At 33.9% G+C, this 72,089-nt stretch overlaps 2 protein-coding genes and 1 long non-coding RNA gene across 6 annotated transcripts in view; 2 read left to right on the forward strand and 1 right to left on the reverse strand.

The window, feature by feature from the left end:
* Positions 1 to 15,114: 15,114 nt before the first annotated feature.
* Positions 15,115 to 18,420, reverse strand: LOC138338585 (uncharacterized). The gene is made up of 10 exons (XM_069289562.1): positions 18,261 to 18,420; positions 17,906 to 18,212; positions 17,246 to 17,650; positions 16,816 to 16,945; positions 16,724 to 16,732; positions 16,298 to 16,507; positions 15,925 to 16,059; positions 15,687 to 15,748; positions 15,403 to 15,586; positions 15,115 to 15,321 (listed from the first exon to the last, which is right to left on the reverse strand). Exons 1-10 carry the CDS (start codon positions 18,418 to 18,420, stop codon positions 15,115 to 15,117), a joined length of 1,809 nt encoding a protein of 602 aa, XP_069145663.1.
* Positions 18,421 to 59,833: 41,413 nt separating this feature from the next.
* LOC104649245 (uncharacterized) lies at positions 59,834 to 62,843 on the forward strand. Of its 2 annotated transcripts, XR_011211683.1 has the most exons (4): positions 59,834 to 60,041; positions 60,699 to 60,756; positions 61,223 to 61,420; positions 62,530 to 62,843. It is a non-coding gene; the product is annotated as an uncharacterized lncRNA (long non-coding RNA). The 2 variants fall into 2 exon arrangements; XR_743234.3 differs by lacking the exon at positions 61,223 to 61,420 and having other exon boundaries at positions 59,884 to 60,041.
* Positions 62,844 to 69,760: 6,917 nt separating this feature from the next.
* LOC101265768 (chromatin modification-related protein EAF1 B-like) overlaps positions 69,761 to 72,089 on the forward strand; it is a 21,166-nt gene continuing 18,837 nt past the window's right edge. For 2 of the 3 annotated variants that reach the window (XM_004247242.5, XM_069289113.1), the window contains exons 1-2: positions 69,761 to 70,138; positions 71,988 to 72,089. The exon at positions 71,988 to 72,089 is cut by the window's right edge and continues 99 nt beyond it. In XM_004247242.5, coding sequence (XP_004247290.1) covers positions 72,046 to 72,089 — 44 coding nt within the window. In that variant the 5' untranslated portion in view covers positions 69,761 to 70,138; positions 71,988 to 72,045. Of the gene's footprint in view, positions 70,139 to 71,752; positions 71,812 to 71,987 lie in introns of all 3 variants that reach the window. The other variant, XM_069289111.1, reaches the window with a different exon arrangement.

Consider the following 72,089-nt stretch of genomic DNA (forward strand, 5'->3'; position numbering starts at 1 on the left):
TTAAAGCTAATAAGATGTTATCTAAATAATTAGGAGCCGATGATCAACCTTTCTTAAGAAGAGGTTTCCGTTAAAATTTTAGATCTCCAAGTGAAACGGTTTAGGAGCAAGGAGTTTTCCACCGTAAGGTGTTATGGAGATGAGGGGGCAACATGGGAGGCTGAGGCGGATATGAGATCCCGTTACCCTAACTTATTCAGTTCTTGAAGGTAGATATAGTCTTCCTTAGTCCGATTTTGTTAATGAGACTCTAAATCTTAGTGCATTAGGCAGTTTTTGTGTTTGAAGTCCATAACCTTGTATCTTATACTTGTACTATATGAGTTAAAATTAGTTCATGCTTGCATTAATGTTGCTGTTTTTATATAGCGTAGACATGATTTTTGTGTTGCATGAGTTGTGATGTGCATTAAGTTAAGTGTGATTGAGAAGGAAGTTCCTCAATCTCAAATATGAAGCTTCAGATAAGCTTGAGTAATATACATCATCCAGAGTAAGTGTGAATCAGAAGTTGACAAAGAGAAGTTTCAAGTATGTTAATGTGTTTTCGAAATTACCCTCTTTGATTTAAAATGATATGTAGTGTCATTCCGGGACGAATGTTCCTAAGGGGGGATAATATAACATTCCAGAAAATATACCCGTCTAGCGAAGAGACTATTAAGTTTAAAAAATAGGTATTGGGGGTAAATAGGCATCTCAATGCCCAATATTTAGAAATATTGGGCATATTAAAAAATATTGGCTTAAAGGGTGTTAGCCAATTTTATATGTATTAACAAGTTTGTCAAAGAAATGTACCTGCAATGAAGACCCTAAGCTAAAAACATATATTTTCTAGTATTTGCATATTAGGTGTGAGGCATCCAACTGTCAAGCCTAGGCACCATAGCACATGACCAATTAAAATGGGCATGTAGATTAAGTAGTGCCCAAGGACATAGTGAAGATCCTTGGGACAATGAGTAAACATTCCAAATGAACCCCCAAGAATAGTTAGTTAGGAAAGTACACACAACAAGAAATGAGCAGCAACACATGTGCAACCCATGAGCAAGCACATGTGCAACCCATGTGCAGGAACACGTGCAAGAATTCGATTAGGGTGGTTAGGGCGGTTAGGGGCAAGGGCACATGTATGGGTCAATCCATGTGAGGCTTAGCTTCCTAACAAACTATAGGCTCTAAATAAATTACCTAACTATATAAATAACCTAGGAATGAACTAAATAAACTAACCAAGGGACCTGACAACCTAAGACACAACCAGATTACACTAACCTAGTAATTAGTTCAAGAAACATCCTAGTACCTAACTTAGGATGGTCCAAAGGGTTAGTTATGGTCCTAAAGACTTAAGGGTACTTTAGTAATTACCCTAGGTCACCTAATTAATTAAATTAACAACTTAATTAATTAATTTAAATGGGAAACCGAAATCCTTACACTAGACAAGTAACTAACTAAAAAAAGTCCTAGTACCTAAGTGGATGGTCCAAATGGATGGTAATGGTCCTAAAAACATAGGGGTACTTTATTAATTACCCTAGGTCACCTAATTAATTAAATTATCAACTTAATTAATTAATTTAAATGAGCAAACCGAAATCCTTATGCTAGACAAGTAACTAACCAAGAAACATCCTAGTACCTAACCTAGGATGGTTCAAAGGGTTGGTTATGGTCCTAACAACTTAGGAGTACTTTAGTAATTACCCTATGTTGCCTAATTAATTAAATTAGAAACTTAATTAATTAATTTAATTGGTCAAAACCGAAACCACTAAGAAATTTCTAGATTTCGGTTAAGTCAAGTGTTATTCTAATTCTTCTCAATCTAGGAAGGGCATTTTAGTAAATTGGATAATTGATTTATTAATTAATTTAATTAGTCTAATTTAAATTACTAAATATCAGTTCGTAAGACCTATAAACTCACGACTAAAACAGAAAACAAGCGTCAGAAAAATAGTGAAACGCAAGAAAAATAGAAAATTTCTTAGGCGATTTCAAGGGTTTCATGCAAGGTGATCTTCGTAGATTCAATTCTACATAAGGTATGGGTTTTCTCTCCTGGAATTCTTCCTCCAATAGGCTTTTCAAACGCATCAAACTCATGAATTTCAAAACTAGGGTTGTTCCCGATGACATTGTTTAACGTCCATCTCCCTAGTTATCCTTGTTTTCGATTCTAATAAGTATGTAGATGTAAATAACAAACATGTTGTTGGTATGTGGTGCTAACTGATTTTTATGTGTAAGTTTCTTGATTTGTTAATGACTAATGAGGCCTATATATTGGATTCGAATGATTTGAGAGTTAGTTTTGTCACGCCCCGAGCTACTCCCGAGACGCGGATATTGATTTGTTAATGACTAATGAGGCCTATATATTGGATTCGAATGATTTGAGAGTTATTTTTGTCACGCCCCGAGCTACTCTCGAGACGCGGATATGGAACCTAGGACCACATGTGATCCCAAGCTAACCATGTTGGCATGATCATGAGCATACTAAAGATAATAAATTGATGCAGAAGATAAATCATAGTTTAATCTTAAAAGATAGGGAATACCCATTTTCAATAGCTGAGACATTTGAAAACAATGAGTTTAATACAAAAGAAATATAAACTCAATAATAAGCTAAAACTAACTATGTATGAAAAAAGCCTCTAAACTAGACTAGAAATACTGGGACAAGCCCTAGCTATATCTAGCAAAAACCGAAACTAAATGAATAAAGACTGAAATGAAACTCATCACTGTTGTCCTCAGAGAATGAGGATTCACCACTGAATCTGCAGAATCGGAGATCGGGAAATCGATCTATGCGTGATCTGGATGCTGAGAACCTAAACCTACATCACGAGCAGATGTAATGCACGTATGCGTCAGTACTTGAAAGTTACAGAGGATGTAGGATAGAGTAAGGCTGAAATAAAGCATAACTGAAGAAGCATAATAGCAAGTATAATAATCTGACATGATAAACTGAATTCTGAGCTAACTAGATGTAATGACCGATTTATAACATGCTGAAATTGAATACTGAATATACTGATAAATGGTCAATGCAGAGAGTCTGACTGAACTGTGGGAGCTACTTATAACCGATAATAAAACCACATGAGCTAAATATGGAGTCTGATGTATACGCCCCATCAAGAGGACCCAATATACCCTGCCAAAGGTATAAAGGTATGTTGGCGTGATCACTAAAATGATCGCCCATAAAGGGACTTACAACCTACTTGCTAGTAATTCTGGGACTATTGGGTACGCTAAACCCTAGTCCAACTCGGTATTATGCTACTCCCATGAATTCTTTAAATTTACTAATTTTTTCTGAGTTTGTGTAAATACTAAATAGCTCGAAACTAAACATGCAAACTAAGAATGCAACAATAAATATGGTAATTATGCACTTATAACTTAGACATGTATATCTGAAGTGCCTGATATATCTGACCTAGCATGTGTAATATAAGAACTAAAGAAATACAAAGCTAGGTTTCTGAAATTTATGCAATAACTGAATAATGACATGATAATGTGATTTGGAACATAAAACTAATTAATTCTTGAAGTTCTAGAAACCCTAGGTTTAATCATGAATAGAGAATCAAGGATCTGACTGAAAACTAGGGACTCACTGCGTGAAAGGAACCCACTAGTGAAATCCCACATGCCTTATGATTAAATCCACAGAAAAATACTCAAGTTTCGATGTTGGAACTACTGGAAATTGTGTCTTTCTTGAACTAGGGTTCTTGAGCTTTTTCTCCTCTCTTGCTCTTAATTTTCTAGGTTTTGATTTAATGATTTGACTTAAATATGTTTTAGTTATGTTTCTAGGATAAAACTGCCTAAAATCTGATGATTTAGGGTCAAAATGACGTAACTTAGGGTTTAAATGGAGTGCGAAAGGTCAAAAAGACCCTTGGAAAAGTTGTTGTCGCACCAAACGACGACCAGGACTGACGGTCCATTGTCTGCCCGATGCCCCGTCGTTGGGTCCGTCGTCAGGGCCTGTTCGACAAGCCTTTACTAAAATGGGCATAACCTTTTACTGGAGATCAGATTTTAGCAAGGTTGGTGACAATGGAAAGCTAATTCAATTATCTATCTATGGGTAGGTCATGCACCTAATTCATTTTATGCTAAGAGTTAAGACCATTTGAAGTTGATCCAACTGCATTTCCCCTTAACTGTCTGCAAATTTTCCACCTACAGTCAGACCTATGGACCGTAGGTCCACCTACGTACCGTGATGGTCATCCGTAGTTCTTGTCAAAGAGTGGGTAAAGGGAGTATTGATTGACGGTCACGGACTACGGACCTTCATCTGACCTACAGACTGTAAGCCTGTCCGTCGACCAAGACTTAACCAATTTTTCTGGGCTGAAATTTTTGGTAGTTTCCAATCCCATCGACGGTTGTGCAGAACGGACCGTCGTCTGTCCTACGGACCGTCGATGCCACCGTTAATTGCACCTGCAGATTTTTTTAAAAAAAACTAATTTTTGGTCTATTTTGGCTACGGGGTGTTTCAAGTTACACGAATTAAGGAATGAGATAATGTTTTCTTGTGTTTCAAGAATATGAAGCTACTATGAATCAGGTATGAAGTTTAGTTACTGATAAAAGGTTAAAGTTTTGACTTGTTCATGTTCATGAATAACTATATTACAGTCCTTGATTTGGTTAGTGATAACATAATGAAAATATTTTAAGTTAAATTTGGTTCATGCCAATAAATTGGCTAACAATGTTTTGCCCAAAAGTTCAATGGAATTGGCTTATAATGTTAAAATGTTGTTTTTAAATAATGAAAAGAATTGGCTAATGACTAACCCATACAAAATTAAGCATGTCTAATGTAAATTATGATGTTTCTTGTAATGCAAAAATTTGGTTGCTCAACATGATAGATTATTATAATGTATTTATGAAGTAATTGGCATGACTAGTGATAATGTTATGACAAGTAACTAGTGAAATTGTGATTTATGCCAACAAATTGGCAAGCAAAACTATTTCTATCATATTACTTCCAAATCATATAGAGTCATACCAATCTCTACATCAATGAACTCATAACATAGGGTATGCCAATCAATGGGACAAGTCCCAACATACCCTATCCACACAAACTTGTGAACGTAATAGCATTGAATAAGTAGTTATAACTACCGTAAAGAATCAAAGCGAGTAAATGAATCTACAATGCCAATTCAACTTCATAGCTTGTCAAAACCAAGCATTGAATTGTTCTTATAAGTTAGCCAAAGGTTAAAAGTTCAAGTGTTTAGTGAAAGTTTGGCTTGTGCTAATAAATTGGCCTACAACATTATTTCCAAAATATGTAATAGAATTGGTCAATGACTAAGCCATACCAAATTAAGCATGACCAATGTAACTCATTGAATTTATAACCAAGGGTATGTCAATCATTAGGACAAGTCCCAACATACCTTTTCCAAATGAACTATGAACATAGTAACTACATCGAACAAAGTTCTTAACGTTTATAAATAATTGTATAAAGCTACCAAAAGACATCAAACGAGTGAAGGTGAGAAATAACATAATTAAAAGTCTTCGACTTATGAAAATGACCAGAATCATGTGTTAAACTTACACCTAATACAACTATATTAAAGATACTCACAAAAGATGGTGTTAATAATCGTGAGACAAGTCTCATTAACACCAAGATGATAATGTAAAGTTAAATTAAAATTTCATCAAGTAACGAAAGGGATGACCGATTATCCAAAGAGTTAAGTAAACCTCATAACTAGAAGCAATCTTCCATAATGTTTGAGTCAACTTTAAAAGATGTAAAGAAAAATAAGTTGAACAAAGCACCGATAGACTAGCAATAAGCTTGTGCCATTACATGTAAGCCTCATGAGATGAGGCTACCACCAAGGTGGATATGTAGTCTCCATATGTCTCCTAATCTTCGAACTATGTTGCCAGCATAGGAACTATCCGGTGGATTCCACCTAAGCGAGCTAGGTATGATGCGGTTTCACTATGGCCGGTGATTCCACATTTTTTGGTGTGGGGAAGACATTTCATGTTTAAATAACATGATCTATGTCAGTTAAATGCTCAAAATGAAGTATTCGGTTCACTTTAGCTACGAACCACCTCTTTTCGGTGTGGGGAGGACACTGATCTTGGTTTTACTTTATCCGGTGAACTACCCCTTTTCGGTTTGGGATAGACACTGGATTTCATGTTAGCTCACATGATCTAGATTAACTGTGATCGGTGAATTACCCCTTTTTGGTATGGGGAAGACATTGGATTTCATGTTAGCTCGCATGATCTTAATTCTAAAAATATCCTTAAGAAAGCAAGAAAGAAAGAAGATGAAATTTATGTTCAAAGTGATCTAAGAAAGTAAGAGCTTAAGAATATCAATCGTTAGTGTTTGATAAGAATGAAGTTTTTAGCAAATAATGGGCACTTCTTTTATTATGAAAATGATCAAAGCCAAATAAAAGTGGCTTATAATGACTTCTTATATTATGCAAATAAATAGGAGTAAAACATAATTGCAAATCAATGTCCCACATTCTCCATAACATGAAAATGATGTCATAAGTGGCCTAGACAATAAAGATTGGCTTATAAAGATTTCATGCTCAATCTAACAAGAATGGAAAGAATAACTTGTTGTAAGTATATCCAAATTATTTCCTTAGTATTCTGGATTACTTACTTGATTTATTGTAGGCATGGGACTACAATGGATCATTGCACTTATAAGTAAAACATAGGATTAAAGGAGATAATTGAACTACACAACAACAAGAAGAAAAAGACTGGAAAAGAAACTATCAAAAAGGGATCTCTCGGGTTAGGGAGTATCAAATTTCAAAATTTTCTCTCGAGTTGTTCTAGAATTATATTAATGATTATAAGGTCTTTTATCATATAGAAAATGAGTTGTGTGCTTTGAATGCATTAAAATACGTCATATTCATACCACAACTCACAAATAACGAATTAGGAAAGTCTAGTGATGTCACTTTCCAGAAATGGCATGTCGTTGTAGGAAGAGCTTTCCTTGATCATGCATAGTCCTTATGTGTATGTGTGCATACACCATATTTAGTACAAGTCTGTACTAACCCTATACTATTATTATCCTTATAGGTGCATGTCAGAGAGAAGGTTGAAGACTCATCGAAGCTATTTGGATTGTCGATCTCCAGACTTTGGTAGGTCCTCTTGATGTTCGAGGATGCTACACTTATCTATCTAGCCTAGTACTTTACACAAAGCTAGTGGATGTTGTCCCTAGCATTTCTTTTCAGACGTTCATTTCAAAGCTTTGTACTAAGACCGTTTTGGCAAACTATTACATTATATATTGATCTTTTGATATGAATTGATTCATCAATTGTAGATGGTTGTTTTAGTTTGATCTTATTAGAAAATTACTCTATATAGTAATTATATGAAGTCTATGTATACTTCATTATGTTTTAAAAGTAATAAATTTTCCACAAATTTAACTATATGATTGTGATGAAAGCTAAGAAGAGGCTTCTCTGCGACATTTGAGATGTTAACGACGCCGGTTGCATTCGGATTCAAGATTCCGGGTGTGACAACAAAACCCTCGGGTTGTTCCATGAAAATTTCTTCCTACAATTCACCATTTAATAGAGTTGTTTTCACATGCATTTGATGAATTTAGAGGTCATATACCGCAGCTAACACAATTAACATCCAAATGAATGTAATTCTTGTTAATGACGAGTATGTGTCGAAAAGATCAAGACCTTGTTTTTTTGTCTAAAACCTTTGACAAAAAGTCATGCTTTATATTTGTAAACAATTCCTTGACTCTCATTTTCCTTTTGAGGATTCAGTTTGAACCCAAATATTTATTTTTTGGAAGAAGATCATTAACTTCCAATATGATTGTTGAAGATTGTATCAATCTAACTATTGACACCATCTTTCCTGAAGGATGAGTCTACAAAATACACAAGAAATTCTACAAAATCATATTCGAAGGAAGTATATGTCCTTTGACATTTAATACGACTCATAATCTCTTTATTAAGTGCATTCTCCTTTTTTTCAAAGGTTGTTTAGACCTTTCACTAGACTACTCAAGTCTATTTTATAGTCCACAATCTTAGGTCCTATTTTCATCCTTTTAGGAACAGTAACTTGGAATTTGGATAGACACCCCCACACTTTGAAATATTTCGAGTTGGATTTCCTTCCTTTCAATTTCTGAATAGAATAGATTGTGTCTTGAACAAACAAAATTGCTTTCTTTCTAAAAAGACAACTTTTTGTTGTTCTCTTTTGCAGTAAGGGTTGTTCCTCCACACAAGTTTTGTGGTAAACCTGAACCTATAAATAATGCATCTATAATTTCTTTCAATGTTTGATTTTTTATTAGATTGAGGTGAATAGGGCAGCAGTTTGATGGATAATTCCACTTTTCAAACATATTTTTGCACAACGAGATTTATACTCGCCATTCTTATCATTCTTATCCTTTTACCAATTGATTTTCAAATTTGCTATTACATTGTCTAGATATTTATATTGCTTCATTCTTACCATTCAGCAAAATAGACATAGTCGTTTCTAATGCAATTGTCAACAAAAGTAATGAGATAATTTTTCCAACCACGAGATGGTGGTTGACTTCATATCACAAATGTCAGTGTAAATCAATTCCAAGGGATTAGAATTCCTTTCAGCATATTTATAAGAATTTTTAGAACACTTAGATTCCACACAAACATTACATTTTTATTTATTGCATTCTAATTTAGAAAAAACTTCTAAGTTGATCAGTTTTCTTTACAAGGTTTTGTAATTGACATGTCCCAAATGCTCATGTCACAACCTTTGACTCAAGCAAGTAAGAACAAATAAAAATATAAACATTGTTTAGAGTCATCACTTTATCAAGTGTCCTCTTCATAAGGACCTTTCAATAACTTTCAATTTGATTGTTATAGAACTACCCATGAACAAAGTTTCATTGGTTCCAATAAAGTCAATATAGTCTAAATGTTTCTTCTACAAAAACATAACAAACGAATATTTACATATATTCATGTCTATACAAATACTTTTATTATAATAGACATATCTTTACATAAAAAATCACAACATTTTAAGTGACACTTATTCATAAAAGAACACAATTATTTTGAACAAGATGTATAATTTTGTAGTTTCATACTAGTAACATCATATACTAGTATAGAAAAACTCAACAACCACAATACCAAATATACTCCAAGAATTTTGTGGGTCTAACATAATACAAAAGTATCATTGAATTTCGTATATTTTGTTCCAAAATTAAATTAGACACCAACTCAAATTTTATTTTTATCATAAGTAAAGAACCCCCACATTTTTAATGTGATCTCAAAAATATTTTTCAAGTATTTTAAAATAGTTTCCACATATTTTCCCAGACTATCAAAATATCATTGGCATTATGAAACCTCTTTTGAAAATATTATTCAGCGAAAGAATTATAGATTTTCTGTTCTCTTTGACAATCTTTACATAGTGGCAAAGTTCATTCCATAGAGGCACAAAATCATCAAATACTCTAAGTTACTAGTATTTTTCGTCTATCAGAATTACACATACCACTAAGTATTTAGAGTACTAAAAATAAGGAGAAAAAAATTGTATAATTTATTTCTATATAACATTGAAGTTAATAGAAAATCAAAAGTACAAAACTGAATTATTATGTAAAGTTTTCATATTCTTCAAACCAGTTGTATAGTCCAATTTATCCAGAGTAGAAACAATAAAAGTTTTTAGTCTACAACAATCAGACACAATAAATTCACAAGGATTACAAAACTACAAAAGTTTTTTTTTCTCCAGACAGAATAAAACATATTATTAGATTATCACATAGAAATGTTTTTCTTTTAAAATAGTCTTCCAACTATAACATTTTGACATATTATTTTATCAAATAAAGATATGGATATCTCATTCTGAAAAATAGTGAATTTTAAAGGAAACACTATTACCAGGGAAAATTCATTCCAGAAAACATACGATCTGCATAACTTTTTCCAAATACACGCATGATAAATATCAAAATTATTATTGTTAACCTTTAGAAACTATTTTCCTCCTTAGATAAATAATAAGAAGGTTACCTAGTGTAATCATTAACCGAAATACCATCAATTCTTCTGGCACATTTTCACTTCGTCCTTGCTAAACAAAGCACCAAATTCTGGAGAAGTAATGCATTTATCTTCAGATTGTTGTTGATGTTGTATTCCTAAGATACTTAGAACAAAACTTTGAAGAACTTGATTATACAAAACAAAGTTTAAGAACATTTTCACAACAAGAAAATTAAAACTGATAGAGAAATTAGAATCATAAAAAGAGTAGAAAAATATATGAAATATTTTTCTTAAAGAAAAATTATTGTCAATCCTTGTTTAAAAAAATCTTATTGATTCTAACAAACTTTACAAAAACACGAAGTTACCAAAGTTAAATGAACCAGTGAAAAACAGAAGAACATAGATTAATTCACAAACCCAAAATCTATAACACATACCAAAATTGGGAAAAAAGAAAGAAGATCAAGTCCATTGAATGCACAGTGTCCCTTTATGAAAATTATTCCCCTCGAGTATCTGAGGTTTGATTAGGAATATGTCCTCCCATGTCATGACCGGAGTCTAGACCCCACACGAGACTTGCGGTGTTGACCTCTCAAGGGTCACAGACAAGCCTACTTACATCATTCTTACTTCATCAAGGTTGATTTTAGCGAAAAATTTGAAACTTTTTGTTTCTTAAGATACATACTATTCATTCTATTAGATTCATAAGTGTTCACCATCAACAATCTAACATTAATATCATCAAATGAAAGAAATAGTTTAATATAGCATTAAATGTATACTTGCCAGAATGGCACTAATACAATGTCTGAACAAAAGCGGAAAGAAACGCTAGTAGAACATACTCCACTAGCTCAATCCTATAAATAAGCTAGAATATAATGGGAAATCAACCTCAAAAGCATGAGGTCCTACCAAGTCCGGATGAATTCTCCACGTCTGGATAGTTTCAGTGTCAACCTGTAGCTCTAGCGTCCACCTGTGCCTACACCTAAAATTATAGATTTGTATGGGATTAGTACACACTTGTACTAAGTATGGGTATATGCAAGCACACACCAAGGACATGCATGATTAAAAACAACTCTTACCTAACAACATGATTATGGAAAGTCAAGTCAGTGTACTTGCCAAATTAGGATTAGGAAGTTAGTGAGCTTTCTGAATTTGGATTAGGAAAGTCATGCCATGAGAGTAACATGCATCATCATACTTATCATATTGCACACAGCACATAAAATCTAGCACATAGCACATAATATATTACATTAGCACATATATTTTTTCATACTATTCGTTCATATGTCATGAGACCTTGGAATCGTGGACTTGACATCATGACTTCCCTAAAGGGCTCAACATATGGGACCTCAACTAGAGATCCTTCTTTAGATAACACAGAGCATGCTTCATTCATTCATACGTACTTCATTTCATTTCATTCATAGGCTAGTGTAAACACCAGTTACACCTAGGATGTAGTTTAAGACTTTCATCAGGTTCACTGTGCAATTAACAAGAATAACCTAGTGTCATTTCTTAAGTCTAGCTCACCTCTTAATTATCCTACCCTAACACCTTTGATATCATTCATTTCATTATGTGCATCATTTAAGGTTGGCCTCATTCATTCATGGTGAGCTTTAACTTTAAACGACATAGATCATGTGAGAATCATGAAATCCAGTGTATTCCCCAAAGCAAAAAGAGGTGGAATCACCGGCCAAAGTGACCCAAAACATGCTAGCGTACATGGGAATTGAACCCCGCCAGATCCCTATATTGGCAGTATAGGTTAAAAGACTAGGAATATAAGGAAACCCAAACCCGACATGCCGGAAAGTCACATCTTATGAAAGTTACATGAACCTCCGCCCTTCCCGTAAGAAGGCATCACCGCTCATAGCTATTCTATCGATGCTCAGTATAAATTTCCATTACATTTAACTCATACGTCATGGAAGTTGTCTTTTAGTATGAGTTGAATGTAATGGAACTTCATACAGACTGGTCTCTTCATTAACTTTACACTCCCATAGGTGAGTACGTTTTGGTAACATTTACTTAGGATCAGTTAAGATTGTTCTCATCTTTTACAATATCCTCATATCATGTTGTCAGCACATTCATTAACATTAGCACATTTTCTCTTCATAATTACTCACCCCTTTTTACGTGAATGTTCATTTCATCATATGCCAATGCACTTGGCCATTTGTGTCTTTCACACTCTTAATTAACCCTTCTATTGTTTCATCATTTCATTACATACATCTTAGTGTCACTTATTTTTAAATGTATGCTAGACTTATGGGTCTATACATACAAGACATGAGGCTTCTTTCAGAGTTCATTAAGTGACTCATATCTTCCTAAGATTATGTAGTACAAGACTTATGCATCTTGTATGTATGCCAAGATCTCGATTTTGATCTAAGAAGCTAGCATTATTCTTGAACATTTAATTCACATATGACTTATGTATCAATGTGGAATTTGGGAAAGGGAACCCAAGTTTGAATCTCTTGAAAAACACTTACATTTTTCATAGATTTTATTTTTAGTCCACATGACATTGGGACCTTAAATCGAGCCCTAACATCAACTTTCCCTCTTTATTTATCTCCTTGAAATCTCCTCCTACTTGGCCGAGGGGTTGTGGGATCGAACCCCCACAGCCCCTTTTACTTTTTTAATTTAATTCTCCTTGTACAATTCGCATAGACCATGAGGTTGTGGTATCAAACCCCCACAGCCTCTCTTTATTTTTCTTTTATTTCGCAGCTACTGCCTATATATTGTGGGTTCAATTCCCACGCCTCACAATTCTTTTTATCTTCACTTCCCTTAACTCCCTTCACTGCCTTGAGGTCGTGGGTTCACTTCCAACGCCTCACATTTCTATTCTTTTATTTTTCTCACTTCTCCTTTACTGTCCTTCCCAGCCTTGAGGTCGTGGGTTCGCTTCCCACACCTCACATTTCTTTTTCTTTTATTTTTCCCTTACTTCAGCTTGCTGACTGGAGGTCGTGGGTTCGATTCCCACGCCTCCCATCTTATTTGTATTAATTTTTGTACTTCAATTTAAGCCAGCCCACCCAAGATCAACTCCCCTTGACCCCATTTCCCTTTTCACGTTTTTAAAGCATTATACGGGTTAGGTCACATGTTCGAATCCTGGTGGCCTCATCCCTTTACACTCGAATAATTTCAAGATTTATTCATCATTATTTAGCCTAAACCATATTTGTAGGTTTGCTGGAAATTTAATCATTTTTCATCTCATTTTCACCAACACTTTCAATTGAACTCTTAGGGAAATTCATAGAACATTTAATACATTTTGGGGTGTATTTATTATAAAATCGTTTAGACAAAATATTCGTACTCAAATCATCCGTACATTCATTTTTAATGAACATCACGATTTATATAAGTTTATGCCCGTAAAATAACAACCATAATATTACCAAATTTGGAGCCTTAATCCGAGGACCTTAGTCACAGTAACATGCTTGCACACACACACTTGCACATAATTTCAAACACGGTTGTCTTTCATACGATTTCAAGTACGCAAACATAATCATATTCATCGTGAAAACATAACATACACCTAAATCTACCAGAAATCATACCCAACCTATGATTCATTGGGAGCTAGTGACAGGGGCATCCAAGGGGAACAATCCTTACTTTCGGACTGTATAATTTGAACCTTAAGGGGTCTCTTGGGAAAGGTACCAAGACAGAAGAGAAACCATACCTTTTTGACGTTAAACCCTTGACTTGTTTCCCAAAACATCACCCAAGATCACGTGTAAGCCTCCTCAATGTCAACTCCACTTGAATGACAACCTCCCTTAGTCTATTATGCGATTAACGTTTGTTTTCTTGTGATTTTGTGTGAGTTATTCAAGTGTGAAGAACTTGCTTTATTTTTCTTCTCTTCCCTCTTATTTTGTCATAGAGAATAGGTGATAAAGAAGAAGAGATTGAGAATGAGAGTAGAGAGATAAACATGAGAGAGTGGGAGTTGTAGGAGGCTTAAGATTCTAGTCTTAGGACTTAGTCAATAAGGTTTTTGTTTATTTAATAAAAATCTGATTAAATAAGCTAATGAATAATAATTATTAATTAATTACATTAATTCAATAGCTTAAATAAAAATCACTTTAATTCATTGCTTCCACCTAGGTTCGAACCCCGATGGAGCAAGACTTCACTTCAAGAGCCCAATTTCGGTCCTCTCTTCCCAAATTGCCCCTCCACTTTATTAATTAAATAATTGATTACATATTTAGGGTAATTATGATACTAACCTTAGTTACAAAAAGACCATTTTACCCCTCGACCCTTCAAACCTAAGATTTCCTCTTTTTAAGTTTGGTAAAGACCCTTCGAGTAAATCTTCGTATTCGAGAGCCCTACATGGTTATACCCAACTTTTACAAGCTCAACTAACTCCCAAAGATAGTTGACTTGGATATACAAAGGGTTTCGATGTCTGGTTCTATGCGCATCAATCTGTGTGAACCCTGGTCTAATCATAGGAATTCTTGACACATTAAACATTTCTTATCTTATCCATTTTTAAGGTTGTTACATTATCCCCCCCCCAGGAACATTCGTCCCTGAATTACACTACTACTATCTAGCGTAATGACAATCAAATCATAACATGATCACTATGCACAGTCAATCTATACCAACAAAAATGGAGAGATAAGGAAACTTAGATTTAAGAGTAGGAAGCCTAACCTCAAGAGCTGATAAGATGAGGGTAGCAGGATCTCATATCGGCCTCAGCCTCCCATGTAACACCTTCAACAAGATGATTTTTCCATAATACCTTCATTGTGGCAACATCCTTGTTCCTCGGCCACTTGATCTGTCGGTCTAAGATCTTAACAGGTAGAATCGATGCTGGATCACCTTAGCACTTCTTTAACATGGATACATGAAAGACTGGATGGACAACAGCTAGATCCACTGGTAATGCCAACTCATAGGCCACCTCACCCACACGCTGTAGGATCACGTATGGCCAAACATACCTCGTAATCAACTTTCCCTTCCTGCCAAACCTCATCACCCCCTTCATAGGTGATATCTTCAGATAGACCTGGTCACTAACATCAAACTATAAGGGCCATTTTCTGTTATCTGCATATGACTTTTACCAACTTGAAGCAGTAGCCAACCTGTCCCTAATCACTCAGACCTTCTCTAAGGCCTCATGAATGATCTCTGCACCCAAAATGGATGACTCTCCAACCTCTAACCACCCAATTAGCGATCTACACCTCCTACCATACAGTGCCTCAAACGGTGCCATCCAAATGCTGGAGTGACAGCTATTATTATACGAGAACTCTATCAAAGGCAGATGGTCGTCCCAGCTACCCCTGAAATCAATCACACACGCTCTTCACATATCTTCCAATGTTTGATGGTGCGCTCTGCCTGCCTATTAGTCTGAGGATGAAAGGCAGTACTAAGCTTTACCTGCGTTCCCAAGCTCTTCTGGTAAGATTTCCAAAAATGTGAAGTAAACTGATCTCCTCAATCTGAAATGATAGATAAAGAAATCCCATTCCATATCACAATCTTATCAATGTAGAGTCTGGCATAATCCTCGGCTCTGTAAGTAGACTTTATAGGGTTAAAAGTGGACAGACTTAGTCATCCTGTCCACAATAACCCATATGTGGTCGTGTTGTCTCCTAGTCCTCAGAAGACCAACCCACTTCCAAGTCGAAATCTCAAAAATCTGAGTAAGACCGCCAGGCTTAAGATGTTCTGCCTTAACCTGTTGACGATTACGACACTTGGCCACATATTCTGCAATGTCCTTCTTCATGCCATCCCACCAATAAATCTGCTTAAGATTATGATACATCTTAGAGGAACCTGGATGCATGGAACATATTTGGAACCTTGGGCCTCTGTAATAATCCTAATCCGCAAATCATCCACATCTGGTACACACAGCCTGTCTTGATACCTAAGTATGTCGTCACCTCCCAAAGAAAAAGACTCATTCATCTTTATCAAACTAAGTCCTAAAGATGCATCAACACAGGATCGAGATGCTGACCCTTCTTGACTTCAACTACCAAGGATGATTCAGAACTAGGATGAACTGAAACACCCCCACTAGTAGAGTCAACCAATCGCACACCCAGTCTGGCCAGTCTGTGTACATCTTTTACCAACTCCTTCGTCTCATCCTCAACATGGGCTATACATCTCATGCTCATACTGCTCAAAGCATCAGCTACAACATTATCCTTGCCTGGATGGTAGTGAACATTCATGTCATAGTCCTTCAACAGATCCAACTATGTCCGCTGACATAGATTCAACTCCCTTTATGTGAACACGTATTGGAGACTTTTCTGGTCTGTGAACACATCCACATACACACCATACAAGTAGTGCCTCCAAAGCTTCAATGCAAACACCACAGCTGCCAACTCCAGGTCATGAGTGGGATAATTTTTCTCATGAACCTTGAGTTACTAAGACACGTAAGCTATCACCTTACCACCCTGCATAAGAACACAACCCAAACCAACCTAGAAGCATCACAATATACAGTGTAACTCTCACCACACTTAGGAAAAGTAAGCACCGGGGCTGAAGTGAGTCTGTCCTTGAGCTCATGGAAACTCTTCTCACAAGTCTTCGTCCACTCAAACTTGGCTTTCTTCTTCGTCAAAGCTGTCAGTAGGGCAGCAATGGAAGAAAATCCATCCACGAACCTGCGGTAGTAACCAACAAATTCCAAGAAGCTACGGATATCTGTGGAGTAAGGGGTTTTGGCCAATTCTAAACAGCCTCAGTCTTCCTAGGGTCCACCTTTACACCTTGGTCGGACACAACATGACCCAAGAAGGTCACTGATCTCAGCTAGAATTCACACTACATGAATTTGGCATACGGTTTATGTTGTCTAAGTACCTTCAAGGTTAGTCTCAAATGTTGTTCATGTTGTTCATTGGTCTTAGAGTAGATGAGAATGTCATCAATGAATATTATGACAAAAGAGTCAAGGTACTCACGGAAGACCCTGTTCATAAGATGCATAAATGCAGCAGGTTGCATTCGTGAGACCAAACGACATAACTAAGAACTTATAGTGACCATAGCGGGTACGGAAGGCTATCTTTGGGATATCTCCATCCCTAAACCTGAGCAGATGGTACCCTGAATGAAAGTCAATTTTCAAAAAGAAGCTAGATCCTTGGAGTTGATCAAACAAGTCATCTATTCTGGGAAGTGGGTACTTGTTCTTAATAGTGACTTTGTTGAGCTGCTGATAATCGATACACATTCTAAGAGTTCCATCCTTCTTTTTCACAAGCAACACTGGAGAGCTCCAAGGGGATATGCTCGGCTGAATGACACCCTTATCAGTGAGATCTTTTAATTGCAGCTTCAACTCTTTGAGTTCAGTTGGAGCCATTCTGTAGGGAGGAATCAAAATCGGTTTAGTATTGGGTTCTAAGTCGATACTAAAGTCAATCTCTCGAGGGGGAGGAACTCCAGGAAAATCATCAAGAACTACATCTAGGAACTCATTCACTACATGCACTGAGTCTATGGAATGAATGTCATGATCTAAATCATTAACACTAACAATATGACATAATAACCCCTTGGACATCATTTTAATGGCATTAAGTTTCGAAATCAAGGGATTAGGACGGCTCAAGTTGTACCCCTCCCAAACTATCTCCTCTTCATTAGGGAAACAAAATCTCACCACTCTACTACGATAATCCAAACAAGCATAACAATTGTGAAGCCAGTCCATACCAAGAATAACATCAAAATCATGCATGGGTAACTCAACCAGGTCTGCGCACATAGTCTTACCACTTAAAAATATTAGGCAATCCTTGTATACTCTATCAGTTCTTACATTTTCTCCTAAAGGTGTACTAACCACTATAAGATCATGCAGAACTTTAGAAAATATCTCAAAAGTAAGAGCAAGCAAAGGAGTTACAAAGGAAAGTGTAGACCCTATATTAATTAAAGCATAAACAGAAGTTGAGAATACTTTCAGCATACCTGTGACCACATTAGCGGACTTCTCCTGCTCCTCCCTACCCTTTAGGGCATAGATTATGTTCCTCTTAAAGGGCTCGATTATTTCTGCACCCTGTGGATTTGGCCTAGGCTGAGCATTACCTCCATCCTGACCTCTGTTCTGTGGGCAGCCTCTAACCATGTGCCCACTCTTACCTCAATTCAAGTAGGCATTAGTACTCTGTCATCGCTCTCCAATGTAAGCATGGCCACACTTAGCACAATTCTTTTTGGTAATCTTCATCTCACCTCCGTTGCCCTTCTTAGGCTCAAGTATGCCTCCTCTAGGTGTTTTATTCCTCTGAGAATTAGAGTTCCCAAAACTCTGTTGCCCCTTCTTGTACCTGGGCTGCTCACGGATGCCAAAATTGTTTCTGTGTCCTCCATGGTTGTGACTTGCCTGATATTGAGGCTTAGGCCTCCTAGCATCACAAATGCCCCTCTTTTTACATTTGTCCTCTACCTGCTGGACATGCACCATCAACCTGGAGAGGTCCATGTTGTCATGGAGCATCACATACTGACACTCCTTCTCCAGATCTCCGTTGATTCATGTGAGGAACCTGCTTATCTCATCCCTACTGTTAGATACAAGGGAAGTAGCATACCTGGATAGTTTAACAAACTTCAGGGAATACTCCCTGACTGTCATTGATCCCTACTTAAGGTTAATTAACTCCTTAAACTTTGCCTCCCTCATCTCCCTAGGAAAGAATCTATCCAGGAAGACTGCCTTAAACAGCTTGCAAGTGACCGGAACTCCGCCCAAAGCTCGGCTATCCTGCCACATCTTGCACCAAGTCTGTAAAACATTCTTGAGCTGATAGGAAGCCAGCTCAGCCTTCTTAATATATGTGGCCCCCATAGCCACTAAAAACTTATGCACCTCATCCATAAACTCCTGGGGGTCCTCTGAAGTCTTAGACCCTGTTAAAATAGGAGGATTCATCCTCATAAAATCTCTCAACCTATCAGCCATGCTACGAACCGGTGGGTTCTCCCTCAGAACATCCTGCCAGTTGGGTAGTCATAGCCTTGTCCTGCATAGTGATGGCTTGTGCTATTTAAGCCAGAGATGTCCGCACCTCCGCATCAGTCAACCCAGCAGGGTTAACTGGCATAGCCACTCCCTCAGCTGGAGCCTGGGGTGGAACCTGATTGCCCCTAGTAGTTGCACCTCTTCTCCTCTGACCAATGTTCCACCTAGTATTCATTCTCTGAAAACAATAAGAATTGATGGTATACACTCTCATAACACCAAGAAATTAGACATTAGGAAAAGCACGAGAGGATCATATGAAGGGAAATTTTCCTACGCATCATCTAGTCTCTAATTTAGGATAGTGGTGCATTTCACTACCATGACTTAGAAACTACTCAATGTGGTTGATGTGAACTACCAGTCTCTAATACCAACTTTTTCACGATCAGAGTCTAGACCCCAATGGTGTCGTTGACCTCTCAAAGGTCACAGACATGCCTACTTACTTTATTCTTACTTCGTCTAGGTTAATTTTAGCGGAAAATGTGAAACTTTTTTTTCATAACGTACATACTAATCATTCTATTAGATTCATAATTGTTCACCATCAACCATCATTTTTTTGGGTTCATCTTTAATTGATGTTTTCTTAACCTTTCGAAGACCTTGCATAAATTTTCGATGTGGTCGGTTCTTTCTTTTGAAAAGACTACCAAATCGTCCATGTAAGGCTCGCATATGTTATGTAGGAGGTCACTGATAATTAGTGTCATCTCTCTTTGATATGTTGCACTTTCTTTTTCTTTTTTTGGGGCATATCGTAGTAAGGAAAGGGAGTGAGGGAACTCATTCGAATCGAATAGCTGAAACTACTATAACTCCTATTTTTCTACTTTAAGAGCCCAATTCCATTCATTTAATATCCCTTTGGTGTCATTGACATAACAGATGTCGTTTCTAGTCTACGAAAGCCCCTCCTCTAATTACGAATGGATTCGATACATTAGATTGACTCTTTTCTTTCTTCTTTAGATTGCACGAGTTTTCTGTTCTGAGCCTTAGTTTGCGCCTGCCTGCCCATTTCGTACCCGAGAAGCCTATGTATGAACAAGGATTGATTTTACTTCCCCACCTAGATACTCTAGGTTGGGGGGTAGGCCCTGGGGGAGTCTTTTTCTATTTCTTTTCTATATATTGAAAGTTCAAAAATCCCATGGACAACGAAGTGTATCGATCCTCCCCGGCCTCTTCTCTTTTTAGTGGGTGAGGAGCTCTATAGTCCAGGTGCACTTCTTACTTCTATCTATACATTTCCAGATATCATTGCTTCGATCAACCAGAAGAGGTAGGCTCGGGTTCCTGGTATAGGTATACGAAAGTCAGTAGAGCTAAATAGAGGTAGACTGTACTTATATGCGTACAGAGCTGAGGTCCTCCCCGCAGGGATAAACTATATTTGTCATACTTCCTTGATAGGTGAGACTTCCACTCTAATCCACCTCCGAATGATGGAGGGGGTATACAGCGAAAAAAGCGTCGAAGGGGTCGGATCATCCTGGGTTACTGAAGTGAAGGGAGAGCCCCAATTGGTAGAAAAAAACCCACAGCACCTTGGGGTTATCCTGCACTTGGAAGAAGAAGTAGAAAAAGGAATAAATATAGTGATAATTTGATTCTTCGTCGCCGTAGTAAATAGGAGAGAAAATAGAATTTAATTATTCGTTTTTACAAAAACTTTTACAAAAAAAATAATAGGAGTAAGCTTGTGACACGTTCACCAAAAAAATCCCTTTGTAGCCAATCATTTATTTAAAAAAATTTTACTTGAACTTGATTCTTTAAAGCCGGGAACTCCATTCAATTAGCCGGGCATAAGGTTTGCTCATTTTCTCTTGATACGCTTACCTTGACCCTTTAGGTTTTTCAAGAAGTAGACTTATCTAACATTAATATCATCAAATGAAAGAAATAGTTTAATATAGCATTAAATGTATACTTGACAAACTGGCACCAATACAATGTATGAACAAAAGCGAAAAGAAACGCTAGTGGAACATACTCGACTAGCTCAATCCTATAACCAAGCAAGAATATAATGGGCAAGAATCCTTAAAAGCATGAGGGCCTACCAAGTCCGGATGAATGCTCCACGTACAATTAGTCTTAGCGTCAACGTGTAGCTCTAGCGTCCACTTGTGCCTACACCTAAAATTGTAGAGTTTTATGAGATTAGTACACACTTTTACTAAGTATGGGTATATGCAAGCACACACCAAGGACATGCATGATTAAGAACAGCTCTTTCCTAACAACATGATTATGGAAAGTCAAGTCAGTGGACTTACCAAATTAGGATTAGGAAATTTAGTGAGCTTTCTAAATTTGGATTAGGAAAGTCATGCCATGAGAATAACATGCATCATCATACTAATCATATTGCCCACAGCACATAACATCTAGCACATAGCACATAATATATTACATATAGCACACAACATTTTTCATAATATTCGTTCATATGCCATAAGACCTTGAAATCATGAACTTTACATCAAGACTTCACGAAAAATGAGGGCTCAACATATTGGAGCTCAACTACAAAGCCTTCTTTAGAAAACACAGAGTCTGCTTCATTCATTCATACATACTTCATTGCATTTCATTCATAGGCAAGTGTAAACACCACAATGAGCAAGAATGACCTAGTGTCATTACTAAGTCTAGCTCACCTCTTGATTATCCTACCCTAACACCCTTTGTATCACTCATTTATTATGTGTATCATTTGAGGCTGGCCTCATTAATTCATGGGGAACTTTAACTTTAACCGACATTGATCATGTGAGCATGATGAAATCTAGTGTCTCCCCCAGACAAAAAAGAGGTGGAATCACTGGCCAAAGTTACCCAAAACATGTTAGAGTACATGGGAATTTAACCCCGTCAGATCCTTATATTGGCAGTATATGTTCAAAGAATAGGAGAAATAAGGAAACTCATACCCGGCATGCCGAACAGTCTCATCTCATGAGAGTTACATGAACCTCTGCCCTTTTCGAAAGAAGGCATTACCGCTCATAGCTAGTCTATCGGTGCTCTGTATAAGTTCCATTACATTCAACTCATCATTAGTATTAAGTGTGTTAATCTCAATACTTTCATTAGAGTTTTCATACAGACTAGTCTCTTCATTAACTTTACACTCCCATAGGTGAGTACGTTTTGGTAACATTTACTTAGGCTCATTTGAGATTGTTCTCATCTTTTACATTAGCCTCATATCATGTTGTCAGCACATTCATTAACATTGGCACATTTTCTATTCATAATTACTAGCCCATTTTTTACGTGAATGTTCATTTTATCATATGCCAATGCACTTGGCCATTTATGTCTTTCACGCTCTTAATTAACCTTTCTAGGTTTTCATCATTTCATTACATACATCTTAGGTTCACTTATTTTTAAACGTATGCTAGACTTATGGGTCTATACATACAATACATGAGGCTTCTTTCATAGCTCATTAAGTGACTCATATCTTCCTAAGATTATGTAGTACAAGACTTATTCATCTTCTATGTATGCCAAGATCTCAATTTCGATCTAATTAGGTGGCATTATTCATGAACATTTAATTCACGTATGACTTATGTATCAATATGTAATTAGGGAAAGGAAACCCAAGTTCGAATCCCTTGGAAAACACTTACATTTTTCATTGATTTTATTTTTCATCCACATGACATTGGGACCCTAAATCGAACCCCAATATCAACATTCCTTCTTTATTTATCTTCTTGAAATCTCCTCCTACTTGGAAGAGAAGTTTTGGGATTGAACTTCCACAGGCCATTTTATTTTTTTCATTTAATTCTCCTTGTACAATTCGCATAGACCATGAGGTTGTGGGATCAAACCCCCACAGCCTCTCTTTATTTTCCTTTTATTTCACAGCTACTGCCTAGAGGTCGTGGGTTCAATTCCCACGCCTCACAATTCTTTTTATCTGCATTTTTCGCTTAACTCCCTTCACTGCCTTGAGGTTGTGGGTTCAGTTCCCACGCCTCACATTTCTTTTCTTTTTGATATTTTCCTTTCTCCTTTACTCTCCTTCCCATCCTTGAGATCGTAGGTTCGATTCCCACGCCTCACATTTCTTTTTCTTTTATTTTTCCCTTACTTCCACTCGCTGGCTGGAGGTCGTGGGTTCAATTCCCACGCCTCCCATTTTATTTTTATTAATTTTTGTACTTTACTTTCACACAGCCCACTCAAGATCCATTCCCCTTGAACCCATTTCCCTTTTCACATGTTTAAGGCATTATACGGGTAAAGTCACGGGTTCGAATCTTGTGGCCTCATCCCTTTACATTCGAATAATTTCCAGATTTATTCATCATTATTTAGCCTAAACAAAACTTGTAAGTTAGCTGGAAATTTAATTATTTTTCATCTCATTTTCACCAACACTTTCACTTGAACTCTTAGGTAAATTCATAGAACATTTAATACATTTTGGGGTGCATTTTTTATAAAATCGTTTAGCCAAAAGATTGGTACTCAAATCATCCATACTTTCATTTTTAATGAACATCACGATTTATATAGGTTTATGCACGTAAAATAACAATCATAACATTACCAAATTAGGAGCCTTAACCCGAGGACCTTAGTCACTGTAACATGTTTGCACACACACACTTGCACATAATTTCAAACACATGGTTGTCTTTCATACGATTTCAAGTACACAAACATAATCATATTCATCACGAAAATATAACATACACCTAAATCTACCATCAATCAGGCCCATCCTACGATTCATTGGGAGCTAGTGACGGGGCATGCAAGGGGAACTATCCTAGTTTTCGGACTGTGTAATCTGAACCTTAATGGGTCTCTTGGGAAAGGGATCAAGAGAGAAAAGAACCCATAACTTTATGACGTTAAAACTTTACTTTTTACCCAAAAACTTCACACAAGATCACTTCTAAGCCTACTCAATGTCAACTCCACTCGAATGACAACCTCCCTTAGCCTAGTGTGCGATTAACGTTCGTTTTCTTGTAATTTCATGTGAGCTATTCAAGTGTGAAGAACTTGCTTTATTTTTCTTCTCTTGCCTATTATTTTAGCAGAAAGAATACATGAGAAAGAAGATGAGATATTGAGCGTGAGAGTGGAGAGATAAACGTGAGAGAGTGGGAGTTGTAGGAGGCTTACGAGTCTAGTTTTGGGACTTAGTCAATAAGGTTTTTGTTTTTTTAATAAAAATCTGATTTTTATTTAATTTTAAATAATCTAATGAATAATAATTATTAACTTATTACATTAATTCAATAGCTTAAATAAAAATCACTTTAATTCATTGCTTCCACCTAGGTTCGAACTTGGGTGGAGCAAGACTTCACTTCAAGAGCCCAATTTCGGATCTCTCCCCAAATTGCCCATCCACCTTATTAATTAAATAATTAATTACATATTTAGGGTAATTACGATGCTACCCTTAACCAGGAAAAGACCATTTTACCCGTAGACCCTATAAACCTAAGATTTCCTCTTTTTAAGTCCGGTAAAGACTCCTTCGAGTAAATCTTCATATTCGAGAGCCTTACATGGTTGGACCCAACCTTTTCAAGATCAACTAACTCCCCAAGTTAGTTGGCTTGGATGTAGCAAAGGTTCCGAGGTCTAATTCTACGTGCATCAATCCGTGTGAACCCTGGTCTAATTATAGGCATTCTTGACATATTAAGAATTTCTTATCTTATCCATTTTTAGGGTTGTTAGATCCAAGATAGAATGATCTCAATTAGCAGTGTATTGATACTCAAACACTGGTGTTAGCGAGCCACTCAACAGTAGTAAAGTACCATAGCATACTAGATTTAGAATTAGTAGAAGAATTCCAAAAATTCTATTTGAAATGAGAGAAAATCTCTTAATTTATAGAAAACAAAGGGTATTGCGAAAAGGTTCTTATTATGCCTTACCATAAAGGTCACAAACCTTTGGAAAAGTCATAATCTTTGAGAAATGTCGTCACCTTTCATAAAAGTCAGAAATTTTAATAAAAATAGCAACTTTTTTTAAAAGTCAAAACTTTTCATAAAAGCCGTAACTCTGCATAAAAAGTTGCAACTCTTCATAAAAGTTGCAACTCGTCATTTTTCATTGACACCTTTTAAAACCCAACAATATCAAGGCTTTCATAAAATTCATAACTAAACATAGTTCATGGGGTGAAATAAGCATGATCAATGATTAAGAATCGTCCAATAAATTAATATACTAAAATAGATACAACAAAATCAATAATTCATGCGAAGAAAGCAAGTAGAACCCTCGAATGTACTAAGCCTTGGGTTTGAAACCCAAGTTGAAAACCCAAGTTGAACCTTGAAATCTGAAATTTCGATGTATGATTGTTTAACGTGTTAGGATAGAATCCACACACTCACACTTGATGAATGAAGAACACAACAACTTTAGAGAGAGAGAGATGAGAGATCTAGAGAGAGAAAGAGAGAAATCAATATTTCGTGGTAACACCCCGTGAGTAAACTTCCACGGCGGTGGGGTATATATATTAATTATTTAGAGTATTTTTGGGTTATAGAGAATAAATGGAAAATAAATAGTACAGCCTAAAATTTGGTATTGAACTGTGAGAACATTAATATATGACAGTACATCAAATATTGATCAGGATCCACAACCTAACATAACGTACCTTGATTCACTCGAATTGAAACTCTAAGTTTGAGGAGGAACCTTAAACGTCTCCTCTTAAACTTTAGGATGAGTTCTTGTTTTTGCTATTTATGAGAAAAAGATTCGATGTTAGAATATTATTAAGAATTCGTGATTAGAGGTTGATTTTTTTGGGACCAATTTAGATACATGAGATTAACATACCTCGGTATCAAAGATGCACGATATGAGAGAATTTGAGAGAAAATAAGCCCTAGGTCGTCCAAGATGAATTCTATAATGACACACCGTCTTAACTTAATAATAGAGAATTTAAAAATCTAGACTCTCAAAAATTTGTTTGGCGTGGTTCACCATGCTATAAGCTCCTAGAAAAATAGCCTAGCGTGGAATGCCCACGCTACCATGCACGCAGAGCACACAATCAATTTGACATCTCTCTAGTAAAATGCAAATAACTTTTTACTAAACAGTCGGGTTGACAAGCGTTAAGTGAAATTGGAAAGAATAATTGTTGACTTTTAATTCGATAAGTCAAAGGTAATCTAAATTTTACTATTTTAGGGGCATGTCCATTTGAAGTTGACCTTGTTAGCATGATATATAGCTAAATTATTGTACATATTAATGTAATTATATAATGATATAAATTATCATGATCATATACATTTCCTATAAAATCAAAGGAAAAAATATTGTGATAGAATAGCTGATTTGGAGGTATAGCAAAAAAGATTTAGAGGGGTTGAATACCATATTTGTAGGTATAGAATAAATTGTCTTTAGGAATAGTAATAATAGATCTCTAGGGATGTGTAATCTTTATTCTCTTTATATAATTGAAATACTCTCTCAGTTTGAGAGGCATTAATCTAAAAATTGACATGGTATCAGAGCCTTCTCTTGAATGTCTTGTTTCCTTGATTCGTCTGTGGATCCTTCCAAAATACTTTTTGGAAAATCTTTGTTTTTGGTTGACTGTTCATCGACAATCAGCCCTACCAATTTTTTTCTTGGTCATTCTAGTTGCTTTTTTGAGTCTTTGTAGTTTTCATAGCTATCAAAAACATGAATTCACATCATTTTGAATCCTTCCGTGTTCGTTTCACAGAAAAAATTATTCTTCTTGGAAGTTTCAATTTCACTTATTTGTCACTGGCAAAGAACTATTGTGTGTATATAGATGGAAGCGATCCTGCTCCTACTGATGCAATAAATCTGGTGAACGGAAAATTAAAGATGCTTTAGGGTCAATTAAACCTCTGAACTTTCTTAATCTTAGGTCGTACAAGATAGCTAAGGCCATGTACAGTTACTAACAAAAGGTTTACAACCAAGATAATAGTGCAAGACGCTTTTATTTAGAGTATAAAATTGCTAATTACTCTCAAGGAGGTCTTTATGTTCAGAATTATTTTTCTGGATTTCAAAACATATGGGCTGAATTTATAGATATTGTGTATGCCAAAATACCTACTGAATCTTTATTAGTGATTCAGACAGTACATGACTGAAGCAAATGAGATCAATTTTTGAAATTATGCTCGTACTTTGAGAGTGTTCGCTCTAACTTGATGAATCGTGACCCGTCTCCCTCTTCTGATATTTGCTTTAGGGAACTACTTCATGAAGAGAAACCTCTTGTCAGACAAAATGCTTTGAAGAAAGAAAATGATGTGACTGTAGCATTTGTTGCTTAAGGTAAAGGAAATGGCTGGAATATGAGTAGAACTCAATGCTACAGTTGCAAGCAATATGGTCCTATTTCTAGCAATTGTAGCAAGAAGTTTCGTAATTATTGTAAACATCAAAGACACATTAACAAAGAGTGTCCCACCGCCCTCAAAATCGTAGGTTCAATGCCTTCCAAGTTAGGATTAATGGTTCCACTAATGATAACTCATCTTCAAGACAAGTTATTACTCCTGAAATGGTACAACAAATGATCGTGTTAGACTTTTCAGATTGGGATTACAAGGTAATGATGTTACATCTGAATTTTGGTTTGTTGATTCAGGTTCTTCAACTCATATGACCAACTCAACAAGCATCCTAAAAATGTTTGTAACTATCAAGGTCCATCACAAATACACATTGTAAATGGTAGTAATTTACCCATTACCAAGGTTGGAGACATTACTCCAACTTTTAAGAATGTTTTTGTTTCACCAAAGCTCTCAACTAGTCTTATTTCAGTTGGAAAATTTATTGGTAAAAATTGTGATGTGAATTTTTCTCGTAACGATTGTATTGTGCAGGATCAAGTGTCAAGGATAATAATCGTATAGGGGCCTAAAGTTGGACGATTGTTTCCTATACATTTTTCCATTCCTCATGTTTTATCCTTTGCTTGTACTTCTACTACTACTAAGACTGAGGTATGGTATAAGCGTCTAGGACATTCAAATTCTGTTGTGTTGTATCATTTATCAAATTATGGTTTATTGGGAAATAAAAAACATTTTTCATTTGCTTCCATTGATTTTTCTACTTATAAATTAAGAAAAAGTAAAACTCTTTCTTTTCCTAATTTTGATAGTTGTGCTACAAAGTGTCTTGATGTTATTAATAGTGATATTTGGGACACTTATCCAATTATTTCTCATGATCATTTCAAATACTTTGTGGCATTCATAGATGATAGTAGTCGATTTACATGGGTTTATTTTCTTCAATCCAAATCGAAGGTATTTTCCTGGTCCAAGACATTTTTGGCTTGCATTGAGACTCAATTTTCTACATACATCAAATTATTAAGATCTTATTCTGCTTGTGAATTCAAAATATTCTTTCCTGACAAAGGAATTGTCTCACAACACTCTTTCTTATATACACCACAACAAAGTAGAGTTGTTGAACGAAAAAATCGTCATCTTTTTGTTGTCACTCATACTTTGTTGATTGAGTCCTATGTACCATCAAATATTGGGTGGAATCTTTTTCTACTACTATCTATTTAATTAATAAATTTCCATCTAAAAAGCTAAATCTTGAGTCTCCATATTTTCATTTTTATCAACAAAATCCTAACGATGGTGATTTTGATACATTTGGTTGTGTTTGTTTTGTGCATTTGCCTCCTTTGTAGAGCGATAAAATTTTTGTACAGTTTACTAAATGAGCTTTTATGGGTTATAGTACTTCACAAAAAGGTTTTATTTTTTACGATCCATGTTCTCACAAATTTCATATTTCTAGAAATGTTTTTTTTAGAATCAGTATTTCATTCATATGATTGTAGATTCATCTTTTGTCTATCATCTTCTTTTAAGAGGTTGAAACCTGGATTTGTGTATGAACAGCGTCGTCCAACCTTATCCTATCTCGACAATGATCCGCCGCATAAAACAGTACTATAACTAGAATCTAAGAATTCTTCAAGATTTGGTCCTCTTGAGCCTACTCGGTGATCTACCAGAGTATCTCATACTCCTAATTGGCATGGATTTTCCTATTGTATCAAAGATATATGTTCCATTATGTTACTCACAAGCTTCCAAGCATGAATATTGGAAGAAAGCAATCGAGGAAGAACTTTTGTCTCTTAGAGAAAATGATACATAGGATATTTTTTCATGTCCTTCAAATATCTGCCCTATGGGATGTAAATGGGTTTATTCAATCAAACTTCATTCTGATGGAACTCTTGATCGGTAGAAAGCTCGATTGGTTGTTCTTGGTAACATACAAGAGTATGGGTGGACTATGAGGATACTTTTGCACACGTAGCCAAAATGACTATGGTGTGAACTATTATTGTCATTGCTCCTTCACAAAACTAGTCTCTTTATCAAATGAATGTCAAAAATGATTTTCTCCATGGTGATCTAAAGAAGATATTTATATGAAACCTCCACCTGGGTTGTTCTCATCACCTACATTAGATGTATGCAAGTTCAAGCTGTATTTATATGGATTAAAACAAGCTTCAAGATCTTGGTTTGATAGGTTTCGGTCTACTTTGCTACAATTTTCTTTTGAGCAAAGCAACTTTGACTTATCTTTGTTTCTTCAGAAAAATCTACAGGTTGTGTTCTTCTTTTGGTGTATGTAGATGACATTATTATCCTAGGAACTAATTATTCACTAATCACTATCCTCCAACAACTTAAAGATTCATTTCATGTGAAAGATCTTGGTACTCTTACTTTTTGGGTTTGGAAGTTCATAATATTGCTTCACCATGATTCTAGACGAATACAAATATATTCAGGATCTGATTTGTTTGGCTGGTCTTCAAAATTCCTCCTCCGTAAGATACTCCATTGGAATTGAATGTCAAATATCATCGTGAGGAAGGGGATCCTCTTCCTGATCCAACTATATTTTGACAAGTAGTTGGCAGTCTAAATTGTCTTACTATTACTAGGCCTGATATATCTTTTATAGTGCAATAAGTTAGTCATTTGATGCACGCTCCCCGTCATCTCCACTTGCTATTTGTTTGTTCCATCATTCGGTATTTTCTAGGAACATCTACTTGTGGATTGTTCTTTCCAAGTGGTTCTACTATTCATCTTAATGCTTTCAATGATTCTGACTGGGCGGATGTCTTTGTCAATTTTTTGTTGAATGACTCTCAAAGTGACAGTCTTTCCATTATAAAGAGAGAATAAAGATTACACATCCGTAAAGATCCATCATTCCTATCCCTAAAGACCAACTATTCTATCTCTACAAATATCCTATTCAATCCCTATAAATTTGCTTTGCTATCCCTCCAAATCCGTTGTTCTATCACAATATTTATTCCTTTGATTCTACAAAAAATATATATGATCATGCTATTTTATATCACTATCTGATAACATTAATATATACAATTATTTAGATGTTCATCATGCTAACATCCCCCTTCAAATTGATGTCGGTGGATCAAGAAGCATCAATTTGCTTACTAGAAATTGATGGCATTATCGTGCCATAGATTTTGTTAATGTATCAACTATTTCAAGAGCACTAAAACATATGGGAGACTAATGAATCCTTTATCTACAACTTCTCATATAAAATGACAATCTAATCATGAAAAACTGGATTAGTCGCAATTGTAGTAGCATTTGTATTATCAGCATGGAGAGGAGTAGGATGAGATTGAGGAAATCCTATCTCATCAAGTAATCCACGAAGCCATACAACCTCGGAGAAAGCAGTGGACATGAATCGATAGTCAGCCTCTGTTGAAGATTTTGATACACGATCTTGCTTTTTACTCTTCCAAGATATCGATGACTCTCAGAAACATGCACCAACACAAATGGTGAGTATCAAGGCATCCCTCCCAATCAGATTCACTAAAAGCATTAAAATGAATAGGAGAACCACTTGAAAAGAATAATCCATGAGTAGATGTTACTAGAAGATATTGAATGATGCGAAGAACAGCCACCAAGTGGAGATGATAGGGAGCTTTCATAAATTGACTGGCTTGCTGAATTGCAAAACAGATATCAGGTCGAGTAATGGTAAGATATTTTAGACTCACAACTAATTATCAGAACATAGTTGAATCAGGAAGAATATCACCTTCCTCATGATGATACTTCACATTCAATTCCAATGGAGTATCTATGGAGGAGCATATTTGTGTTGGTTTAGAAACACACCTGAAGCAACAGTATGAACTTCCAGACCCAAAAAATATGTAAGAGTACCAAGATCTTTCATATGAAAAGAATCTTTAAGTTGCTGTTGAAAGCTAGTAATTAGTGAAGAATCGGTTCCTGTGATGATAATGTCATCGACATACACCAAAAGAAGAACACAACTTGTAGATGTTTTCCGAAGAAACAAAGACGAGTCATATTTGCTCTGGTCAAAAGAAAACTGTAGCAAAGTGGATTGAAACTTATCAAACCAAGCTCTTGGATCTTGTTTTAATCCACACAAAGACTGCTTCAACTTGCATATATCTATTGTAGGCAATGAGAACAAACCAGTTAGTGGTTCCATATAAATATCTTCTTTTAGATCACCATGGAGGAAAGAATTTTTTATATTCATTTGATAAAGAGGCCAATTTTATGAAGCAACAATGGCAATAATAGTTCGCACCATAGTCATTTTTGTTACGGGTGCAAAATCCTCCTTATAGTCCACCCCATAGTGTTGTTTCTTACCAAGAACAACCAATCGAGCTTTATACCGATCAAGAGTTTCTTCGGAATGAAGTTTGATGGAATAAACCTATTTACATCCAATAGGGCGGACATTTAAAGGACATGAAACAATGTCCCATGTGTCATTTTCTTTAAGATCCAAAAGTTCTTCCTCCATTGCTTTCAGCCAACATTTATGTTTGGAAGCTTGTAAGTAACAAGTTGGAACAAAATGTTGGATAAAGTAGAGAAAAAGTCATACCAATTGGGAGTACGTGATACTCTGGTAGAGTGCCGAGTAGGCTCAAGAGGACCAGATCATGAAGAATTCTCATATTTAATTTTTGTACAGTTTCAGGCGGCGACCAGTGTCGGGATAGAATATAATTAGCCGACGTTGTTCATACAAAAATCCAGGTTTGAACCTCTTAAAAGAAGATGATAAATCCTAAAAAGTAGGAAGAAGAGGAGAAGAAGAAGATGAATCTACAATCATAGGAAAGAAATATTGGTTCTCAAAGAAAACAACATTTCTAGAAAAACAAAATCTGTGAGAACATGGATCATAGCAAATAAAACCTTTTGTGAAGTAATATAAGCCATAAAAGCACATTTAGTAGATTGCGCAGAAAGTTAATTGTGCTTCGAAGGAGGCAAATGCATAAAACAAACACAACCAAATGTATGAAAATCATTATAGTTAGGATTTTGATGATAAAGACAAAAATATGGAGACTCAAGATTTAGTACTTTAGATGGAAATCTATTAATTAAATAGAAAACAGTACACAAAGCTTTCACTCAATATTTAGATGGTACAGAGGACTGAATCAACAAAGTACGAGTGACATCTAAAAGATGACGATTTTTACGTTCAATAACTCCATTTTGTAGTGGTGTATATGGCTAAAGCGTTGTGAGACAATTCCTTGGTCAAGTAGTAATTTTTTGAATTCATAAGACATATATTCTCCACCAGAATCAGATCTTTATAATTTGGCTCACGTAGAAAATGGAGTCTCAGTGTAAGCCAAAAATGTCTTGAACATGGAAAATACCTCAAATTTGGATCGAAGAAAATACACCCACATAAACAAACTATAATCATCTATGAATGTCACAAAGTATTTGAAATAGGCATGAGAAATAATTGTTGAAATTCCCTAAACATCACCATGAATGACATCAAAACACTTCGTAGCACGACTACCAAAATTAGGAAAAGGAAGAGTATTATTTTTGCCTAATTTACAAGTAGAACAATCAATAGAAGGAACTGAAAATTGATTTTTATTTCCCAATAAACCAGAATTTGATAAATGAGAAAATACAATAGAATTTTGATGTCATAGAAGCTTATGCCAAACCTCAGTCTTACTAGTAATATAAGTACAAGCAAAAGATAAAACATGAGGAATGGAAAAGTGTATAGGAAACAATCGTCCAACTTTAGGCCCCTTCACGATTATCATCCCCGACACCTGATCCTACACAAGACAACCATTTTGAGAAACACTCACATCACAATTGTTATTTACCAATTGTCCAATTGAAATAAGACTAGTTAAGAGTTTTGGTGAGACAAAAACATTCTTGAAAGTTGGAGTAATATCCCCAACCTCGGTAATGGTTAAATTACTACCATTGACAATCTGTATTTGTGATGGACCTCGATACTTAAGAATGTTTTTCAGAATGTTTGTTGAGTCGGTCATATGATTGGAAGCACCTGAATCAACAATCCAAAAATTAGATGTAACATCATTACCTTGTAATCCCAATGTTGAAACGGTTGATACGATCATTTGTTGTACTATTTCAGGTGTAAGAACTTGTCTTGAAGATAAGTTTTCAATAGTGGAACTATTTATACCAGCTTGAAAAGCGTTGACCTTAAGATTTTGAGGGCGCATGGGATACTCTTTGATAATGTGTCCTTGTATTTACAATAATTACAGAACTTCTTGCTACAATTGCTAGTAATATGCCCATATTCCTTGCAACTGTAGCATTGAGTTCTAGACATATCCCTACCCTTTCCTTTACCTTGAGCAGCAAATGCAACAATGACATCATTTTATTTCGTGAAAGCATTTTGTGTGACCAGACGTTGCTTGTTACGAAGTAATTTACCTAAAGTAAACATCCAACGAGGGAGACGGGTCATGATTCATCAAGTTAGAGCAAAAACTCTCAAATTCAGAGTGTAATTTCATCAAAAAAAATGGTCTTGCTTTCTTTGATCATGAACTCCCTGAACCACATAAAGAGATTCAGTAGGTATTTTGGCATTAAAAATATTTGTAAATTCAGCCCATAATTTCTGAAATCTAGAAAAATAATCCTGAACAGATAGACCTGCTTCAGAGTAATTAGGAATTTCATACTCTAACTGATAGCGTCTTACGCTATTATCTTGGTTGTAAACCTTTAGTAAGTAATCCCACATGGCCTTAGCTGTCTTATACGGCCGGAGATTAAGAACAATAAGAGGGTCAGTTGACCCTAGAATCCATGTCATCACCCGAGAATCTTTGATCTTACATTCACCTAGCTTTGTTGTATCAGTAAGAGCATGATCGCTTCCATCTATATGGCCCCATATTTCTTTTCTGATGACAAATAACCGAAACCAAAACTCCCAAGAAGAAGACTTTTTTTCCAGTGAGACAAACACTGAAGGATTTAAAGTGATGTGAATTAATGTTTTTGAATAGCTATGGAAACTACAAAAACTCACGAAAGAAAATAGAATGACAAAGAGCCAAAGTACTAGGTGGTATGACTGATTGTAGAAAGAAGTCAACAAAAAAACAAGATATAACAAAAAAAATTAGAAGGAACCGCAAATGACTCTATGAAACAAGGGCAGCCAAGAGAAGGCTCTAATACTATGTCAATTTTCTGTTGAATGCCTCTCAAAGTGAGAGTCTTTCCATTATATAGAGAGAATAGAGATTACACATCCCTAAAGATCCTTCATTCCTATCCCTAAAGTAGTTAGTCTATCTCTACAAATCTCCTATTCGATCCCAATAAATCTGCTTTTCTATCCCTCCAAATTCGATATTCTATCACAATATTTATTCCTTTGATTCTACAATAAATCTATATAATCATGCTAATTTATATCACTATATAATTACATTAATATATACAATTATTTAGATGTTCATCATGCTAACAGTCTTGATACTCGTCGTTCATTCTCTGGTTGGTGCATGTTTCTTGGTGAATCATTGATATCTTAGAAGAGTAAAAATCAAGATCATGTGTCAAAATCTTCAACAGAGGATGAATATTGATCCATGTCTACTGCTTGCTCCGAGTTTGTATGGCTTCGTGGATTACTTAATAAGATTGGATTTCCTCAAGCTCATCCTCCTCCTCTCCACGCTGACAATACAAATGTCATTCAAATTTCTACTAATCCTTATTTTCATGAGAGGACCAAACACATTGAAGTGAATTGTCATTATATACGAGAAGTTGTAGATAAAGGAGTCACTATTCTTCCACATTTTTTGAGTTCTCTAAAAATTGCTTATGTGTTTTAAAAAACCCATGGCATGACAATGCCATCAGTTTCTAGTAGACAAATTGATGTTTCTTGATCCACCAGCATCAATATAAGGGAGGATTTTAGCATGATAGATTGTATACATTAATGTAATTATATAGGTATATAAATTAGCATGATCATATGCATTTGTTGTAGTATCAAAGGAATACATATTGTTATAGAATAGCTGATTTGGAGGGATAGCAAGGCAGATTTAGAGGGATTGAATAGCAGATTTGTCGGAATAGAAAAGCTGAATCTTTAGAGATAGGAATGACGGATCTTTAGGGATGTGTAGTCTCTATTCTTTCTATATAATGGAAAGTCTCTCTCACTTTGAGAGGCATTCAATAGAAAATTGGCATACCCTTATATGAACACATGTGAAAATATAGCTGATAGAAATGTGTAGTCTCTATTCTTTCTATATAATGGAAAATCTCTCTCACTTTGAGAGGCATTCAATAGAAAATTGGCATACCCTTATATGAACGCATGTGAAAATATAGCTGATAGAAATGCTCTGAACTTAGTTTGGTGTTTAAGGTTGCTTACGACCCTAAACCATATATGATATACTTACTACACTTTGCAAATTACATAACATGTATGCACAACTTAGTACTATTCATCAGGTTCGTACCTATACCCATATAGGATAATTTGAATCTTTGATTATAAGTTGTTGGACATTATGTAGATTGTCCCATATTTTTTTGGGTACACAAAGAATTGCGACATAAAATGGAAAACACTTCAATTATTGGCCGAAAGCAAATGAAAGGTCCTCTGACATCTTGACGTGAAACATGTCCCTCCACTTTTAATGCTCTGAGTAGGTGTCTTCTCGTGATTGGTAAAAAACCATGACAGACTATTAAGTAAATGCTAACATTTCTTTTCCACAATCTATATATCTTCTTCCACTTTTAGTTTATTTCCTTCACACTTTCTTCGTAGAAATTTCTTGTCATTCTTCCAAGTTTCAATTTTTACTGCAATTTCATCAAAAGATTACCACCTTCTAACTATCTTTTGACTTAATTTATCTAGAATCCACAACATAATTACTGCTTAATATGGGAAGGTGAGGGGACAAATTCGACAATAGCAATTTGAAGGCCAAATCACAATTGAGGACGAGGATCATTGTTGGAGAATGAAGATGTTGGGTGAATCTTTTTACAAATTACTCATGAATTTTTATAAATTATCCATGAATTTTTACAAATTATCCTATTTAGATTTATATTCTAAAATATTAACCCCATTAGGTTTTAAACTAAAAATTAGTTTAGTTCTGCATAAATAGAAATATTTATTCATGTGCACTGTTACTTGATGTCTTTTTTCAAATAAAAATAGGGAGTTCTTCTACAGTTTGGAAAGGGGTTTTGATTGATAAAAAGAAAAATCTACTTCAATTGATATTCCCTTAGGCACAACCATAGATAACATAGAAATCACACTTGAAAAGGGCGGAAAATTAGCTAGAGAAGTGGACCATCAAATATTAAGTGAACATGTCTTTTAATACATACAAAAACACTCCGCTCCCAATAAAAAAAGCAACATAAAAAGAGAAACATCAAAGTTGATCAGCAAAATGTTTGTATATAATGCAGCATGCATTACATAAACATGTAATGTTCAAAGCCACCTTTGCTATGAAATTATTATTTAGAAACTTGAAATAATAATTTTGAAGAACTTAGTAAGAAGAAAAAAATATAAAGAATATTTCCAAAGCTAGAAACTTAAAACCAGTAAAGAAATAGAATCTGAAACAAATTAAAGATGACAAACAAAATATTTTCTCAAAAAAAATTGAGCTCGTTGCATACACAGTCTTTGCTTAAGGAAATTAGTCACCTCAAGCATTCGAGGTTAATGAAATATATCTTCTCATAATTGAATGATCTTACTCACCGGTGTATCGATACTTAAAACCGCGATTAGCAAACCACTCAAAAATAGTAAAATACACTTAGAATAATAGATTTAGTAGAAAAGAAAGAAGTTCAGAAATTCGTTATGGAAAACTAAGAGGAACCCTCTATTTATACACAACATAAAAGCACAAATCTTCAGAAAAGTCACAATTCTTCAGAAAAATACAAAATATTCAGAAAAGTCAAAACTCTTTATAAAAATCACATCTCTTCAATTTCATTCACGTCTTTTAAAACCCAACAATTACTCATGGTATCAGATAAGTTGTGGCGTTGAAAGGTTCTTTTTTAATAGATCCCGCAACAAGCTAGTCCTAATGTGGTTTTAAATCCTTTTAGTAGGTACAAATGTAAGGTTCTCGTGAGTTCAGAAAGCACAAACAATCTCTGCCAAAAATCATACAACGCAATTTTGGTTTCATCCCATTAATTTTATGTTTTGAATTTACTTCACCCCTGATATTTTAGAAATTGTAGTTAGCAGTTAGCACCCTCCCAATTTTAGAAGAAATCAATCAACTTAGCCTGTATATTTTGAAAAACTTATTAAGTACTATTTACGAAAGATCATTTCATTTAGAAAGATAGTAAGAAGTTAGCACTATTATTAAGTGGTGGAACTAGGCATTGGAAAGGTTGTTAATTTGATCCTCTTTGTTAATAATTATACTGTGTAATTAAGGCAAAAATAATCTTCCTACTTATATGTAAGTTGTTAAATCTCCTTTGACAAAAGGGAAGATACTAGTGTAGTAGCAAATGGGATTCAAAATATGTTTTACATAATATATTTAAATCTTAGGTAAACGTTCTAGTATTTATCTCAAAAATTTATTTTTTGAATCTCCTTCGACCACTACTATAATTGCACCGAGAGTCCTGTTTAAACCATCTCTCAACTCTAGATTAAGTATTAATAAATAGAAATCGATACATTTTACTTCCATATTACATTTTATCATCCAAAGGAAATAATGTACATTTGCGCCTAACTGGACTCAAAAGTTATCCATTTCCCAAGACTATATATATCGATAAAAAAATTTCCTATTTTAATTTTGGGGACCCTAAGAATCGAATCTTCCACATTGAAAAAGCTAGATGTTGATGTAGGAGAGCCTCAACGGCTCCACACTAGGTGTCTTTCACTCTAAAACAGGTAAGAAGTTTTTCTGAGGTAGCCCTTTTCAAGTTTGGTCATTAGCACCTTCGTGGAATGGTGGACAAGAAGGGTGATGGATTTGAATATCATATAATTGATACAATCAAGTAGAACATGGAATTAACATATAGTAAAAACACAATAAAATGATTTTGACACAAATGAATATATCTACCTACTTCAAGAAAAAAATAGTGTAAATCATTATCATATATAGTGAGGGCATGTATATCAATTAACATGGAAAGCTCTTTTTGAATTTGGGTATATACCTGAGAAGATTAAGGACTTGAATAAACTCGGTCTCCTATTAATTCTAAATGAAGATGAAAAATCAAAAATTCAAAAGCAAACGAAAAGGATATATCAAAACCCTAAAAGCTGGTGAAATGCAAAGGTTGTAATAAGTATTTTTTTAGTATTTAAGAATTTTAACTCTTCATGTCTGAGGTGGTACACCTGTCACATTCCTTAACGAGCAATAAATAAAAGAGTAATTTTATTATAGCATTCTTCGAATATAACTAATTCAATATTTTGACAAATATGTTGGGGGGAATGAACGGTTTCTCCTCTAGTATATTAAGTGAATTGTTGGGATCTAACACTTCTCTTAAAGAAAAATATTAAGGACAAATATTGAAGTCTATTTTTAATTATTATTATTCCTAAACTATTCTCCAGAAAAATGTAAAGTAGTTAACAACATCATTAAAAGAAAGGATAAATATGAAGATAAAAAATCCAATTAACAATTATCTTGAAATTTGAAAAATTCACTTATTTTGAACTGTATAAAAAAAACTTATGACAATTCACTTAACATGGACTAAAAGGAATAAATCTTAACAGTTAAGGTGGGCTGATGACATGAACTTTTGTTCATCTTGTTGGTAAAGGTCCAATTTATCAAGAACTAATGGATAAATTATTTCTTGATTTTTAAACTCGACAAGTAAAATGGACATGTTAAAAAAAATAAAGATAAATGGTCAAAGTTACACTTCCATTATCAATAATTATTTGACTTTTTTCAACCTAAACTATCATCATATGTATTAAAACACACATTCATTTAATAGTTCATTATATGTAGCATGCACTCTCTATTTTTATTCAAAAAAAGATCTCAAGTAACAATCCACATGAATAAATATTTCCATTTATGTAGAACTAAAATAATTGTTAGTTTAAAAATTAAGGGGTTAATATTCTAGATAAGAATCTAAATCAGATCATTTGTAAAATTTATGGGTCATTTGTAAAAAGATTCACCCAACATCTTCATTCTCCAACAATGATCCTCGTCCTCGATTGTGATTTGAGCCTTCAAATTGTTATTGTCTACTTTGTCCCCCTACCTCTCTTATTAAGATGTAATTATGTCATGGATTCTAGATAAATCAAGTCAAAGGATAGTTAAGTAGGTGGTAATTATCTTTGATGAAACTCCGGTAAAAGTTGAAAGTCGGGAGAATAACAAGAATGTTGTAAGAAGAAGGTGTAAAGGAAGTAAATTGAAAATGGAAAAAAATATATATAAGATTTTGGAAAAGAAGCGTTAGCATTGCCTTGATAGTATGTCATGGTTTTAAACCAATCACGAGAAGACACGTACTCAAAGAATTAAAAGTGGAGGGACATGTTCACGTCAAGAAATGTCATAGGGGTTTTCATTGGCTTTCGGCCAAGAATTGAAGTGTTATCCATATTCTGTCACAATTCATTGGGACAATCTACATAACATCCAACAACTTCTAAGCAAAGATTCAAATCATCCTTTATATGTGTATAGGTACTAACCCGATGAATGATACTAAGTTTTGCATATATGTTAAGGTCCTCTACAAAGTGTAGTAAGTATATCATATATGGTTTAGGGTCGTAAGGAACCTTAAACTCAAAATCAAGTTCAAAGCATTTCTATTAGTTATTTTTTCACATGAGTTCATATAAGGGTCAATTTCAAACAACCATGCCTATCAGAATAGATGACCCCTGACCTATCGAATTAGAGGTCTATAGTTATTCTTTCCAATGCCACTTACCGCTCGTCAACCCAACTCTTAAGTAAAAAGTTATTTGCATTTTAATGGAGAGATGTCAAATTGACGTGCGTTCCACGTGCTTGGTAGCGTGGTGTGCCACGCTAGGCTATTTTTCCAGCAGCATGTAGCATGGGCGCAACGTGCCAAGCAAATTTTCAAGAGTCTATATTTTAAAATGCTCTATTTGTAAAGTTAAGACTGTGAGTAATTATTAAATTTTAACATGGACGACCTAGGGCTTATTCTCTCTCAAATTCTCTCATCTCCTGCATCTTTAATACAGAGGTGTGTTACTCTCATGTTTCTTAAGTAGCTCTACTAAAATCAATCTTGAATCACGAATTCTTAATAAGATTCTAACATCAAATCTTTCTCCCATATCTAGTGAAAACAAGCACTCATCCTAAAGTTGAAGAAGAGACTTTTAGGATTCCTCTTCAAAATTAGAGTTTCAATTAGAGTGATATCAAGGTACATTAAGCTAGCATATTGAGTTAATGAACTCTTCCTCACTCCCTACATCTAAATTTCAGATAGCAAGGTTCAACTAGGGTTACAAACCCAAGGCTTACTACATTCGACGGTTCTACTAATTACATTCTCAGCATGAATTGTCGATTTTGTTGTATCTATTTTAGTATATTAATTTATAAGACGATTCTTAATCATTGATCATGTTTCACCCCATGAACCACATTTAGTTATGAATTTTATGTAAGCCTTGATATATCAATTCTTATGCATTATATTCATGAAGAAAACAAGGCTAGTTTAAACAAAGCACAATCACTTTTAGAGAAAGGATTTTCAATCATTCTTTAAAGTAAGTTCAATGCATTGATAAAAGGGTATGCAAAATAGTGAGTCAAAATACTATTTTCTAAAAAGCATAGTCAAGTTTATTTGAGTTCAGTCCAGTTCAGTTTTAAAGAAGTATCATTGAGCATAGACTCAAAGTATCAGTTTTTCAGTTTTCCCCTAAAGGGTACATTTTACCGTATGAGCATTATTGCATGTGTTCGAAGTAGTATTGAGCACCATTTTTTTAATATTAACAACTCAAAACCCATAAATTGTGTCGCCAGCGTAGATAGGATCATGCAGTTGATTCGGGCGACTTCTCACAGCCTTCTTGAAGGCTTTCCAGATGGATCCATAGCTTAAGCTTTGTTGTCCTCTACTCTGGCAAGGTATATGATGTCTAGCAACATGTGCTACACATTGTATTATCACGAGTCTCATAGTGATGATTTTTTATTAGAGAAACTCACCAAGAAAAATAAAGTATATTATTTTTGTATTTTTCTATTATTGCACATCTCATTGTAGAGCCTTAACAATTTCACCTCATGTTAATGTTTTTACTTTCAATCAGGGTACTTTAAATTTCTTTTTAGTTCAATTATTATTTCATTCAGTCATATTACATACCATACATTATATATATTGATGCCATTTTACACTGTATCATAAAAATGATGCAGTTTCAGGTACTCTTGGTAACAGACGTTCAGTAACATCACTTTCCACTAGCATTTGGTGAGACCTCCTCACTTCCAGGGGGCTCTAACTTAGTCTGTATAGTTTATTTAATTTTTTAGAAATTGTTAGTTGAATAGTCAGATAGCCATGAGTCTTGTCCTGACATCTATCTTTGAGTTAGTAGAGACTTCATAGATACACAAAGTCAACAACTCAATTCATATTTTGTATTATTATCATTATACATATTAAAATTTATTTGAGACTTTTGTATGAGATATATTTAATTGATTTAAAATGTTTATTTTATAAGGCTTCTGCATGTATGTTTAGTCTTCCGCTCAGTAGTCAACTGGTCTACCTGGGACCAAAAATGGTTTATGAGTGTTGGCCACACCCGGTGTGTAGAACCGAGGCGTGACAATCTATATAGTGTAAAACTAATCAAGACCAATACATAATGAGTCTGAAAGTGGCATATGGAAAAAGAGACAGGTCTGGCGTGACTAAGAGATTGACATCACAATGTGAGCCCACCTAGCTACGAAGATGCACCATGAGATACGGGACACAAACGAGAAAAGGTAAATTTGAAGTTCAACCATTATAACAAAATTCAGGATTACTGAGTAGCAATAATGAGTATTAATAGGTTTTATGAGGCTTGATGCGCAAATTTTGTTCTCATCTAATTTTCATTCACTTATAACAATTTACATGGCTTATGCTTTTGGAATTCATGGTTATATTTTATAAACAAGTTGGTTTATGTCAGTTTATTTGCTTGATCATAACAATCCACGAGTAAAAATTGCAATTTTATCCATCCCTGGATGGACAACTCGAGCATACTTTCAACAATATCATTTTTCATTCACGTCATTTTTAACCCAACAACAGCTTCTTGATTCAATCCAAAAAGTTGATAGAAAAAACTTGAATACAGTGATCTTCCTATTCATCATTTCATCTGTTGTTGTGTTTGCGAAACTCGAGGTGGATTCGTCGAGGATTTTTTATCTTTGTACGGAGATTCCCAACCTCTCTACTTTATTTTTTTCCAAAAAACTAGTAATAATCTGAATTTTGTATACTTAATTTTTATGTCATTGTACATCTTCCAGGAGCCAAACATTCAAGAAGGTATCTTTATTAGAGCGTAAGTCTATATATATATATATATATATACACACACACACACACACACAAATATATTTGGAATTGAGTTTTACAGATGATTACACAGTCTGTGTATGCATATGCAGGTTTAATGTTGATGTAACACATGGCGATATGTTATAAAGTTGTAGATGACTGTATTCTAGTCGATGCTTATTGTGCCCGGTGTGGAGTGCCAAACTGTAAGAAGTATTTGATTTTTATGAACAAGAAGATTTTGTTCTGTTATTTTTTATATATACAAAAAAAATGGTTTCTCAAGATTGCAGCGCGCAGACAAAACAGACAACATAAAGTAGGAAGAATTTGACGAAATTGTAAGGTTCTAATTAACAAATTTGTAAATTGAGACTTGTAAGTTATTGATATGAATGAGTATTTTGTGGCAGAGATAGGCTGACTTGCCTTACTGGAATGAGGTAACATTGCTTCAGCATTACGAGGAACAAGTTGGAGGCGCGAATGAACAAATTGTTGATCAAGATTGGTTAATGAACAAGAAATAGGTACTAATGGTCCTGATGAAGGCCTTAATGATATAGTTTTAGGCACAAATGAGCAAAATGTTGTTCAAGATGATGTAGATGGAGTCTCCCAATGAATTGGATGAAAATGTAGATCAACTTAATAGATAATATGATTTATGAACCAACAATTGCAGATATTGATACTTTGTTACTTGTCTCTAAGTTTGAATTTGTGTGGGGAATATACTTTATTTAGAATGAATCAGTAATAATCAAAATACAATATAATGTTCAAGGGAACTTTATTTATGTAAGGCTGTCTGCCTTCATACATATGTAATTCTTCAAGTTTTTGGCCAAAAACATCCCTACATTATATTCACAACAAAAATTACATCCTTGAAAATTATACATGCAAACAAAAAATACGCCTAAGATCACTACCCCACACGTAGAGCCTTGTTCGTCCTCAAACAACTTACTAACAAATCCTAGACCTAGACTCCATACTATGGTATTTGTGCATCTGCCACTTTCTTTCAAGGAACTGTATCTGTAATCAGTTAATACAAACATTTTTCACTCAAAATAGGCCTTGCCCATTTTCATACATCATACAACACATGTAATTAACTTGAAAACTTTTTTCAACCAATGCATACAACTTCATGTGCACCATTACTCATCACCTATCTTTCATACAACAAGTGCCCCTCACTCAAAAGAATAGTCTGTACACTCAACACAACACATTGAATATATTTTAAGGAATGCGCAAACATAGTACACTCTCACTCAACAAAGACATCATACATTCATGCATTGAAAACCATAAGCTCGTCCTTTTGTACATCTCCACTAATTAAGCATGTTTTTCCCAAAATCAAATAGGACATTATTGGTTGTAGTATAAGATTTAGGTAAGGGAGGATACATTTAGATAAAATTAGTGACTTATCCGCCCTAATGCACCTGTTTTGATTTTCTTGCTACATTCCTAACATTATTAAGGTATTTTCCAAGTTAGACACCCTCAACTTACGATTTAAACCTTAGTCGAAGTGAACAATGTCCAAGGGACTAGGGCCAGTCGACCACTTTTCTTTCTTTTCCACAAAACCAAACATTTCCACCCTATTTAGTCTCACCCTTGTTTTCCCTATTTTCATCTTAATATAATGCATTAGGGATTACTTTGAGAGCATAACTAACGGTATCAATAACAGGAATTCGGCTCAATTACGTAGGTTAGAACAAAATCAAGGCAAACAAGCTCAAGGGGGCTATAGTATGGATTTTCTGAAAAAGGCTACATTCATATGACAAAGTAAAGAAAACCTATTATCATTTTTTCAAGCAAACCAATACTTTCATTTCACTTCAATAATATATCAGGCAAGTTCTAGACTCATATGCATTACATGGATACCACAATACCTCATCGCTCATGGCAGAAGTTGTACTCAAGATGGATCAATCACAGCAACATAAGCAATTTATGCACAAGGTTTTATTTAAGCTTAAGTTGCAATCATTAAAGCCAAATACATGAATTCAAATGCATTCATACAGTTTCCTTTTGGAATTTCAAGCTTCATCACGTACCTAGCTAAGATTCAATGACGGAAATCGCCCTTAAGACGATCATCATCCATCTATCATTGGGCAATGCAACTCAACAACCAAAATTGACTCAATCCTAAAAAGACAAAACCTTTTTGTATTTTATATAGTTCAAAAGACGTTACCTTGTCCAAAGAACCGAAAACAACATCTAAGGAACCTAAAATGAAAACAAACAAAATAAATAAAGGCATACAAAGATACTACGAATGTTCAGACCAAAGATAACCCCTCACCCTACATTTAAACAGTAACACTGTCTCTATTACTTCACAAAATTTAGTAGAGAGGTAAGGAAAAATACTCCCTAATTATTCCTCCATAGCATCTTTCACATCAACCTCATTACCGTCCTGAGCAAGGTCCACTTTCTCATCACAATCAGACTCCACATCTGAGCTAGTGTGCAGTCTCTCCTCATTGGTTGGGATGGCATCATCCACTAGCTCATCAAATAAAGGACTAATGCAATATAAGGTGTTCGCATGGGCGTTTTTAACAGATATTTTCTCTTGATGTCCCCTAATTGCACATCAGTCGACGCCTGGCGGCCATTTTTGATGCGTAACATCTCCAGCCCATACATCCTAGTCATGATAAGCTCATCCCGTCTATGGCAGTGAGGGATAGGAATAGTCTTCATGGTATCCACTAGTGTTGGGAATAATGGTGTCATGTAATCACCAAACTCCAAAGGTTTGCTTCGACATGTCTCTTTGGTATATGGCATGTAGATATTTATTCGGTTGTTTCCATCAATTAAAAAGCACTTACCACAAATTTTTATTGATCTGATACCTAATTTATTTTATTTATATTTAGATATTATTCTTGACTCAGATATGAAAGAGAGGACTACATCTTCAGGGACAGAAATGCAGTCTGTACTGTCTGATTCTCCTATTATAGCTATTAATTGTAAGTCTAGTAGAAGGATCTCAAGTAGTTTATTAGCATAAAATCTTTTTCCGGTCATGCTTTGTGATATCGGTTGCGGTGAGCCTGGTTTTTGCCGAGAGGGTTGTTGTATCCTTTGTTGTAAACTATCAGTTCAAACTATGGTAGGTATAGTTACATTCGATGGGAATAAATAGTAGATGGATACATATATGGACATGTTTCTCATCAACATTGTGCTCTATGAGCTTACATGGCTGGGACAGTCGGAGGAAGAATCAATTTGGATGTACAGCAATTATGTCGATGTTGCGATTCAAGAAAGGATTTAGTTTCACATCCTGTGAAGCTTTTAAACATCTGCACATCTATTGCTTCTGGAGCTCATATCAAAAATATTTTGAATGTTGGCATTTTTATTTTGTGTGGCTCATAAAAAAAAGAAGTGGATAAGAGTTGTTGCATCATATTGAATCAATTAAGGCAAAGGTATAACCGATTGATTTACTATACTTTGTTTCCTTATGATGCTATCTTTTTTCCATTTGAAGTTTACAGTTACCAGAATGACCAATTTGATAATCATATCAGCTTACTAAAGGAGTCTGCAGTCAAGATGCATTCAAAAATAAAAGTTGTGTGAATAGTAGTAGTAACTTCTCACCTTCTTATCAAATTGTTTGTGTTGATTTGTTACGCTGACTTAAATATCTGGATCTGAGAAAGAAATGTCATATGTGCAAATGTGGTTCTCTTTCTATAAGTATTGTTTATTTCATGACACAAATATATACATTTATTGATTTTCAAGTCAACTACCCTACTGATTAGATGATTAGATAAAAAACATATTATATAAGGTGTAAAGAGATAAAATCCACAATTGATACAAATATTCTTGTACTTGTTTGAATCATTGATGTGGTCCCTAATCCGGTCCCCTTGATTTCTTTAGAGCTTGAATGTTTCTGATAAGACAGATAGCTTGACATAAAAGATTATAGTTCCTTGATGCAAATCAATCTTCCATGATTATGATAGGGTGTGGTTTCTTTCTAGTAGGTTTCTGACTCGTCTTGATTTCATTTTTACGCGAGTCAATCTCCTCGATTCTCTTTTCTTTTCCTGCACAAATTATTTAGGATTAGTATCATCATTAAAACATAAAGTTAATGAAGCTAAATTATTTGGTTCTTCCTTTCTGTTAGGCTGATATATCAAAGATATCACTGTTATTGACTGAAACCATATTTTCAAATGATGATGTCTATATGTTGGTATTTTGTATTTCTATAGTCCTGCTTCAGTGGTGAAATTTGTTATCATTAATGAATCTTATGACAGTTCATACCCTACTCTATTTCTAATGTCATATAGGATTCTTTTAATCCTTCACATTTCGGATAGTGGTCTGCATGAAGTTGTTTTCTTGATCATTACAGCTAAATCTGGTATGTTGCAGGTTCTAAATCACAGCCAGAAGAAAAGGCGCTAGATGATTTTTTTTTATCTGCCCAAACGTTGGTCGCAAAGTTACCCTATGTTGCTGGGAGATAGCAAGTACTCAGTGGAATGTGTGTGTTAAGGTTGCTATTGGAGCAACAGAATAACGTAATTATGACGGTAAAAGTACAACCCTATATCAATTGCATTTTTGTTTATCAATTAAAGTTTGTTTATTATTTGAATGAGCTATAAATCCTGTTGTTTATGTAAACCTACACATATCTAACTTGTGATATTAAAATAATTGTTTTAAAACTTAAGATATCTATAAATTGAAGATATTTCCTTGTGAACGGAAAAAAATTATTTTACTCTTTTCATCTATTAAATGTTTATGGTGTAGTGCAAATTCATTTTAAGTACAGTGTTACTTTGTATTTTAGAACTTTACACGTTCATGAAAGACACACAAAAATGCACTAAGCATTAGACTGCTCATGTTCAAGATAAGAGAAATACAAGTTATTTACAAAGGTGAAATTGAATCATACAAAATAAAAAATGATAATAATAATAATAATAATAATAATCATAATAATAATAATAATAATAATAATATTTAAAACAAAATCAACATCAAACAAAGGTCAAATTTGTAAGCATAAAAATTGATATTCATGTTTGATAAATAAATTAAACTAGTAGGCACCATATTGCTAAAAATGGTAATGGTGGTAAACGAAAAGGAAGTGTCAGAAGAACAAGTGAAGGGGAGGGCTAAAGGTTGTGTCGTTGATGTTACATGCCACATGACGTCCATTAGTCAAAATGTCAGTATCATGTTGGATTGAGAGTCTAGATTAAACATCCCAACCAGAAGAAGTAAATTTGTATTTAAGTTTTAACTCACAACACATATATTTTTGTATCAATGTTTTCAAATATGATTTTTGGGGCGAGTCTCGGAGCAAGACGTACTAAAAATGCTCTGAAATGCAAATTGAAGACGTAGATTCATAGGTTATAAGTCCAAGAATTTGGGGTGTGATAAGTCTTACTATTTCCAGATGTTTTGATGATCCTCACAAATGCAAGGACGCGGTCTTTTGAAGGGTGTTCCGTCCAGGGCAATGTGTTATATAGTTGGAAAGTTGTCTTTTCAGAGGTTGGTGAGCTCGTCAGCATACTGAACCAATCAGAATTGACGAGGTGATTTGTCCAGTGGTTAATAATTCTTTATGGTTGATATATTCAACATGACAAAAAACATATAAACTTATTCATTCAAAGATAAAAAAAAATCAAGCTTCAACAAAATAACAAGGTCTCACGACCTGAGTCTACACCCTGGAAGTGGCCGGCACTCAAGAACCATTGTTGGTCTCCAAGAAAAACCTCATCATGTCTAACTACAAGCAGAAAACTAACTTAAGCATGTAAAAGCTTAAAACTGAATAAAAATCAATAACTACTATACAAAGCTTTAACATAAAAGATTAATGTTGAATAAAAATAATATATTCAACTCTCCATAAAATAGGCAATTTAAGTCTTTAAAATATTTAATAAAATAAATGATACAAACTTCTCAATTATATTGTCTATATATGAAGCCTCTAACAGATAAGATGAAATTCGGGACAAGACCTACGACATCCTAACAACTGATATAACTAAAAGGTAAATTAAATCCTCCGAAAGCAAGGAGGCTCACCATAGCTAACTCGACCCTTCAGATGTATCAATAAGCTACTATTGAAGATCCTGAATATCTGTGTCTACATCATGAGAAGATCAGGACAAATGGACTATACGTGGAATGTACGAGCATGTAAGGGAAATTCTTAAGCATAACATAAGCTTGAACTTGATAAAAATAGAAACATACCTCTTTTGAAACTTACTCAACTCAAGGAATACACAAGGATACTTAAAACTACTCAACTTATTCAACTCAGAAGTACTCAAGGATATGATACTCAACTTATTGATTAGATACTCAACTCAAAAATATGAAACTCGACTTAAAATACTCAACTCGTCATACTCAAAGATAATGCAATAGTAAAAGATGCAATATATGGAAAGATTTATAAAATAGTAAAGCAACTTAGTTCGTTAAAGAATGCAATAACAAACTCAACTTGACTTATATAATAAAGTAATATAGTTTCTGTGGGATGTTTTCCAACCGAAAACCAACACAATGAGCCTAAGTGATGATACAACATCTACCTCCGCTGCCTAGGACCGTCCTATACCTTGTCGGGGGTATAAAACCTAACTAACTAAGTGGATCCACTAGTCTATGCTAAAAAGAACTAAGGAATCATCTAAAAAGTATGACCTTATTCTACCCATGATGGCTACATGATTTGTGAAGACTTGAGCTATATCGGTGCTAAATACTAGTACCAAAATATACCTAGCTCATGTGTTTGTAAAAACAAAACTTTTTTTTTTAGATAAATACTCAAACTTAGCTTCAAAGCTCCCTTGGAATTGATTATCCCTTTCTTGCTCAAAACACTTTTGGAAATCTCAGTTTCCTCGCCTCTTAAATTTGATAACATTTACTCTTGGAAATACTTAGTTCCCAAATATAATTGTAAAGAAAATAAAATTTACTCTTTCTTTTCAATCAACTCAAAACTTTAGTATTAAAACAAAGTTAAAATATTTGTAAAAGACTTCTTAAAATATAGTTCATGCCAAATTATGGACGTGAAAGACTTAATGCAAGGTCTGCAATAACCATAGGTAGAACTCAATACTTAGAACTCAAGAACTTCAATGATACTAATCTATTCAAGATTGCTCAACTCAGAGGGTTAAAATAGAATTATGAGCATGAACTGCTCAACTCAAGGGCTGAAAGATACTTCTCATCTCAAGATTGTTTGAGTTATAGGATTCAAGCAAAATTATCGACATGAACAATTCAACTCAAAGACTTCATGGGTAACATGTAAAATCACATGATTAGAATCATAATCATAAAGGGAATAAGCAACTCGATACTCAAGACATGAGAATCATAATCATACAGGGAATAAGCAACTCAATACTCAAGACTTAGAACTTGAAGATACTACTCCTCTCTTTGATATTCAAATTTATGGAGTCCATGCGGAATATATGGGCATAAACGACTTGACTCTAAGGTATACATAACTACATGGAAATTCATGTATACAACTCTTCTCATTCTCTTACTTACTTCCTCAAAACTTAGTTCAAATCAATGGTTGATCTCTAAGGATTCATAATTAAACTCAAAGGCTTTCTTGAACTTTACTTTTTACTCATTGCTTTGAATCTTAAGTCTTAAAAAAAGTTAAAATGTTTGTGAAAGACTTTGGAAAACTTTATGAACTTCTTTTGATCTACTTCGTGACCTAGCTCTTCATTTTTTGACTTAACTCTTAACTTCTTGACTTAGCTCTTAACTGGGATATCAGCCATCTACCATCCAATCGCTTTCTTTTTCCACTTTAGGACCCTTAATGTTGCATCAACCTGTAATTCAAACAACTCTGCATTAAATTATAACATGTGAAGTTTCGTTAGTACCCAAATACACATACCTTAGGTAAGCAGGCAAAGTTTTTAGTTCCAGCTTCGAGCTTCTTCTATTGATTTCCTTGGTATAGGCCCTAAATTACGATCTAATGGGTCCACTCTATGAATCTCCACGAGTGCGAAATTCAAACATGTCTCTATATCTTGAGCCTCAATATCTCTGTCAACCTCATGGCTCGCTAACACTCTTTCTAAGAGATCTTCGGGCACAACTAACTGCATTCTACTATGTGACCTACAACAGTAATAGTATACAACTCTTCATTGATAGAAGGCAATTTAAAGCACGGTAGACATAAAACACTTCAACCTTATCATGTGCCCTCATATTTAATTGTCTGGCTGCTACATCTATCGATTCCCTCCTCCTGGCCAAGAACGGACGTCCCAAAATGAAAGGAACTTCACAATCAGGTTCGAAGTCTATGACTACAAAAATCCACTAGGAAAATCAAGGAACCTACTTATACTAACACATCCTATATTACCACTTCTAGCCTAGCATTGGACCTATCAACGAGTTGGAGAATAACAGTGGTTCATTTTGTACTACTCAACCCAAGCTTTATATACAATGATAAAGCATAAGATTAATACTCGCACCTAGATCACACAACCCTCGGGCATGAACGATTTGCCCAATTGTAATCTGCATAGTAAAACTACCGACATCTTTTAGCCTTTTTGGGTAATCCATTTTGGATTAAAGAGTTGCACTCCTCAGTAAGTGCTACAGTTTCATACTCTGTAAGCCTCCTTGTGAGCCACTATATCCTTCACGTATTTAGCATACTTCGGGATACATTGCAAAATGTCAACCAAAGGTAGGTTAATGTGAACCTGTTTAAGAAGAGAGATAAATTTACTGAAGCATTCATCCTAATTCGTCTTTCTGAGACTTTGTGGGAACGGAGGGGGTAGTTTCTTTTGAGGAACGGCTGTTTCAACATTGGAGTTCTTTACTACCTCTTCCACTTTATTTTCTTTAGTAGCAACCTCAATATCTCTCTTCTCTGGAGCTAGTACCTCTAGTTATAACTAAACTGAAAAGGGGACAGGGGGACGGGACGAAGGGGGATGGGATGGGCAGGACGGGGGACGAGGATGGGAGGATTTGTCCAGTTGCGGGATTGGGGGGACAAAAATATGTCCCATCCCGTCCCACTAGATATATGGGGTTTGGCGGGACAGGACAGGACAGGGGAATTTTTATTTTTTAGATACTTATTTATTTGTATTGAGATTATATGTTTTTAGCTAATAAATTTTAAATTTAACTTTTTACTTTCAAATTTCAAGTTTAAATTTTCAAATTTCATTTCAAATTTCAATCTTCATGTTTCATGTTTCAAGTTTCAAGTTTCAAGTTCTAAATTTTAAATTTCAAATTTGAGAAGTTTAAATTTGTATTTTAAATATTTTAAAGTTAGTCTAGTATATATTTACATATGTATGTATAATTGTATATATTAAAATAAAATGCAAGACAATAATTGTATTAAAAAAAGACTTGAATAAAACCTTCAAAATTTATTCAATAAAATCTAATTGCAACTTAGAACTTAGAAGTTACAATTAACATATATTAGTGGAGTAACTAATCTATACAGCCACCTTTCAAGAAGGGTTCTGTTTTAATTAGTTCTCATATGTAAAACTAATATTTAATATAGATATTAGATGAGATACTAATTTTACATAGCCACCTTCTAGGAAAGGTTCTGTTTCAATTAGTTCTCGTATGTAATCTAATTATCCATTTTCTCCTCTAAAATTCAATTCTAATTGTCGCATCATATCGATGGTGATATCCTCCGGTGTTGGCAAACTTGCTAGCAACTCTTGTGACTCTATATTATCATCACTACATTCAATTTGCGTTTTGATCCAAGTTGCTTGTTTGGAACTTAACTTTGGCAAATTATTATTCCTCCTATTGGCATTGACCAAGTCTCTAAATAAAATTGTTGTTTCCAAACTATCTTCCGCCAATAAATGTCTATGATCGCTAATTTGAAACCTTGTCACACTAAAAGCAGCCTTCGATGCAACTGATGAAGCTTGAATAGCTAGAACATCACGAACCATTTTGCTCAAAATTGGAAATACAATGCTCCGCCTCCTCCACGATCTTAATAAATCTTCATTGCCATCTATGATTTCCAATGCCTCTAAAGATTGATTAAGATATTCTCTAAAATCATCATGATTAGTAGAATTAATACCTAGAAAACCTCGCATATAAGTTGAAATTCAAACTTCACAATCAATCTCAAGATTAGAAGTTTGACCAACTTCTCCTTGAGTATTTTCCGTAGTTCTATATTTTTCATACAATATTTTGGCTTCTACTTTTATGTTAGACTTACAGGTTTCACAATTTGGAATTTCTTTCGGTAAATTTCTAAATTTATAAAAAAAGTGTCAACAAGTGACTGCACACCTCGTAATTTATAATCAGATGAAGTAAAGTAGCAGTTAAATAAATTTGAGGAATTGAAAAAAGGATTTTTTAGATTTTTCAATCATACCTTAGAAAATCAACTCTAAATTTATCTTTTTTTTATATATTTAGAAAATTGAATTGAAAGAGCATAAATATTTATTAATACTGATGATATAGTAGGATAATAAATTCCAAAAAACATGGTTGTAGCATCATAAAAAAGTCTTAAAAATTGTAATAGTTCTTTAGTTTCTTCTCCACATTATGAGCATTAAACACCAATATATGGGTCTTCTATATTTGTAAGCGACTGAAAGCATTTCGTAAAAAGAATTTCACCTTGTTTTGATATGTCTTGGAATTTTTCTAGGTGACAATTCACATGGTAAACAACGCTCATTAAATTCCCTAATTCTAGCAGCTTTGTTAGTATGAAAAATCCAGGCAACGGCATATTCAATTTTCATGCAACCACAATCAAATAATGAATATCATCTTGTACAACTAAATTTAATATATGTTCAACACATCTAACATGAAAAGCATTATTGTCAATTGGACATAATCTATCTTTTAACATCTTAGCAGCGTTTGTATTATTAGATGCATTATCTAATGCGCAGAAATTACTTTATCTATAACCATATAATAATCTAAAACACTTAAAATATTTGAAGCTAAATCTGCACCAAACTTTTTCTCTATACATTGTTTATAACTTAAAATACATTTTTGCAAATTCCAATTATGATCAATCCTATGTGCTATAATAGTTAAATAATCATTTCAATTAACACTATGACCCATGTTCTAAAGTTATAGACACTCTACTATCTAATACGCCTAAACATACAGCGAAGAAATTGACAATGTTTACCGTGATATTCAAAAACATCAGATTTAACAGTATTTCTTGAAAAACCTCTATAAGAAGGATTATAAGTTTGTTGAATATATTCAATAAAACGGGATTTGAAGGAAAAATATAAGGCAAACCACAAACAGAAATCATTTTAGCTAAATTTTTGCGATTTAATTCCTTATTATATTTACGTTTGTTAGTGGTCCACCGGGGTTAGAAGGATCTAATGTTTCTTAAACCCCTACCGATTCATTATCGCTAATATCAAATTCATCAACTGAATTCCTTTTTTTCTATTGGCTACTGTTTTAGCTTCTTTATATTGAATCGGCACACAAGATAACAAATGTCTATTTAATCCCCCCCGTCCCACCTTGACCCCCACCTTGTTTTTGTTTAAAAGGTTGCTTACACTTATTACAAATAGCAACACTATTTTACTTATCGAAAGTCATAAACTGTCACACAATAGAAATTTTAGGGCGTTGATACTTGATCTTCTCCCTTGTGGGAGGTATAAGGGGTGGACGTCAACAATTTTGCTCCGTTGAATTTATAGTTTCATTTGGAACTTGTGTCACCAGACTAGTAGGTGTATCTTCTAAATCCTCTTCTCCCAAATCAACTTCTACTTCTTCACCTAAATTTTCATCAAGATTAGGATTAATATCACCATAACGTCGTTCTAAACTTTCGTGATCAAGTTGAACATTTGAATGAATATCATAAGTAGTATCATCAACACAAGTAGAATCATTTGTATCAAATCTAACTCTGGACGTTGATTTAGATGAAGTTCCACCACATTTACTATTCTTTTTTTTGTACTATTTTTTTTAACAAAATTAAATATTTTAAAAATGCCATTTTGATCGTTCTCTTGTTCTTTCTCTTTTCCTTTACATATATTTTTTGCTAGATTTCATACTTAATTATATATAAAGTGTAATATAAAAATAATAATAATAACCCAAAAATTAAAGGCAAAAATTAAAATATAAATATTATGAAACGAATGTACCAACGTCTGCGTTATAGCATAGGTTAAACCGATTCTTGAAGCTTGTAGTTTATTGTAACTTGTAATTTGAAACTCCAACCAATACTTTGATAGAAAATATATATATATATATATATATATATATAAAAGTTTAGAATTGAAAATTGAAATATATGTATTATAATAATATGAGAATCAAAATGGAATTGAAATTAAAACATAAAAATTAAGATTGAGACTTGAGAGTTGAGAGGATATAGAAAATAGATTAGAGAAATGATAATAGATGATTTTGTAAGAAATTGTAAGGGATAGAGAGCTATTTATAATTTGAAAAATGGGTTTAAGTGTAATTATAATAACTTGAGGGTTTAAATTAAAGTATTAAAAGTAGGGGGTGGTAGGGGGTGTGGGGAAGTGAAAAAGGTGAAAAAATTCGTTGGGGGGGCGGGGGGGAGGGCCACTAGTCGTTTCCCCAACAACTGCCAACGGCTATTTTTTTTAATTTAAAAAAATTAAAAATAAAAATAAAATAGAGGGATCCCGCAAACCGGCCAGTTCAGTCGGGCCGGGTCAACCGGGATGAAGGGGTGAACCGGCCCCTGACCGGTCCCCTGAACCCCCATCCCTAAAAAAACCTTTCTTATATGGGACCGGGTTAGGCGGGCCGGTTCATCGAGCCGGTCGCGGGCCGGAGCGGGCCGGCCAAGTCCCCCTGCCCGTCCTAGTTGTAACCCACTTCTAGTACTTACCACATTTAGTTGCTTTGGGTGGGTTCAATATTACCGAGTAGACCTCCCTGGGGATGCAAGTTCAGAGAATTAGCTACTTGCGCAACTTGTTTCTTCAAACTCATCTGGGACATTTATATGCTTCTTATGTTCTCATCCTTCTTATCTACCTAGTATTCATTTTTGTCCCTATTTCAGCCATGAGATTTTGGAGTAGCTTCTCATTAGTCATCCACCCTTTGGTGCACTCAGATTTGCGCCTTGGTTTGGATTTTGGTATTGTTGCACAGCCCATTGAAATCAGTATTGGTTAGCCCCTTGCACTTGGTTCTGGTTTTGGTTTTGGTTTTGGTTCCCACCCGATGAGAAGTTAGGATGGTTCCTCCAACTAGGGTTGTAATTGTTACCATAATTTCGCTAAGCTCTACCCCTTTGCGCATTACCCACATAGTTTATGGCATCCATGTTTGCCTCACCTAGTTTGGTTTCTTAAGCCCCACTACCACTACCCTAGTTTCGCTAAACGTTTATTAGTGCTTAGTTTAGGGCCATTTGTTTGAAATGCATGACTATAGTATGTCGTATTGCATCCAATTTGGCATTTATGGTGGTAGCTTAATCTACATCTAAGATTCCCATGGTCCTTTGGGTTTCGGTCTTTGGCATTTCCCCCCCATACGTCAAGTTTCCTTATGAAAGTCTATCAAGTAAGTCGAATATTTCTTTATAAGTTTTTGCTAGGGCTTTCCAGTTGTTGCATTATTAAGAAGGACACGTGCATTATCAATCTAAACTCTCAAAGAATGTGTGAGCTAGTACCTCATTAGTTTACATGTGATGGGGAAGGCATTCAATATTTTAATAAAACGAGTCCATGCTTGGTACATATCCTCCCTTTGGTTTTGCTTAAAGCGTAATATCTCACTTCTCAACCATGACGTTTTCTTGGATGTAAAGAATAAACTCAATAACTTCTTCGCTAGGTGATTCGGGTAGTGATGGAGTTTGGTGGCTCAGAATCTAACCAGCGCCTAGCGGCTCCTAACAATGAACATGAGAATAACGTTAGCCTCACATGGTCTGATGAGACTACATTTGGAATGTATGTATCACTAATCTCTATAATGTTCCTAATGTGGATTTGAGGATCCTCGTAGGGGAGACCGATGAATTTCCCATTAGAATGGATGAGTTGTTCCATGCCCTTTTTAGTTCAAATCTACCCCTGGTGGATGTTTCTTAATACTAGACGCCGCATTGGTTATAAGTAGGACTGTCACATCACGAACTAGTCTTGCAGATACGATAGGGGGTGCCTCTTGGTTATTCAAGTTATCTTGCTTATACACATTTTCTTGGTTACTATCCTCATTATTTCCATGAAGACCTAACCTTAATTCACTTGTGTCCTAGATTATCCATTTTCCTGTGTTGGCGTAAATCTCTTTCGGGTTTGTTGTTAGGTCCGACAAGTGCTCCTTTCCAAGGCAGACTTGAAGGTCAAGTGCCTACAACAAAAAATCTAAGATCAAGTTATTAACACCTGAATATTGTATACTTAAGAAAATCGAATATAAATCAATTTTAAGTTTCCTAGCAGCCGCGCAAAAAAAATTGTTGCTCCCCAATATACACGCAAGCGTACGTAGTTGTGCAAGTAATATAGATTCTTTAGTGAAACGAGTTATAATTCTCAAAGTAACTAATTGTGAACGACTTTAAGATGATGTTTCAAGCAAGTGAAAGACAATCCTAGGGTTGTAGCATGTAATGAATCTCGCGTATCATATTCTAGGGTTAGACTAATTTTAGTTGTCAAGTTATTGGTTTACAAGGTTAATTGTATGAATCGAGTCTCTCAACCTCTAATTACCTACTCCAGTTAGTTGTCTGACTACATCGTTGAGCGGGGATAAACCGGCCTAACTAGCGAGCATTTATATTTCATCAATTTCTGTAATCAAGCAAGTTGTTCGTCTGAGCGTCCCTCTTAAACACAAATCACCTCAACTTAATAGATTGATCGAGCTCTGGTACCCCCTCCTCTCTCGATTTTAAGATTAGACTATAGATTTATCTTATGGTGATCAATTAAAAAATACTAAAACATGAACATAGAAGTAAGTTATAATGACAACCAAGAATTAATTCAAGAGCCTTAAATAATCAACATTCAATTCGTAGCTATAGCCCCATAACTAGGGCGTTTAGTCCACTCATACTATTAGAAAACCACAAAATATTATTTTTTATGCGATTTCCAGAAAAATAGAAGAGTTAGAAAATCAAAACCTATTACAAAAGATGAGTTTTTCTCTTACACACCAAAAAAATGTCGAACTCCCTACAATATAGTCCTAAGGGTCTATTTATAATAGTTGGGAACGACATAATCAAATTCTACTACAACTAGAATTCTTATTTAATGATGTTTTTGCTGAAAAAGTCATAATATGGGTGGGGCATCGCGCTTCCCATTGCCCTAGGCCCAATTCTCTAAAATCTGGGTGTTGGCGCGCCGCGCTTAGCAGTGCGCCAGGCAAGTGTCTCTGAACTTCATCTCGTGGCGCGTCGCACCTCTCAAAGCACTAAGACAAGGCCTCTGAAGTATTGGCGTTGGCTCGCCGCGCCTTACTTGCCAGCCACCGTGACTTTCTGCCTAAGCGATTTTTCCTATTTTTTGTTTTCTCCTTCTCCTAATCAACTCTAAGTTTCCTTGAAAGTTCATGAAACAACTAACCATTTGTGTTAGTGCACAATCATCGTAAGTAACACAAAATTCAATCTAATAACTAAAGATTATTATTTATCTCAATCAAAATATGGGCAATTTATCGACAACTTAGGCATATAACTACACCTAAGATCAGATATCATAGCAAATTTTGACGCTAATCTACATCGTTCATATGATGTACTTTTATGAAAACATGGCAACAAAAGAAGCCACAGATGGTTCAGTTAGTGATAATGAAGATGTGCCTAAGCCAAGGAGCATTTTTGTCCATTCAGATGCATTGAAAAGTTCAATATAAATTAGCCAACTTAACTTTTATTTAGCTAAAGTTAACGTTATTAGATACATTAAGTTACATTCATATAACGCATCTAAGCTGATTCTCATTCACATTTTGTCCTTTTTTTAACCTATACTTTGCATATCTTTATATAAAAATTGTTAAGATTATTGTTGGTATTAAGTGTTTCAGTATTTTGTCTTGAAAGTATCTTGTGTATTCTACTATATTAGAAGCATGGGTTGAGCACTTGTTATCAACCTGGCTGTATTCTGTCATTCAAAATCAAAAAAAAAGGGTAATTTGGACTTTTCACAACACCATATGCACGTGTCTTTCAGCTTGCACTTGAAAAGCCATGTAAAGTAGGCTTTTCGGTTTTCCTTGTTCTCCTCAACCCCTGAAATCTTCCATAACTGGTTTCATAGCCCTACAATATTGTTTTCGAAATTTCAATACGGATTGACAATTGAGAAGTCGAGTGTCTAATGCGCAACTTTTTACAAGGTGTTGTTTAGTTTTTTGTTTTCTTTTTTTATATCTCTAGGTTTTATTATTTCTGGTTCTAATATTGGTGGTTAGTTACCCTTAATTTACCATAGTTGTTTGTGTATAGTTTTTCTTCCATTTAAGTTGATTTGCAGAAATGCAATAGTTTTGCTTCTTCTAAGATTATTCTATTCAGGATGTTGTTTTGTCTTTCTGGTTAGTTGTATCTTCAAATCAGTTTGGTAGTAAATATTGTAGATGATGAAAATTGGTATTTTGAGTTAGATATATTCTACACCTTTTGTAATCTAAGTTGTTTCCTTAATTAATATCGCGGTCTACAAAAATTGATACCTTTGAATTGTGACACATCAATTTTGTTAAATTTCTTTTTTTAGAAAATGTATATCAGAATGGTTAACTGCTTTGAGCTGCAAATTGAAATTTTAGACGATTGACTTGGTGGGTTTATAGCTAATAGTTGGAAACACCGTACGTACTTCAACCAACAATCTTCTTTCGGCTAACCTAGCCTCTTCCTGCTGATTTACTCCAAATAACAAATCAACTGCGCAAGGCATTGCTTTCTTTTCTTCTTGATTTATAACCTTTAATTTTGCTAACTTCTGTAGTTGTGATTATAAATTATTGATATCTCTGTCGGTTTTGTTCCAGATTTCACTCGGTTTTGTGATAATTGGCATTTTTGCGTGGTTCAACATTTCAAATTTTTGTGAGTATAATTCTTCTATTCACATTCAAATTTTGTTCTTGTGTTATGAGTGATCAATATTTTTGTTGAATAGATTAATCAACTACTGTTGTTTGGCCTCTCCTATTTTCTGAAATTGATTATATCGATCATTTTTAGGCTTCTTGAATGAAGTTTAAGACTATTATGGGTTATGCTTTGAGTAGCTCATATTGGTTTATATTGCTTAAATTGAAATATTTATTTTAGATGTCAATTCCATTTTTCAGAAATCCAATAATATTTCCTTAATTTATTTGCTAATACTATGACCTTTCTATTCTAATGGAGTAGTATGTATCTTCATGAATAAAATTTATGCAGACTGTATTTTTCATGTGCACTAAGACTGACTTACTCATAGAGTAGAATGAATGATATTCCTTGAATCTTAAATGTTTGATACTGCAAACTACATATGGTAACTATTCGTATAATTTCTTTGAAGAACTTGCCAATATTGTGGTACTTTAAAGCTAATTGTTGAAACAAGGGGGATTGAATCTTTGAACGGAAGAAACATAAATTATATTTGGATTTCTTTTGATGGAAAAATCGTTGTTGAACAAGTAAAGTTGCATCAACAGTGATTTCGACCTACGTCAGCAGTGTTGCACGTTCACTAACAATTATGCTGTTAAGAAATGTAAGGACTCTACTGAACTGCTAACTCTCTACTCGCTAAGTCTTTTGATGTTCGGTATCACATGTGTGATTCGTTTTCTTTCAGCCTTGTTTACTCAACTCAAAATACGTTACTGCATAATGTTGTTAATCACTTTTGCTAATTCAAGAAATATATTACTATCATTGTTTTCTCAGAAATTTTTTTAAGGATTGCTTTGAATTTTGTTTTATGTTTTTGGCACATGATTGAAACTATAGATGAAGGATCATGTAATCACTTGATCTCTAAAACTATTTGATGTACGCTAATAGTAATACGAATGGACTATGGAGTAAATGCTGCTAGCGGTGCTGTTTTGAAAGTTCTTAATTGCAGCGAGGAAGTTGTGAATGTAATACAACTACAACTTGCACTAACTATACATCTTAGGCCCGGTATACGGTGGTACCTGCCACAAAATTTAAAGACCCCGAAAGTGCCTGAATAGAGCATTAGCGAGTACCTTTAATTTGCAAGATGTGGGGGTACCTGCCGCAAAATCTTCAGACCCCAAAAAATATCGATTAAAGGCAATTTAAGTGCTTCACGATTTGCTTTGTGATATAAGCTCACTCTGCTAGATTTTAATGTTTGTATTTCACTTATGTTATTAGTTGAAATATCTTGGAAATGAATGTAGAGTCATCTATTAGTTTGAACCCCTCCAAAGACAATTCTCTATGCTTCTGGAAAATTTCAAGGAAGAATGGTCAATGTAACTCATTAGTTATGCAGAGTTTTGGAAGTCTTTGGATTGTTCTTACAAGTTCGAATGATCGTACACGATCCTCCTTATTGTGCTCAATAGATATTTCTAAATATTTGTTCACACCTGATATTTTCGTCAAATTAAACAGGTATAAAGTATATGTGTGCACATATATTACTCAATCTTCACCAAATATTATGTATTACTATTATAATAATTCTGGAAGTATGAAGAAGATGTTGCTTTATTACTAAAGATTTTGTGTGCCTGGATGTCCAACTCATTTGTAACTGAGAAGGCCATATTTTTATTTCTTATAGTTAGTTGTTGGCTAGGAAGGGTATAGGGAAAAATGATTCTGTTTTCTGTTACTTTGCAGCTTCGAGTTCATTGTGTTGAAGCCCTTGAAACTCCAATTGTGGGCAAATACAAGTATAGTGGATTTGTCTATCGCAAATGGAAGCAGATGCTAAGAGTAGATATTGAGCCGACAATAAGGAAAACCTACAGAATGGAGAGGCCAGGAGGTTTGGCTGTTCAGAAAGGAAATGTCTTATCTAAAGTCCCTTTACTACATCTGCATTGTAGGGAGCTTGTTCTCCTAATATTGTCAAATTTATTGAGCTTCATGGTCGAAAAAACGATGAAACACTTCAATTATAGCTCAAAACCAGATCTCCTCCGGTTTGTGTCCTTCTGGGTGTGAAAATACTATGATAGAATTTCATTATGATGATGAAGTTCATTTCAAAATCAATTGCGTTATATTATTTGTTCTTAACACGCTTGGGTCATGGAGTGTGGTTGACATTACTCAGTTATTTTAACGACCTGATGTCATTTCAAATTACAAAAATTTGTAAAAATTTATATACATTCTCATAATGAGAAGGGGCCATTCGGGCTGACAATGAGCTAGCTTAATAAAAAGAACATGAGTTATCTATCAATGAAACATCTAATAATAAGGTAATATAAATGAAATACCTAATAATAAGGTAACATTGGGCCCGTGCGTGCACGGGCAGAATTATCTAATTCATGAAAAAAAATCATGTTTTCGAGCTAACTTAGGGCCCGTTTGGATGAGCTTAATAAAAGTAGCTAAAAAAGTACTTTTAAAAGTGCTGAAACTTATTTTTAAAATAAGCAGTTATGTGTTTGGATAAAAGTGCTGAAGTTGTTATGTCAAACGTGAAAAGAGAAAAATGGAAGAAAGAAATGTTAGGGTTATATGGGTAATTTGGAGATTGTATAAAAATATTAAGGGCAAAAAGATAAAAATGTGGTCAACTTAAAACAACTTATAAGCTAAAAAAAAAAGCACCCCTACCCCACCTTTTAACTTTTGGCTTAAAATAAGTTTTTTTAACTTAAAATAAGTTATTTTGAGTATTGTCAAACAGCTAAATAAGTCAAAAACCAGCTTTTAAGTCAGTTTGACCAGCTTTTAAGCTGAGCCAAACAGGCTCTTATTATCTAAGACACATGGGCAACAAAATATTAATGCTACAAAAACCTTTATTACTCTTCAACATTAGATCTTTTTAATTTAATAATGATTTATATATTATTTGTCTCATACACCTTTATTTGTCCGAGATACACAGTATAAAATATTCATGCTACAATACTTTTACTATCTTAATAGTAACGTATACAATATTTTTTTGAAGATACACTTTATTTGTTCTAGATGCACTAACTTATGACACATTTTTTCATGCTTCTATAATACACCAAAAAACATACATGTCATGTATCCAAAAAAAATAACGATTATGACTAACCTCCTCTTGTCTGATGTTACAACCTTGAATTGAAATCGATTGTCTATGCATATTTTTGCATTACATTCGTAATGGTAGACTTGTCCTTATACAACTACTTGACTTGAACTACTTTGTGGCTACGATCGCAAATAACATGATCTAAATTACTATTCAAAACACATAACAAATCTACACGATGATTATCTGCAAGAATTGTTATAGATACAATCCCAACGTCATTTCCAACTTCAACAGTGGATGTGTTTTGGTCAAAAGATATTTCGCCATTGTTATTGCATCCAAAATTTTGCTTTTAGTTATTATGCATAATTGTACAAACCTCAATTGAATTGACGTCTTTTCAATTTCATATAAAACCTCATATCTTCTCATTTTGAATTTTCATTGGAGTTACATTGTCTTCCATCATGTATTTTATCTTAAATTTTTTGCATGAACAATTGATTCCTAGTTGTGTTGAAATACCACCGCGTAGATATTTTAGGTTGCTTTCCCTCGCAATGATATTCATCATTGCTATAATTTTTGTAATCACTTTCAGAGATCCACGAAGCCGAATGCCTTAATAATATGGCTATATTCTCCATTTGGAGAAAAAAACTTTGAAAATTTACAATTCAAAGGAATGAATCAACGACGAAGAAAAAGTTTAAAACACCAGATATGTTAATTTATGTGATTTAGTCTTTTTTAAGAAATATGTAGCAGTTGATATGAATTGATCCACCAAATCCATTTTTTTGTTAAATCCTCATATTTTACTTCTTTTATCATGAAATTAAGTTACACCATTTAATTCAAATTAATTAAGTAACATATATTTTCCCTTTAATTCTGACAGATACATGTATTTAACCACTTTTAGTTCATGTATCCGATTGAAAATGTGGTATAGAAAATAATTTAGAAATCTATTGGAATTCCAAGTAGTGATATTTTTGTAGTTTGTGAAAGTATAAATACTTGAAAATATCAAGTGTTAGGGCCCGTGTTGACACAGGTTATGCCCATTTAATATAAATAAGAAAAAAAATTATCTAACTACGTAACCTTTCTTTCCAGATTTTCTAAAATTTTCTACCATTTCAAATATTACAAAAAATTCTATTTTTCTCTCCTTTTCTTCTTTTTCGGATACATAACTCATAACCCTCCAACTCAACGATTTTTATTTCTATTTTTACGCCTTAAATCACTCTCTCATATTAGCAGTTATCTTCATCACTTTATTTTTTGAATTTGAAATTCATTCTCTCCGGCTTATCGATTTCAAGTTTCTAAAGAGGTAGAATTATTTCTTCATCAATTTTTTTCTTTTCAGTTCTTTAATTATCATTTTAAAGAAATAGTTTTTTCGTCTAAAATAATCTGATACATATGAATTTTGCTCCCTCTTAGATCGAGTTTTACCCAATTGATTTTACCTATTGGAGATATGGTACCTTGTGTATTTGTTTCTGATGATGAAACTTTCACGAAATAGATATAAACAACAAAATTATCCATTAATCATGAAAAGTTTGAGAGTGGAAAGTCGAAAAAGGTGCATGCTCGAGTTCTAAATCTATTGCTGGAAAAACTCCCCAAAAGGGAAAAAGTTGAATATGTCGCTACACGGCCATTACTATCACTTGCAAATTTTCAATGTATCTCATTTATCTGGTTATTAAATTAGACTTTGTTAGTATTATCACCACTCTGATAAATCATTGCTATAATGACCTTTGTTTTATGTAATGTATTATGCTCATATTTAAGATATTGATACACAACCCTAATGTTATTGAACTTTCAATCACTGTTTATCATGCTCATTATAATTGTACTTGATACATAAACAATACTTAATGTATCATTTATATGTATCAAGTTCTACAATGTATCATCAATATTATTCAAATTAAAAGGCTATATAGACACCAAATCAATCATGTGTTATGCTGCACTCTTTAATGTTTGTTCAATCTCATCCAATTTAGCAAGCTATGTATATGTATATACTTCCTTCTTTTCATTTTATGTGACACCATTTCCTTTTTGGTCAGTCCCAAAAAGAATGTCACATTTCCTTATATGGTAAGTATTTTCAGGTTCAATTCATCTTTTACCCTTGTTGGTTCCACTTAATTTTAAACATTGTACTCTAATACATTTATGAGGTGAGACAAAAGTGAATGTACTTTTTTAAAGGACAATTTGGTAAACAATTCAAAATCTTCATTATTTCTTAAACTCTGTGTCCGGTCAAATGTTGTCACATAAAAATGTGAAGGAGGGAGTATTAACCAATAATAATCTTGTTACATAAATCATAATGTACTATAATTAGAGCATTGTGCATTAGCCATACTCATTATTATCTGTGACAGAGATACATAAACAACATGATACATTTAATACATAATAATCATAATTACGCACTCTTTCATACTGATATTTTATATTAACAACAAACTAACTTACAACTCTAAAAACATATTATATATATGTTAAACTAGTAATGTATAAAGTTATAACAATTTAGTTCTTAACTATACGATTAATTTAATTTTATAATGTATCTACTTCTTCTTGTCGTGATTGTTGAATGTTTATAGTGACCTTTTTGAGTTCCTTAGGACAAAATCAACATATCATATCTTCGCACAAGATATGGAGTATTATTATGAAAATACGATAGTGAAAAGTCCATGACATGATATGTTAGCGATAAAGATGATCCACTAAGTCACTTCAATTCATCACCTAAAGATGATTTGATTTATGTAAAAAGTGATTATGTATCCACACACAAAGTTAAACTGATACAAAGCTGCAATTGTACCATAAACATTAGAAAAGCTATTGTTTCATGTATCATTAAAAAAATTAATATAAATTTTTATTAACATAAGTACCACATACTTATTATTGCATACTCATTATTAAATGTATCAAAGATACATCAACGATATGATACATTTAATACCTATTAGTCATATTTATCCATTCTTCCATATTGATACATATCACATATATATGATACTTTATATCAACAACTGAATCACATCTCCAAAAACTCATTACATATAGGTCAAATTAATATTGCATTAAATTGTAACCAATAATGTATCATGGTTTATGTCAATATACAAATTCAAAAATAAAAAAAATATTATATAAAACACAAATAAAGAATAAATTCACATGTATTTGATACTTTATATTTTCAACGCACTAACTAATAGAGCTAAGAACATATTAAATATACGTCAAATTAGTAATGTATCAATTTGTAATCAATTATGTGTCATGACTTATATAGCAATATACAAATTCAAAAATAAGAAAACACAGGAAATGCATAACAAATTTAGACAATTGCACCAGTTGATATATCAAATCATTGTATTTTACCAACATTATGTTCGATTGTATCAATATAGAGAGGATACATAACAAATCCAACCTCACATTTCTTCACCTAACGTATAACTTTGCTCTCATATCATTCCTAATAATCCGTGGAGATGATTTAGCTTCTACAATGCATCTGATCTCAATTTATTTATTTATTAATTCATCAATATTCAACTCAGCTACAATAATTGAAATTTGATTCACAAATGAAATATTTTCTCCAACCACTATCACATTAGTCTTGAATTGTTCATATCTAACTTCACTTTCCCATACTCCTGAATGCCTCAACAAAATTGAAATATTCATTATATATCTTATAGAGTTTTCAACAGAAGTATAGAATCTTAGTGGAAAGTTTCTTCAACGAAACAAGAAGAACGATGAACATAGATTTTGAATAGGTTTGTTATGTTAGAATCTATGTTTTAATGATTGAGTAAGGATAAACTGAATAGCATAAAATATGAAATTGTAATTAGTTTTTTTTATGTTTTGGTTCCCCTTTTAAGCAAAACAGCACACATATAATGTATCCGGACAACCATTTATGTATTTGAATGACTGATATTTTAAGAATATTTGTAAAATAGAAAAGAGTAGGGATAAGATGTAATTTATGTTTTACACTATTAAATTTATGTAAGTTATACTATTAATAATAGGTGAAACATATACTTGCTGATAATATACTAATACAAAAGAAGTAATTATATATAATTGTTGAATATATACAAATAAGGTCTAAAAAGTGAAAAGAAAAAACTGAAATAAATATTGATACGCTAAATCCATATAATCATATACAACATAATGTGAAGTGTATTGATAAAAATACAAATCACAAAAACATATAAAATAAATTATACAAATATCTCAATTGTTTCACCATCATCTCAGTCCATTAACCTAGATTCATCTTCTTCTTTCTTCTTCAAATATTTTTGCATAATTTATTGCATCTTGATATACAAATGAAAATCTAATTTTCTTAATAATAATTAAATATCTCAAATAATTCTATTAAAATAAGTTTGTTTAGTCGTGATTTATATGTATCTATGGAGATAACTGAAAAAGCAAAGACAAATCATAGGAATATACAAATACAAATCAAAATACACAAGGTTGAAACCATCTGAAGAAATATAAAAAAAAAGTAACCGCAAGAAGTTACCTGACATTGTTGGAGCACAATTTGAGAGGGGCACAAGAAATTTTTGAAATTTGAATTGTGATTGTTCTTGAGTGAATTAAGGAGAAAAACCAAAAGATTATGATGAAAGAGAAATGCCATTTGTATAATCGGGAAAAACAGAAATTATGATAATATATATTAAATGTACAAGTCCAAAAGTGGTTCATATTAAACAAAATGAAACGTTTATGATAAATATATAATTAAGTAGTATATGTTTACTTAATTGCAATTTTTTCAATTTCTAATTAGGTGTGAAATTAATCATTGGACATAACCATATAAATTTGTTATTAAAAAATAATATAACTTTATTGTGTAATTATTTTAACTATGATTTTAAGGAGCAAATTTAGGATTTATCATTTTCTAGTTACGGAGAATTTTCAAATAAAAAATAATTATTAAAAATTGAATATTCAAATCTCTCCAAATAAGATTAAATTTGAAATGAAATTACCATGCATCCCTGAGAATAAATTTCAACCATCAAATTTTAACATAATAAAAAATTTTATAGATGCATTTGAAATTCTTTAAATGTATACATACGCTCAATCACACATGACTAAAATATATAATAAATTAATTAAATCTCAATCATATATATCGAACCGCAGAAGTAAAAGAAAATTCTTTCATCTAAAAACTATCTAAGATTATGTGTTTGCTTAATTGCTAATTTTTTTCAATTCCTATTTAGGTGTGAAATAAATTATTAACCATCATATAAATTTGTTTTTAAAATAATAATATAACTTTATTGTGTAATTATTTTAACTATGATTTTAAGGAGCAAATTTACGACTTATCTTTTTCTAGTTACAGAGAATTTCCAAATAATCATAATTCTTAAAATTTGGATATTCAATTTTCTCCAAATAAGCTTAAACTTGAAACAAAATTACCATGTATTCCTAAGAATAAATTTCAATCATCAATTTTTAAAATAATAAAAAATTTAACAAATACGTTTAAAATTCTTTTAATGTAGATATACGCTCAATCATGCATGACTGAAATATATAATAAATTAATTAAAATTCTAGTTATATATCGAACCACACAAGTAAAACTAAGTTCTTTTATCCTATAGCTATCTAAGACTTAAGTATTCATTCATATATAAAAATGGTATAAACATAGATTTTATTTAAATGTGAAAACTAAAAAAAGAATTTTTTTTTAAATATGAGAAAGTATGTTATGATCCAACTTTTGTCAAATCAAATAATAAGCCCAAATGGTCCGAAGCGTTGGTTCGTGTCCAGCCCACTACTAGGAGCGGACGAATAGTTTATGAAGTTTAGAGAGAGAAAAACATAGTTTTTAGAGAGAGAAAATTTGGGACGAAGGAGCACGAAGACGAACCAAGAACCTTATTTTACTCAAAAAACACATACGTATTTACGTCAATTTAGGCACCTGTTGTCTGTATAAGCAAGGGTGTGTATCGTAGGAGATTGAAATGGCTTCACAAATTCTAGGGCAAATATCTTTTGCTTTGAATTGACGTATTTTTCATCAAAGAAAAACCCTAGAACCAACTTCAGGCTTGACGCATTGGTAACCTTACCCGCAATTCCGGCACAATTGAGGTATTCCTTTTGATTCCCAACTTTTACAAACCCTAGCTTTGGACTTCATTCAATTTCTTGCAAACCCTAGAGTTCAATTGTTCATTTACATAACAGGGGAATGTGAAATAGAGAGTTTACATATGGGGTGGTGCAAATTGCTTAAACTGTTATCATGAGAGCTCGATTTTACGTGTCAAGTAGTTGTTGATGTGTGTCAACAAGTGAAACTATTTTGTGTTTGAGCTTCATTTCATTTGACTTGTTTGAAGCTGTTGATCACATAATTATTGTGCTTTTACAAATGCATGAGGCATGGGCAGAAGTTGCAACAATGCCCCTGCCTTTCTGGCATCTTTTAGTATTTGAATTCTGTTTGTGATCTTTGGTGTCTAGTCGTGCAAATGTGCTACTAGGCTGACATGCAATCATGAATTAACTACTTTTATTTTTTGACTGCTACATTCTAGATACTGAGATATTAGTTTTTAATAGATTTGGTGCTTCACATGCTATACTTAATGGATATGTATAGACTACGAGCAATCACACTCATACGAATGAACTCGCAAGAGAACATGTAATAATGATTAGATGCATGCATCCTGGATTTGATGTTTATGGGTACCTACACCTCAATTAATACGATAATAACTGGATTTACTATCAAATATTTATAGATATTTAGTGGATTTTGTAGTGCATAGATCTGCATAAAAGCTACTTGGTTCACGTGAAGTCACATGTTACATTGTGGATCCACCCGTGATAACTACAATCAAAATTTGAAAAAGGAAAACCATTTATAGTGTGCATGGAATGATGTTTCTTTCTCTAAGTGGCTTAGGGTTCAATATGAGCTCTTTTCTGTTGTGTAGCATTAATTTGTACAAAGATTTTTCCCATGGATATTATGGAAGATATTTTAAGAAAGTTTTATCTTTTCTTTTATATGCTTGCTGTTACATGCTGAAATTATCTATGATCTCCCAATAGGAACGATCAACGTGGATCCTCCGTTGGAGCTTATTCAATCAGTTTGCTTAATAACTATTGCATAAGAACTTAATGTATAGCTGCTAAGGATATTGGACATGTTACTTGCTGTCTTGATCTTGAAAAGTTTGTAGAAAGCAAGGTGAAGTGAGAAAGGGAATTGAGACATGTAGTTCTTTGTCCCTGGATGGTCCATATTTGCGTAGTCTCTTACATTTGTAGACCAATTGGTGGAGCACGTCTTGCCCCTTTTTGAACCTATATATATGTTTGTATTCTAGTATTAAGAGGCATTAACATAGTTCATCGAGTTCTATATCTCTTTCCTAATATTTCATAGAGTCATTGTAAGATATGCTAATGGTCATTCTCCCCCTTCTCCAAGTATATCTATCCATTTAGCAATATATGTGTCTGGTAGTTTTGTATCTAGCAATGTTACTTTGGCGGCATATGCTTCCTTGTTTCCAGCATAACTGAATCCCAGAGATCTTACTTGTGAAGTGGCTTTCTTTGTAAGAGACCTGGATTCTCTGGTGCCATTGTTCCTTTTTCTGCAGTCATACATTTCACCTTTACCCGTAATGGACTGTTTACGTAGTGGGTATTTTTTTTTCTTTTCTTTTGCATTTATTCAAGAAAAAGTTGGACGGGATTGAGGCTGCTGGAATAGTGCCTTAAGTTCATTAGTACAAAAGGTAATAAAAACCCAATTCTTGCATTTAAATGATACTTATTAAACAAGACCGTACTTACATCCACAAAATCCAAAAGGTGCACATCTTCTGTTATCTATGTGCTAATATCAGTTGTTACTACTTTCTCTTGGTGTTTCAGTTCCTGCATGGTGTCTTAAGTGTTGTCTTGTCTTTAGGAATTTGATCAAGGCTTGTGCTGATGGAGGGAAAGACCCTGTAGCTTTTAAGGTGGGAATGCATGGATGTGGTGCGGAATCTGATCCCATAGCCAATGCCGA

Source organism: Solanum lycopersicum, chromosome 9, assembly GCF_036512215.1.
Source record: "Solanum lycopersicum chromosome 9, SLM_r2.1".
In the NCBI taxonomy this organism is placed as follows: Eukaryota; Viridiplantae; Streptophyta; class Magnoliopsida; order Solanales; family Solanaceae; genus Solanum; species Solanum lycopersicum.

Coding starts and splice junctions, on each gene's coding strand:
- LOC138338585 (XM_069289562.1), bottom strand. CDS start 18,420: ATGGTTAGAGGCTGCCCACAGAACAGAGGTCAGGATGGAGGTAATGCT. Junction 16,060..16,297: donor CTAGTTCTGAATCATCCTTG/GTAGTTGAAGTC, acceptor AATCTTAAGCAG/ATTTATTGGTGGGATGGCAT. Junction 15,749..15,924: donor AGATTTCGACTTGGAAGTGG/GTTGGTCTTCTG, acceptor CTATCATTTCAG/ATTGAGGAGATCAGTTTACT.